This window comes from Pseudorca crassidens, chromosome 7, assembly GCF_039906515.1.
Source record: "Pseudorca crassidens isolate mPseCra1 chromosome 7, mPseCra1.hap1, whole genome shotgun sequence".
Classification (NCBI taxonomy): Eukaryota; Metazoa; Chordata; class Mammalia; order Artiodactyla; family Delphinidae; genus Pseudorca; species Pseudorca crassidens.
This window is the reverse complement of record NC_090302.1, coordinates 107,401,082-107,463,365: the sequence shown is the minus strand read 5'-3', so window position 1 is coordinate 107,463,365 and position 62,284 is coordinate 107,401,082. Positions and strand designations below refer to the sequence as shown.

The 62,284-nt window shown below is 53.2% G+C and overlaps 2 protein-coding genes across 5 annotated transcripts; one reads left to right on the top strand and one right to left on the bottom strand.

Annotated features, from left to right (window-relative positions):
• The first annotated feature begins 479 nt into the window (after positions 1-479).
• Positions 480-10,143, top strand: SOX7 (SRY-box transcription factor 7). 4 transcript variants are annotated; one of them, XR_010945190.1, is made up of 5 exons: positions 480-1,454; positions 2,235-2,287; positions 3,201-3,935; positions 7,340-8,683; positions 9,525-10,143. XR_010945190.1 is itself a non-coding variant. In XM_067745315.1 (4 exons), the coding sequence occupies exons 1-4, from the start codon at positions 1,015-1,017 to the stop codon at positions 8,275-8,277; spliced, it is 2,166 nt and encodes a 721-aa protein (XP_067601416.1). In that variant the 5' UTR covers positions 480-1,014; the 3' UTR covers positions 8,278-10,143. The 4 variants fall into 4 exon arrangements, 2 of the variants coding, with proteins under 2 accessions (XP_067601416.1, XP_067601418.1); XR_010945189.1 differs by having other exon boundaries at positions 8,842-10,143; XM_067745315.1 differs by having other exon boundaries at positions 7,340-10,143.
• A 23,133-nt stretch (positions 10,144-33,276) lies between these two features.
• C7H8orf74 (chromosome 7 C8orf74 homolog) lies at positions 33,277-58,882 on the bottom strand. Its single transcript, XM_067745502.1, has 4 exons — positions 58,814-58,882; positions 57,147-57,339; positions 35,884-36,287; positions 33,277-33,510 (listed from the first exon to the last, which is right to left on the bottom strand). The coding sequence occupies exons 1-4, from the start codon at positions 58,859-58,861 to the stop codon at positions 33,277-33,279; spliced, it is 879 nt and encodes a 292-aa protein (XP_067601603.1). The 5' UTR covers positions 58,862-58,882.
• Between the last annotated feature and the right edge of the window lie 3,402 nt (positions 58,883-62,284).

The following is a 62,284-nucleotide window of genomic DNA, read 5'->3' as shown; positions in this document are numbered from 1 at the left end:
CCAGTGCCAGGGGCCAGGGCTGGAATCGGTTCGAGGCAGGAATGTGTGCCCTACTCCCTTCTTTCTCCTTCCCCTAGAATCACCGAAACTCTTCAGTTTGGAATAGAGTAAGGAAAGCTCCTCACGGGGAAAGTTTTGTGGGCTCGACCCTATTAATTTTATATTTAGAATTCCATCCATTCATTACGTTACTATATTTCACAGTTATTTAAGTGTACGAGGTTCTTTCACAAACACCACATCAGTAATCCTGTATTATCCCCATTTTACTGGTGAAGAAACCGAGGCTGAGATCAGCTGAATGAATGATCATCACACTGCTAGAAACTTGAAGCAACCGGTTTCTGACTTCAAGTCCTGTGTTCCTGTAAACCCTGTTCAGTGAACTACAGACCTAAATGAAGGTGGGAGGGAGGGGAGAGATGGGGGAAGGGAGGAGAGAGGGGGGAGATTAGAAAGGGAAGGGGGGAGGGAGGGAAGGAGGGGAGCAGAGAAGTACAGAAGGAGGAAAGGGAAAAAGCAAAGGAAAGAAAAAAGTCGTTTGAGAAAGAGAGCAGCGTTCACACAATACACACCGCAAGAGTAAGATTCAGTCTGTGGGCAGGCAAGGCCCACTGTGCCCCCGAATCGTCACACGCGGACCCGCCGCTCTACCCCCATCCCATCCCGCTGCGGGTCCAAGCACCGCAGCCCCATACGTTTCGACCCTTCTCGGCACGGTTGCTCTCTAATTCACCGCGCAGAGTCTCCACTGATGAGCCTCTACCAGCAACTGGCCGCGGTCCAGGGCCCAGCGCTGGCCAAGCAGGTGTTGGGGATGCCTCGGAGGACGCCAGCACTGACCCTCTCGCTCAGGCCTCCGAGCCCCGGGCTTTGGGGACACTTGAGGTCTATGCGGAGCTCGGCGGACTGAAGGTCGCAGTGACCCAGCATCCCTGAGCGCCGCCCGCACCAGGGCGCGCTTGCATAAAGTTGCCCAGGTGAATCAGTGCAAGTGAGTGAAGAAATAAAGGAATGGAGCGAGAGAGAGAGCCCGGTTCCCTTGTGCACACAGCTCACGTGCTCGGGGCGAAGCCCGTGCTGGCGATGTGGAGTTTAACACCCAGGTCCTACACAAGCCAGGCTCGCGCGCGCTCTCCGGACGAAATGCAAGACATTATTATTGGAGACAACAATCACAACATGTATTCTCTTTGTCCCCGCGCCCGCTGTTTTCTCCATCTTTGCTGTCGGACTCTGGAATCCAACTGGACCGCTCTGCGCTCCCCGGCGCCCGCGCAGCTTCCTAACCTGGCTCCTGGGGGCGGCCCCACAGCGCGCACGCTCTGTTCTGGAACCGCTCACGGAGGGCGCCAGGGGCTGCGAGCCGGGAAGGGGACGCCCACGGCCGGCAAGGGGGCGCTGTCCCCAGAGGCCTCTGACCCTGCGGAGCATCGTCCCGCCCTGGAGCGACGGTGAGGTTAGAAAGGGTAGCAGTCGGTTCCTTCCAGGGGCCCTGGGCTGCCGCGCAAATACCCCTGCGGGGATCCCTTCTCTCCCCCAACAACGAGCTGCACCCCCGGCCGGGCGCGGCCCTAGTTCCCCGCGGTTCCCGGAGCATTCTGGTCTGGGGATTTTTCTTAAGGAATTTTTGGCAGAGGGGTTCAACACGGGAAACGGCCTAGGCTTCCCAAAGTAGGGAAGTCAGCCTAGACCGCGGACACATTCTCTCCGCAAATCACCCCCTTCCCGCCGGATCCCCGGTGCCAGCCAGCCCCGCCCGCTCCACCTCGGGTTCCAAGATGCTTTCCCGGCTCCCGACACCCACTTTCCAGCCAGCGCTGCGCCGCGCCCCGCGCCCCTCGCTGGTCACCCTCGGCCCGCGAGAGCGGCGGGTGGAGGGCCCAGGCCTAGGGTGCTGCTTCTAGGTCCTGGCTGTAAGGGAGAGGGAAACTACTCAGTCTGTTCTCTGTGAAGTCCGGGGCTCTGGAGGTTGAAAGTGGGACTTAAAAACGGAGAAGTTGCACTTCTCCACCCACTTGCCCGGTCTTAGCCGTGGGGCCCGGTCCGGGAGGGCATGTTGCACACGAGGCATGTGTGAATTCAGTCATTGAACGGGGGGCCCTGAAATCCAGGGTTAGAAGTTACGGGATGCACGTGAACAGTTATATTAACATCAACCATCATATATGTGTAGAGTTTGAGCTTTCACACCCAGCCCTGTGAGGTCAGTCTTATCATCCTCTTCCTTCTAGGATTGGGAGAGGAGGTCTGGGTCATGCACGGAGTAACCCACCACTGAAGACAGGTCCTGACTGCAGACCCCCTCGGTCCTCTCCCAGTGCCGCCTCCTTTCAGGGTTGCCTCTGCGGAGCCCTGCACGGGGTGGAGGGGGGGCGCTCAGTAAATATTTGTGGATGGGATTCCAGGATCTCGTCAAGCCTTATGACTGCCCTGTTTTATACAGTAGGATGTGTCTAAGCCGTATCTTCGCACTCATTTATTCATTCACTTATTCTACATTTCCTGAGTGCCTCCTGGGTGCCTGCACTGAAGTGAGCGCCAGGGGAAGAGCCCTACTCACACGGAGCAGCGGGACGCGGAGCTGTCCTCTGAGCAGGGGGTTCGCGTCCGCGAGGGATGGCCCTGAGCTCCCAGTCCGCAGCCCTTGGAGTTGAGCGCAGGCCCAGAGCCCGCAGCCCCGTCTACTCTGGGGTGTCAGGGGGAGGGGAACTCGGGAGCCCCCGGGTCGTGCCAAAGCCTAGAGCATGCGGGAGGGGAGGGCCAGGATGACTCTGCTCGGAGGAGAAGAGAGAAAATACGAGAAGGGAATTCCGTGAGGGAAGGGCTAGAGGTGAGGGAGCGGGAAGCCGGGACACCGGAGACCAGGGTGGGATGGGGGTAGCGGTGTGAGAAGAGAGAAATCAGACCAGACGGCAGGGTGAATAAGGGAGAACTGAGGACGCCGACGTGCTCTCCGAGAGCCAGGGAGCCGCGGGCCGTCGAGGGGGCCCTCGGGTGGGCATCACGGCGAACCCGACGCGGGATCCAGCCCTTGCCAGCCTCTCTGGCCGCCCAAGTTGGCTGGGGGCGAGGTTGTCGCTCCTTAGGTCATTTTAGAAAAGCAGTAGGTGTGTTCTGTCACAGGCCGGGATTCACGGTCAAAGTCACTCGTGCCCGGCCACCCCCAGCGAAACCTGTTTGGCTTCTATTCTCCGCAGGATTCCACACTCGGGAGAAGCTGGCGGAGCCTGGCCCAGGGAGGCCGCGGCCAGTCGGGACAGGGGGCTGGAGTCCGGCTCCCGCACGCGGGCCCGGTGACTGCGGGCGGCGCCCGCCTCCCGGCCAGCGGCACCTGAGAGGGGAGTGGGCGGGCAGAGCGGCGGTCCCGGGGCGGCGGGGCGCGGATCTCCGGGAGGGACCTGGGAGGCGGAGGGGCGGGCCGGGGGCGGGCGCGGGGGAAGTGGCCCGCCCTCCCGCCTCCCCTCCCTGCAGGTCGGAGCCGGGACGCGGCGGCCCGGGACGCAGGGAGGGGGCCCGCGTCGAGAATGAGGGAGTGGCCGCGCCGCCTTCGAGAGTCATTGGAGGACGCGGCCGCTCGAAGCTGATAAATAAGGGGCCGGGCCGCGGCTGCCGGCCAAGCTGGACGCCCCGACCGGTGCGAGGGCCAGGTCAGCGCCGGCCCGTCGACGCGAAGCGAGGCGACCCCCGCGCGGCCATGGCGGCGCTGCTGGGAGCTTACCCGTGGCCCGAGGGGCTCGAGTGCCCGGCCCTGGAAGCCGAGCTGTCGGACGGGCTATCGCCGCCGGCCGCCCCCCGCCCGCCGGGGGACAAGGGCTCGGAGAGCCGTATCCGGCGGCCCATGAACGCCTTCATGGTGTGGGCCAAGGACGAGAGGAAACGTCTGGCGGTGCAGAACCCGGACCTGCACAACGCGGAGCTCAGCAAGATGCTGGGTGAGTGAGCGGGCGGGGCGCGGCCCGAGGTCGGCGGGCGGGGGGCTGGCGGCTGGAGGCCGGGCGGGGTGGGCCAGACCCGGCGTGGGGCGCGCGCCGTGTCCGCGAGGTTGGGCATCGGGGCGAGCGTGGGTGTGCGCTCGGGGACGGGGATTCCGAGCAGGGGTGCCCGGACAAGGCCCAAAGAGAACCCGCGCGCCCCTCGGGGTGGCCGGAGAGGACCCCTCGCGGGGACGGGAGCCGAGTTAGGGGCCCCGCGAGCACAGACGGGCCGGGTCGGAAACGCCGCGGCTGGGTGCACCGGGCGTTCGCCAGGCATACCAGAGCGGGAGACCTCCTCATCCCCTGAACTCCACCGCGGGCACAATCGCAGAGGGTGGTCGTAACTCTCATTAACGAATATTCGTGAAGAGAGATCTTGCGGGAACGCGTTCCTGCTTTACCTTAATTATTAAACCGACAGCAACGTGGACTTGATTCGAGCCTCTGTTTCTCAGTCTCAGGATTGTAGAAAATTTGATTCGGATGCTTAGCGCGGCCAGTGCGGGTCTGTCCTGGAGCCCGGCCGCTTCTCACGGGCTGCTGTGCGGTCCCAGCCCCGGCGACGGGACTGGGGACAGGGACAAGCCAGGCCCAGGAGCCTAGAGAAAAGATGTTCTCCGGGGTTTCTTCTCTCTCCCTTGACAGAAGCTGAGCATTTATCAACTCCGCCCAACTCCTAACCTCTTTGCCCTTCAATGTGGTTTTTATTCATTTCGAAGGATGGGAACTGTTAAAAGCACTTTGTGTGCCCAGCGGACACCAGGCTCTGTGAGAAGGGACAGTGTGTGGTCACCCGAGGCTGGCCCTGCCCTCTGCAACCCCACCCGGCCCAGGCTGCAGCCTTTTTCCTTTTTCCGTTGGAGCTCGGGGCACCTTCCCCAGATCCGTGGAGTGAGGGCTGACATCCACCTTTGTGCGGGCTAAAGCCACAGGCCCTCCAGCGGAAAGCGTCCTCCTGCAGTTAGGCGCCCTTTCAAAGCAGCTGATGGAGTGCTGGTCTCAAATAGCCTCCTACCCCCCGGCCCAGCCCCCTGGCTAGCTGTGCCCAGGATGAATTAGTGGGCCAGTGTCTTAGTGAGCCCCTTCTCCCATAAAAAATATTTAAAATCATACTTTATACTGTGTTGGCATAAAGAAAAATATATTAATATATACAATAATAAAACATTTCTTCAAGCAAAAAATTTACATTTTTCTTCACGTTTCCAAAGAAATGAAAACACCTTTTTTGTCTCTGGGCCCCTAAAAGTTTTTCTTTTGGTGTGCCCAGGTGCCATGCCTTTTGCCCAAGCACAGCTCTTGTGACCAGGATAGAGCAGGCCCAGGCCAGGGATGGGAGAACTCAAGCTGGGGAGCCTTGCAGGATTAGGGCTGCCTGCTCTCAGGGAGAGGACAGGCAAAGGGACTTGGGTGACAAACGCTTCCTGTGAGCTGATCCTTGTGGGCAGTTGGCACTTAGGCTTCCAGAGGTTACAGTGCACTTTGCAGGAAAGACACTGATTCCTTCCTGCTTAACCACACAGCCCCTGGCACTAGGCAAAGGAAACCAACATGGTGTTGCTTTGAAAAATGTGGACTTTCTACACCTGCTACTCGGGGAGCAGCAGGATGATCTATTTCCACCCCAAGCCCATGATCTCGCCCAGCCCTTTCCTTTCTGACTTAGGAAAGGGAAGGGGCTGATTGTGAGAGCCCAGACTTTTTTGATGATTAGCTCTGCAATCTTTAACATTAAAAACTTCACCCAGTAGCGCTGGTATTTTTTATGTTACGAGTGAGAAAGCATGTAAAGACAGTTATACATTTAGTGGTTTTAAAAATGAACCTATATTTTATGAATACTACAATATCCAGGTGCACTTAGAAACTACAGTCACATTTTATATTCAGTCCATACTCAGGGTGTGGGTGTATCTGGGTCTTAGGCCTCTTGCCACGACTGTGGCCTCAGCCATGCTCTGGAAACTAATAGCCAACCCCGAATCTGGAGTTCCTGACACGTTTCAAGTTGCCTTTATAAGTGAGAGCTAATTGTAGTAATTGACAAGTCTGTCGGAATAGTTATAAACTTTCATCCCAACAGGAGAACGCCTTGAATAATTACCCTCTCCAGCCCCCTCTGTGGACCCGGCACACATGGCCAGCCAGTACACAGCTCTGGACTCAGCGCTGTGCAGAGTGCTCTGGGTGGGAGATGTGGCCCCTTTCCTTCCAGGGCTTGGTGGCGGGACCTGCCCTCTGGGCTAGCTTGTCTCAGACTTCAAGATACAGTAGAGTCATGGGAGAACTTGTCAAGTTATAGAATCCCAAGCCCACCCTAGGAGGTAACAATCTAAGGGATCCAGAAGCAGCCTTTAGAAAACCTGCAGCGGGAGGGATGTGCAATGTACTTTGAGAGAGAAAGAGATACTAAAGCGGTTCACAAAACAAAACGTAAGTGAATAAGGATGAATAGAAAATACATGTGAAACGAGCATTTTCGCACCAGTGGGATACACGTGTGCGATGCTTCTTCAGGAGAGAGTTTTGACTTGCGTAACATCGCAATATATTTTTTATAGTGAGGAAAACAGAGACCAGGGGAAGGTAAGGGATTTGCTTCTGTACAGGGAGTCAGTGGCTGAGCAGGTGCCCCCTGCCATGGTCAGAGGGTCCTAAGTAGACAACCGGAAGCCATGGCTTGTGTGCGTGTGCGTGCGTGTTGCATGCAGTAGGGTCCTATTTGACCTTCAGATGTAAGGGATAATCCTCTGATGCCCTAAGTGAGATCCTGTAATTTACGTCCATCTGTAAAACTATTAACTGAGCCTGAGTTCCCTGACAAGAAGGCCTGTGAGATTTATGCCACAAATAAATATTATAGCATCACTTCCTTGATGGGGCAGCGATAATAGAGGAAGACAGAGTTTTCACTAAAATGCACAAATGATTAGCACTGACCCTCAAAGGGTAAAGGCAGCCCAAATCAATGTTGTAGTCGTGACATGTTTTTGTCCTGTCGGTGACGTTGGGTCAGGTGGGCCTTTCACCGAGAATCCCACACTGTTGATATGTTCGCGTTATCTGGTGGCTTGGACAGGAGAGGTGCCAGTGACTATGTGCCTAGTTGGTACGAGCGCCTTGGGGCATGCAAGCGGGAGAGGTTGGTTTGGCCTCACTGTGCGTGCAGGACGTGGGCTGGGCAGAGGATGCGAGGAGTGCGGTGCGTCCTGTGCGGAGGGGGGACCGCGGAGGGGGACGGGGGACCGAGGCGGCCGGCGTGTGCACGTGCGATGCTCCGAGGCCCGAGTCGGAGACAGGCGCACGGGCCGTCCGGAGCCGCGCAGAGGCTGAGCGCGGTCTTCTCTGACTTGTGTGAGCAGGAAAGTCGTGGAAGGCGCTGACACTGTCCCAGAAGAGGCCCTACGTGGATGAGGCGGAGCGGCTGCGCCTGCAGCACATGCAGGACTATCCCAACTACAAGTACCGGCCGCGCAGGAAGAAGCAGGCCAAGCGCCTGTGCAAGCGCGTGGACCCCGGCTTCCTGCTCAGCTCGCTCTCCCGCGACCAGAACGCCCTGCCCGAGAAGCGGGGCGGCGGCCGGGGGGCGCCGGGGGAGAAGGAGGACAGGGGTGAGTACTCCCCGGGCTCCGCGCTGCCCGGCCTGCGGGGCTGCTTCCACGAGGGCCCGGCCGGCGGCGGCGGCGGCGGCGGCGGCGGCACCCCGGGCAGCGTGGACGCCTATCCCTACGGGCTGCCCACCCCGCCGGAGATGTCGCCCCTGGACGTGCTAGAGCCGGAGCAGAGCTTCTTCTCCTCCCCGTGCCAGGAGGAGCACGCGCATTCCCGCCGCATCCCCCATCTGCCCGGGCCCCCCTACTCTCCGGAGTACGCCCCCAGCCCTCTCCACTGCGGCCATCCCCTGGGCTCCCTGGCCCTCGGCCAGTCCTCGGGCGTCTCTATGATGTCCACCGTGCCCGGCTGCCCCCCGTCTCCTGCCTATTACTCCCCAGCCGCCTACCCTCCTCTCCACTCCAACCTCCACGCCCACCTGGGCCAGCTCTCCCCGCCTCCCGAGCACCCGGGCTTCGACGCCCTGGATCAGCTGAGCCAGGTGGAACTCCTGGGGGACATGGATCGCAATGAGTTCGACCAGTACTTGAACACTCCTGGCCACCCAGACTCTGCCGCCGGGGCCGGGGCCCTCAGCGGGCAGGGCCCGGTCTCGCAGGTGACACCGACGGGCCCCACGGAGACCAGCCTCATCTCCGTGCTGGCTGATGCCACGGCCACGTATTACAACAGCTACAGCGTGTCATAGAGCCCGGGGCAGCCCGGCCGGCCCGGCCTGGTTGCAGCCTCTCCTTCCCGCGCGGAGCGGAGCTGATGCGCAGCGCCCCGGGGTGGGCAGGTCTGTGCTGCGGACCGGCTCTGCGGATCCAGGGCCCCTCCGCCCGCCCCCTTCCCCGCCCGCCCGCCCCGCCCCGCCCCGCCCCCTGCAGCCTGCGTTTTGAGTGTATTCCTTCAAATGAGTTTTCATTGGCCACACCCTGGGAATCAGGCCCGGTCGTGGCTGAAAGACACTGTTTCCCGCGAGAATTTTCACTGACCTCTCCTCCGATTTCTCATCCCGGAAACAAATTCGGGAAAAGCCCGGAAGCATTCGCATCTCTCCTGCTTCTGACACAGCTGCAGGGGTACAGCCGTCCTGACCCTTGGTCGTCCAGGTGAGGAGAGCCCTGGGCTAAGATTCAGGGGACCCGGGATCCAATCCCAATTCTGCCTCAGGGGGCTGGTGAAACCCGACTCCCCTCCCCTCCCCGCCCATCCCCCCCATCTGTAGAGTGAGGGACAGACGCCGCATCTAAGGTCCCCTCTGCTCCAGGGTTTTCTGATTTAGGATTCTCTCGAGGCTAACACAGGAAGATGAAGTTGGCCTCAGTGAGCTCATTCACCTGCAACCTGGTGACGATTCCATGCACAGCCCAAGGACACCAGGCTGCTGCACTTGGTCACAATCTTCCAATATGATCATAGACTTCCAAAAGGACGCTTTGAGAAAGGACACTCACCTTGATTTGGGAAATGAACCCCTGGCGTTAACTGCATCACTGAAAATGAGATTGAATTCAAGATTTTAAAACAAACAAACATATTTTTTTAGACAAGTTCTTTTTTTATTACACACACATTTCAAGAGAATATACACAGCCTGAATACATACAGTGTGTGTGAGACACACACAACACACGCATCTCCATGCACAGCCTGAATCAGATACTCTTTGCTGTCCTTTGCAGCTTCTCGTCAGCCCTCTGTTCCTAACAACCCAAAGAGCAGGGAACTGGAAAAGAATTTCAGCACAGCAGCATCACTTTCTTCCAATCTGAATGTGTTGATTTCTTGAGCAAAATTTCATCACGCTCTCCCTTCTGCAGATGCAAAAGGATCTTCCTTCCTGCTGTCTCCATCTCCCTTTCCTGGAATTTCTTTTTTCTCTTCTTCTCTGCTCGTTCTCCACCCCGGAATTGGCCACTAATTCAAAGATCCCTTGACTTAAAATTGCAGGCATGATTCCTACGGCAGAAATGGGAATTAGTTCTCCTCACCAGCCAGCTGGTTCTTTGGGTAACACCTTCAGCCCACACATCAAAGGAACTTCCCTTTATGATACTTACTTCCCAAAGAACAGAAGTGCACTGTGATTCAGAAAATATTTCTGAGCCCTGACCCCCTCCCCAAAACATTTCCATCCTTCCCCAAGCCTCCTTTGAAGGAACATACCTGTCAGTGTGCTAAAAGACAGTTGTTTGTCTTTTGATTTCACCATATTATTGCCTGTATGAAATATGTACGTGTTTTATATATTCTCCTATTAGTTTCACCTTATATTTCATATTGTTGAAAGATCCTTTTTCTTTTTTCCTTCCGAGGAGTCCTCTTGTAAAAATCTCTTATGTGATTAATCTTTATGCTATTACTGTATATGACATTTGGTAATAAATAGTAAATCATGGACAATATGATTGGTGCAGTCCAGAATGTATGTTAATAATCTTATAAAACATTATCACAGACATTAAGCTAAACTGTTCCATTTTCTGTAAGAACTACACATGCTTTGGAATGGTTGTAGATATTGATTTGTCTAAAATATTTAATTTAAATAAACGTTTTTGTACCGTGACCATTCTATCATTCGAAATACAGTTTTGCAAAAAGAAAAAGTTTTCAAGGGAGGCGTAGGTATTACGCGCAGTGCTCCTTCCAGCATTGGTCAAAATGTTTTCTCCCTCAACTTTTTTTATTTTAAAAAGTTATCTTGTAGGAGTGGCTGGTTTTCTTTTATGAGTTATGGTAAAGAGATAAAGCCTAATTTTACACCTTAGAAGCACTGTTGTTGTCATTGATATCGAAAGAAAAGATGGATTCATAGCCTGCTTGCAAAACGGTTTTCTCCTCGGGAGCGATGACTTCACACTTGTAAAGTGGAATGAGGTGGCTGTCAGCTCTCTCAGGATGGGAAGTAGTGCCCAGTTATTTGCTTCCTTAAGGCTACCACATTTCCCCCTTCTTTTTGAAATCATCTTTTGAAGAATATTTGGATTGCCTTCTTTACTAGGCATTTATAGATGTGGTATTACAAAAATCGTGTGCTCTCAAAGCTCCGTGGAGTGCTGTGGAGAAGACAGGGGAGCACAAGGTTGGGTAATTTAATTAAAGGATATAGCCTCTTGTGAGGTTTAGGATGAAAATCCCAGCCAAAAAGTGCCTGGAAAAAAACTGATGATCCCTCAGTCCCCAGGCAGGTCACCGCGTCTGCCTCTTCTCTGCAGGGAAGCCGTTGTGACTTGTTTATGTCAGTAGTAGCCTTGTGTTCTTCCATGGCCTCTGGGCCAAGGAGTAGGTCTTGGGAGGGTGCGCACAGGCAGACGTTCATCCTGCAAATTTGATCGTAATCTCTTGTCATTACTTTCATAGCACTTTATAGATGTAGGGAGTTTTACAGCAAGTTTCATGGTCTGTTTCTCATCCCCAGCCCCAGGTGGGGCCCGTCATCACTCCACCTCATTGCACAGTCAGGAACACTGAGGCCCAGGGTGGGAGGTAACACCCTTAAGTCACCCTACCAGCGGAGGCTGAGGTTTCAGCACTTTGTCAGATGCATCTGCTGGCGGTGGAACAGTCTCCCAGCTGAGTCTCCCAGTTCCTTTTATAGAGCTTCACCAGGCATGGGATTACACGCGGCCCATTCGTACCTCTCACAGCCCAGGGAAAGAGGATGGACCAAGAGGAAATGGCAGGGCCGGTGTTAGATGACCCCCGAATTCCTAGCTGCTCAGGCCCACCACCATGGCCGCTGACAGTGGCCGTCTGCGGGGTCGTCGGCTGGCGGGAGGGCTTGTCGTGCAGCGTCTGCTGGCCTTGTCTGTGTGTCAGCGTCCGGCCCTGGACGCTGCCAGATGGGCGTGTTTCATTCCAGGCCACACTGTGCGGGGTGGAGGCGTTGTCCCTGCCTCTGGGAGGGCAGGAAACTGGCAGGCGACAGGGTGCTCTCTCACTTTTGCTCAGCTATGAGTGAAACAGTCATGCCCGGAAGTGGGGTGTATTTCAGAGTTTTAGCTGCCCATCCCGGGGACCCAACTCCCACCCCCACCCCCCCACACACCCCCACACCCCCGCCCCGTGACAAAAGCACTTTGGGCTTTGGCTGATGGGAATTGATGGGTGTGCACAGTTATGAGCTGTTTTCCTAAAACATAGATGTTAGCACGTCATGCTTTTCCTTAAGACCCTTCAGTGCCTGTGCGTCGCCCACGGCACACAGGGTGAGTGCAGTGGTGGGTCCACAGGGAGCCAGCGAGGTTCCTGGGTGCTGGGAGGGTACTGTGTTCACATGGCCAGCCCTCCGCCCCTCCCCCACAGTGTACCTACTGCATGGAAAGCCTATTGTTCTCTGAAAATGCTCTCTTTTCCCATGCTTCCATGCTCTTCCCAGCGCTATTCCCCGACCAGGGAGACCCTCACTCCCATCACCTGTCTGATGACACCCCACCCACATTCCAGCTCCAGATCAGACGTCCCCACCTGTGCAGGCAGAGGGGCGGGTCACTCTCCTCCCTGAGCTCCCGCGGGACGTGAGCAGATCTGGCACTTAACAGCTGGCGTTGGTGTCATCCACCCACGTGCATCTTCCCCAGCAGGGCAGACACGTAGTAGCTGCTCAACAAATAAGCGAATGAATAAATGAATAAGGTAAGCATCTGAGAGGTCCTGTAGGTATTCCAGTTAGTCCTGGTGCTAAAGACCCGAGACATTCTGGGTTCCTAATCTTCTCACTCATCTCTTTGGAAACCCAGACTCTGGAGCCCTTGTGTGTGCAGAGCTCTGAGGCTGGATGTGATGCAGCCATGGCTGTTCACCTCCCCTGCTACAATACAGCCTGCAGTAAACAGGTTAGGAGGTGGGCACAGGGGACCAGAGCATCTCTCCCGTCCCATCCTAGGGCAGCAGAACAGAGCTGAGGATGGGTGATTGGCAGCTTTTGTAACTGCCTACCTTTCCTTTCGAAAAAGGTGTGCTGTTGATTTCATCCCAAGTGAAAGGAATTTGGAAGGAAGGAAGGAAGGAAGGAGGGCAGGAAGGGAGAGAAGGAAAGAGACATTATCTACCTATCCATCCATCCATCTATCCATCCATCCATTCACCCATCCACGCACTTCACCTACCCGTCTCTCTATCATCTTTCCATCCATCCGCCCACCCACTTATCCATCTATCTGTCACTTATCTATCTATATCGTCTATTGATACTTTAATTCTCAAAAGAGACACAGTCTTTGTAGAAAGTTTAGGAAAAAAAATCATAGAGAAAAAAATAAATCATCTATTGTCAGCAGCCTAGAGACATGACTGGTAATTTTTTTACACATATCCACCAAGTCTTTTTTGTTTGTCTGTCTATAGCTCTACATATACACATGTCTCTTTTAATAGATATTTTTATTCATTAATATTAAATAAACGTTTTCCTATGTTCTTAAACTTTTTCTGCAAAAGGTGTTCTCTTTGCGGTTGAAAAATCAATAAGAAAAAATTTCAGAAAAAGAGAAAAATTACCCACTCCATGACCTTGACATAACTATTTTCTTTTTTTAAAATTAAGAAGAATTGTTTTTTTTGGCTGTGCTGTGTGGCTTGCAGGATCTTAGTTCCCCAACAAGGGATCAAACCCATGTCCTTGGCAGTTAAATGGCGGAGTCCTAACCACTGGACCACCAGGTAATTCCCAACATAACTATTTTCAACATACTCATTTTTGTATACTGAACTCCCCAGTCCTGTATTCATGTGTTCCAAGATACAGATACCATTGGTTTTGGGCTTTATCCTTTCATCATCCTGTTATAGAAGTTTTGCCACATGGATATCTGTCTTCATTTTTATCATTTTTGATGATAGCTCAGTACTTCGGCGCATGAATGCGGTTTAATTTACTTGACCATCCCCTTGATATTAGATAACTAAGTTGTCGCATTTTCATTTTTGCCATTATACATAGCACTGCGGTGAACATTTACTTGTTTCTGTCCTTGGCTAGATTCCCAGTGGGGTATCACAGGTCTAAGCTATGAACACGTTTCCAGCTTTGGAGCAGACTGCTGGTTTGTTGGCCCTCCCGGCGCATCTCAGCTGGCTGTCGAGGCACAAGGTGGCTCCGTGCGATTCCCAGGATGAACTCTTTCCTACCAGGAAGAAGGAAAACTCCTGAAGACTGTTTATCACTAACTCCAATGCTCCGTGGGCTTCCCCTGTCATGGTGGCTTGTCTTCCTGGGGACCAGCTATGTGCCTGCTGCTGGCTTCATTGGCACGTTGGAGATGTTCCTTTCCTCAAGCGCTATGGTAGAGGGCACACCCTCCCATCTGCATCAGCTTACTGTGTGGGGGAAAGGCTTCCTCTGTCAGTCAGCACGGGTACTGGGTTGGTGCCCAGAGTCCCCTGGAGCGCAGAGCAGCTGGCTGCGTTCACAGGGCGCTCGGAGATCCAGGTAGTGGGAGAGCATCTGGAAAGAGCCGGAACTCAGGGCAGGGGTGTGACCTCACCCCATCACTGGACTTTGATTGGACTGGCGGTAAATCTCTGGACCTGTTCTCTCCTCCAGGACAGGTAGTTTGTGAATTTGTGGGCACTTGAGAAATTGTAAGACTTTATACACATGTATAAATATGTGTATATATACACATGTACGGAACAGCTATTGTCTATTTCAGATCTCTTTAAACAAGTTAGATTTCTTTTAGACCTGGAGGCTGGTACTAGTTTAAAAAACCCAGAGTCACGTGTTCAGCAGTTACCGCGCTGAGACGGATTGTGCAGCAGAAATGAGGGAACGGACCTCATGAGAGGGGCTTGTAGAGGAACCATCCATTTCCTTGTTTGGCACTGAGCTGGGGTTGACAGAGCCCGTTTGGGTCATTGAGTCCACTCCCCTGCCTCTATTGAGGACTGCGTCTTAGCCATTGTCGGCAGACGGGTTTCTATTTGATTGGAGTCCTCTAGAGAAATGGGTTTTCTCTCTGTAAGTTCGTCTAACGAGTTCCATCATCCGAAAGTTCTTTCTTGGACCTCACCTAAATCCCTCCTGCTCAGTCTAAATCCACATCCGCTTGATGTTGTATGAGGAGATGTACAGGATTTGTCCCCAGGTGGTCCTCCCCCTGTAGTGGTCACACTCCTTTCGTCCTTGTAATGGGACCATGTTGAGGCCCCGGTGTGGGTTGAGTTTTCCTCCAGATCAGGGCTGTTTTCCCCTGAGCCGGAGGCTGAAGGTTGTAGGGACGTGGGAGGGGGAGGGATGAGGAAGGTTCCATTATACAAACCGTGATTGAGGAAAGCGGGGGATCGCCCGGGACTGGGAGAGGGGTCTCTGTGGCCACTTCTGGAATGTTCTGCATGTAGACCTGGGGTGCAGTCGTCTCTCAGAGGGCCACACCTGGGCCAAAAGGCGGGTCCCCTAGCTCTACTCACTGCCCTTTCACCGGTCACTCACCTTCCTTCCATCCGAGGGGCAGGGGGAGGCACAGGTCTGGGACAAGTGGGGGGACCTTAAAACAAGAAAAATATTCCACTGGATTCTGGAAAAAAATCAGTGGATTCTGATGACTGAAATGTCTTTGCAGCCTCCAGGGGCCTCAAGGAGCTGGCTAGTGCACCTTCTGATGACAGGACCTGAGAGATGTGGTCGACTTCCACGGATGGGGTCCTGCCACTGGGGCAGGGGCCCAAAGGCGTCCACGTGCTCCACGTGTGTCCCTGCATGCTGGTGTGTCCTTATCATGTCAGAGAATCCAAGAGAGCTTTGTAGCTCCTCCACTCCAATTCCGACAAGTGTCAAAACTTTCTTTTTCTTTATTCCCTTCCCTGAAAAACAGAAGCACTGGCTCCCACGTCTCAGGGCGCTGTGAAGGTCCAGGAAAGCATGCGACATCCTTTAAAATCTGCAAGACAGGGTATACTGAGATAAAGCCGTCTGTTCCGATGAGGACCGTCAATCGATCGAGGTGTCCTCGTGTAAACAGAGCAGTTACATTTTTACTGGAAAGAATTCTCCTCCCAGCTCTGCGACCTTGAAAAAAAATCGCGGAGGTCAGAGCTGGAAGGAATTGTTATCGTGTTGTCAATCCCCAGATTTGATGAAAAAGGAACTGGAGGCCTAGAGAGGTCAGGGGATTCGCCTGAGACGGAGCAACTCGGAGCAGAAGCAGCGGGGTGGGGTGGGGGTGGGGGGAGCCGGGTGAGACCCCTCCCCTTGGGCCCGGAGGGTCAGTCATCCTCAGCAGCGCTGGCCAAGGAGGGCGGCTGAGGCAGGGCTGAGGGAGATCCCCACCACCACCACGGGGGCTGGCGGCACAAGTGCAGGGATGCGGGTGATGGGAAGAAGGGTTCCTGGGAGTGCAGATGGGAGGGGACGCAGGAGCCTGTGGGTGGGCATGCCTCCAGGAGACTTCCCTAGAAGTTTCCTCCTGGATTCTGGCAGCCTGGCTGGCCTTGGTGGTGCTGGCCCAGGAGAGGGAGGCTGGGGATGGAGAGCCCCGGTACGCTCTGGTAGGGGCAGGCCCACGGCCCTAGGGTCCCAGACACTTCTGGGAACAGGAGGTGGCACAGAGGGAGGCAGACGTCTCTGGCAGCCAGTGCCCCTTCGTCGTGTTCCTGCCATACTCGTCTGCCCTCTCTGTGACCAGGCTGCCCAGAAAGGCAGCAGGTGGTCCAGGGGCAGCAGAGGGGCTGGGAGGCCAGGGCTGCCGGGCAGAACCCCGAGCTGGCCGCCACAGCCCACCATACTCTGCTTCCCCAGTCGCTGGGGGACGAAGGCCGGCAGGAGGGGCCTGGAGAGGGTGGAGGCGCAGCCTGTCCGCTGAGCACTTTCCTGCCCACGGGAGCCGCTTGACCAGGAGGAGGAGGATGTGGCCCGAGCCCAGTGTTTCCTGCCTGATAAGCCGGCCCCTCCCTGGGAGCCCTGGCCTGGCTACCTTCGGGCCCAGAGCCCTGCCCGGGAGGGGCCGGCTGAGGAGGAAAATCACTTCTCCAGATTAGCTCGCCCAGGCCGGGCGTTCCTCCCCCGCCCCGTTCTGCAGCCACAGGAAACGGGGCCGGGGCCCAGCACGCCCAGAGGTCCCCACCTTCAGAGCACTCAGGCTCCAGGCCCAGGGACTCCGGCCTGTCTTGGGGCCTCAGCGGCCAAGTCCCCTGAGAGCGGAAGCCTTCCTGCTCCAAAGTCAACCATGTCCAAGGAGGGCAGTGACTGCAAACCTTTTTATGTGTTTGTCAGATCTCATGCCTGGAGTTCGGGCCTGAAAGCTGGTCAATTTCTTCACAGTCAGTCCACGCACCAGCCCCCTCTCACCTGGCCACTGTCCGAGGGCAGAGGGCGGAGAGCGGTGGGCTTGGGAAGTAAGACGCCAGGCTGGCCCAGAGGGAGGGGCAGGGGCTGGCCCAGGACCCAGCTGCTGCCCTGTTCTGCCCTGACGGGCTGTGTGGCCAGGGTGAGTCCCTGACCCTTTCTGAGCCTCGCTCCCCGCCTAATTGGACGGGGGAGCCACAGGGGAGCCACAGGGGAGCCCCTCCCGGGAGTCATGAGGGATCGAGGACTCGGGGAGCAGCTGGGGCAGTGGCCGCCCCCAGGGAAGGCTGGCACGCTGAGCGCAGCCCACGCCCACCGTGGGAAGGAGGGAGGGCCTGGAGGGACAGCACCTACTCATCAGTGTCACCAGCAGCTGCCCCCGCCCCTGCTCAGCTCTCCTCTCCCCTAGAGAACATCCTCCCTGGTTTCCCTCCCACCATCCTGCCCCTGGGGCCAGACGCCTCCCTGGGAGCCGGGCTCCCCGGGACTCCAGGTTGGGGGCAAGGATTATGCGTAGGACCCCAAGGTCTGGGAGAGGGGCTTCTCAGAGGACTAAGTCCTGGAGAGGGCAGAGGGGCTGCTCAGACACACGGCCATCAATGGGGGCCCCAGCAGGACTGCCGGCCACCGCCATCCAGGCGCATCCCCCCCCCACCCCCGATAGCCGGCTCTCCCACAGGCCCCCTGCCCCGGGCAGTCCGGCCCCAAACTGGGGATGCACCTCCTTACTCACGCCCAGACCTGCTTCCCAGGCCCCTGATAAAGGCGCCCCCTCCACCTTCATCGGGAAGCCGGTTCTCGGTGAATAAAAGCACCCAAAGGGAGCATCTCAGGCCCAGCACAGGTGAACATGTGCTCGCCTTGGAGAAAACATGTGCCTAGGCGTTGACAGATCCCCGAGTGGGCACACAGGACGTGCGGGCAGCACTCCGTCCTTCACGTTTGGGGGCACGGTTATTTACAAAGCCCTGCTGCGTTTGGTGTTTCGCGTGGCCGTTGCAGCCATCCCGATGTAGGCGTGATTATGCCCTTTCACAGGTGGAGCTGATGCTCAGGTGGGGCAAAGAGGGGCTAAGGCCCCGTCGCTGGTAAGCAGAGATGGGGATCCCGCCAATGAAGGTGGAGACAAACTTGCCCTTCCCAGTTCCTGCCCAGGAGGACGGGCTGTCTCTCGACTGCGCCTGGGGTGAGCATCCACCCACCACAGCTGAGCCTGAACAGCTGGTGGGCGCCGGAGAGGAAGGTGGGGGGATTCCCTGGGCAGCAAGACCGCTCGCAGCCTGGCTGATGGCACAGGGCCACCCGAGCTGCCTGGGCTGTGCCGTCCTCTGATCTGGGGTCGCCTGGTCATGGGAGGCCTGCAGATAGGAGAGGTGGGTGAAGGAAGGAAGACTGGGGTCTAGGCCTTTCCATTTTATGCTCTGCAGGGCTGGCCCAGCCACTTGTCTGCTGTGTGACCTCGGGCAAGTCACTTTCCGTCTCTGGGCCTCTATAAATTAGGAGTCCAGACTTGAGAGTTTCTAGGGGCTAGAATACCCTGGTTCTCTGAGCCTCTGAAAAGGAGCAAGGAAAAGAGAAGTGTGCCCCTCCTCTCTGCTCCTGGCCTCAGCATGGGAGTGGTCTCTAGGGAGGTGGCAGTGGTGGGGGTCCCGGGGCGGGGTTCCCCTGAGCTGCACACATCTGTGCTGGGGGTGTGGCTCCCGCACCCGGGCCCTGAACACGTCCCTCCTCATCATCCCTTCTCACTTCAGCTGCCCCGGGTTGTTGCCCAGCCTTGTCACCAGGCCGTGGCATAAGGCCCCCAGACATCTGGCCCGGCCCCATTTCCATGTGTCACCAGGCCCTGGCCCCGTCTCCTTGGAACTCTGCCTCACCTTGCCCACATCATCTGATCTCTCTACCTCTCCACACAGGCTGCTGGGCCGCGCAGGGTGAGGCAAGAGGCCTCTGTTGTCTGAGCTCAGCCTGGCAGGTCCTCACATAACCCTGACACCCAGGAGCACCCCTCCCGTCAGGACCAGGTGTGAAGACTGCAGCTGGTCTCCCAAGGGAGGCTGGGCCCTCTGTGGCCCAGGGGGACTCCCAGGCTCCATCCTCCCCACCCCACAACTACTGTCCACTCCCGGGCCTCGCCACAGTCACCTGGCTCTCGCCCTGAGCCTCCCCCCATCCAGGCCAGCTGGAGGGCCCATAAGATCTGCAAGTGTCACCCTTTGGGGCCAGCTTCTGCCTGCCTGGTATCGCCAGCAAAGTGGAGCTCGGACCTCTCAGAGGGACATTCAGGCCCCGGTCCAGCTGGCAGCCACCTCTCCCCTGACTCATTCCCCACAGCACACCCTGTGTTCTGGGCACAGCAGATTTCCAAATAGGATTTGTTTCTGCATCCCCCAGTGCCTTTGCATAGGCTGTTCCCTCGGGCTGGAATGCCCTTCCCAGCATCTTGACTCTGTGCACTGCTACTCATGTCTCAAGACCCAGCTTGAATGTTCCTGCTCTCAGACAGCCTCTTCCACACATCCTCCACCCATCCGACCCACCTTCCCCCGGCCCTCAGCCCCAGAGGGTGTGTGAATATTACCACAGCCCTCTCACACAGTACCGAGGGTGTGACGATGCAACCTCTGTTTTCGAGCCTCTATCCTCCCGCTAGTCTGGGGACGAATTTATCTGGAAAGGGCATCTTTATCTTTGATTCCACGGGGGCTACTTCGTGCCAGGCACACAGTAGGTGCCCCGTCAGTGTCTGCTAGATGACAGAATCTACTCAGGGCTCCAACACGTCCTGGTCCCCCCTCTGCTCAGTGTTTGATCTTAGACAAGTCGCTTCATTTCTGTGGGACTCAGTCTTTCTACCTGTAAATTGGTACTAGCTTATGTCAAGAGCTTTCAGATTATGGTAATAACTAGAAGCTCAGGAGATGATCAATGGTGAGGGATAAATTCCTGATGCAATCACCTTTTGATGATTGCTGGAAAAATGTAATTCTCCACTGGCTGTCTGCCACCTTTCAGCCTGTGTCCATACCCCACCCTTGGCCATCTGTCAGGAATGAAAACTATTTGTAATATTTTCCCCACCAGAGCAGATCAGGAAGAAAATTGCTGCTGCATGTGGGGAGCTGAGTGATAACACATAACACACACACACATATGTGTTACATATACATATTACACACGTATATATTACACACACATATACACATGTATATATTACATATATATTACATACACACATATTACACACATATATTGCACACACTCACATATACAGGAATACATATTACACACATATACACACACATCATGGCTTTCCAAGGCCTGATATAAAAGACTTCGGGATAGCTTCTTCTCTCGCCCCAAGGGGACAGATCTAGGGGGCCGACACTAATGGTCAGTATTAGGATTTATCAAAGTAAGGAGCTGGCAGCTAATTCTATCGTAATAAGGTTGCTAAGTTCCCTTTGGAAGTAAATCGAGCCCTTTGGTAAGTTATCTTCCAGGTCTAACTTAAAAACCTTTTATTATTTTTTGTTCTATTCCTTCTAGGCTTTTTTTTTCCCCTAGGTTTTTGTGTGTGCTCACACACACATTTTTAAACTTTATTTCAGAATATCGAGATTACATCATTTTGTAAAGTCACTTTTTTAAAAAGTGAACATTGTAGCCTGAATACATTTCCGCAGCAGTGCATGCCTCTGAACAGGTGATGAACTCTGTTGTGGGCGCTTCTAGAAGCCACGTTTCTGTGCCCCACGTTACCAGACCCCACGGATGCCCCGCAGTTTGCTGAGCGAGCCTGTGGTGCCCTAGCTGAGGACCCCTCTCCTCGACTGGAGAGCAGTTCACGGGCTGCTTACATCGAGGAGTGAGGTGTGCAACCTCCACCTTTGGGGTGTCTTGGCTCTCAGCTGTACCCATTTTCAGAAGCCTCGTCACCCAGGACTCTCTCCCGGGCACGTTCCCATCGCCCAAGGGTGTGTGGGGCTTTTTTGCCACAAAGGTCAGTCGCCACGTGTTTGCTTTCTACATGTGGGGTCTACTTGCCACCGAGCGTCAGTTCTCAAACGACGTGTTCCCTGCTCCCCTGTGTCATCCGCCCCTTCCCCACTGGACCAGCTGACAGCTGGCTCCGGTGGGAAGGCCCCTGGGCCCAGGTGCGGGCCACCAGGATTCCCACTTGCAATGCCAGGCCGGGTGCCCGGGGCGGGGGGAAGTGACTTGTCCGAGGCTGTGCCATGACTCAGCAGCTTTGCCCAGCCTCCCCGACTGCTGGGAACCGGCCCGGGCCCAGGGCTGCCACCCGGCCTCTAACATGCACCGTCCTGCTCAGGGTGGAAACGTCTCTTCCTGTGAAGGAGGGCAAAGACCCAGGGGGGCCCCAGTCCTGGGGCGCCTGCTCTGCCAGAAAAGGCCCAGTGGCTTTGGGGTGGCCTTTTCCTGTGTGTGTCCCTCGGCCCAGCCTCACTGTGACTGTGCAGGACATGGTCTTCCTGTCCCTTGCTGCCTGGGGGGAGAAAGTGTGCGCAGAGGTCAGGGCCTCGGGCCAGCTCTCGGCTCCCCTCCTTGCTGCCTGTGAGGCCCAGGGTGAGTCACTCCACTTCCTTGAGCCTCAGTTTCCTCAGCTGGAAGAACGGGAATCCTGAGAGCCCCCCGACACACAGGGTGGATGGGTGGATCAAAATTCCAGGCTGTCATCAAGTGACTCAAAGGCAGCACTTAAAAAATGTGCACTTTTCTTTTGACTTCATCCTGTCACTGCCCATCTGAGAATCACGGTGGTTCCCTCCTGGGAACACGGCTCAGAAGTCCCAGCCTCACACCGAGGGTCCATTTCCATATTCCCCTCCCAACCCTGGTCTGCAGCAGACTGGCTTATTGGAGGGCGCCTTGGTGCACAAGCAATTAAAAAACAGTAGGGTCGCTGTGCAAACGCAGCTTCAAGACAGGCTCCCTCATTCCCCTTCGAACCTGGAGTCCAGGAGCCCCCCAGGCCTCTCCCCTAACATACACAGACATTCCAAGCCCCGGATTCCACCAGCCAGCCTGCCCTCTAACACCGCTGCCCACTCTAACCATCACCCTCCTCCCAGCAGGAGCCCTGGCTCAGGTGCCTCCTGTCCCTGAGGCCTGCCCTCCTGTGCCCTCCAGGGTCCCGAGGTCCCTCCTGCCCGAGTCCTGCCTCTTCCATGACCTGCATGCCTGTGGGCTGTTGCCCTTGGTCACGCAGTGCCCTATGGACTGGGTACCAGCTGTTTCTGGCTTACCTCTAGATGCAGCCCCCTAGAGGGCAGGGGTCACTTCAGTGTGATGGCTGATTTAGGGAGAAAGATAGACATTTAGGTTTAGGTGTGAGTGGCCTGGGTTTGAACCCCAGCAGGTCACTTACTAGCTCGGGAACAATAGGTAAGTTCTCCGACTCCTCTGAGCCTCAGTGGTCTCATCTGTAAAATGACGACAATGAAATAAGGCGCTTGGCACCTGGTAGGTACTCGGTATTAAGTTAGAGATGCCCTTCATGGTGCTATTTTTGCAGTCTCCTCTGTGTCTCGCACATTCCAGAGGTTCCACAAATGCTCCTGAAATGGGGCAGTAACCAGCGTGCCTGGCTGGGCCACGTGGCCGTGATGCGCGCAGATGTAGAGCAGGCCAAGCTGTACCTGGAGGTCTTACTGGTTCCAGCCTGAGCTCCTCCTCCGTGCTGGCGCCTCAGCCCTTTCACAGACTCTCATGCTCACAGTAGATTGGATTGTGGCATTTCCAGGTACAAAGACTCAAAGGCAGGGAGAAGGCAGCCCTTCCTGCACCCTTTCACCCAGCATTCCGGTGTGCTGGGAGGGTCTGGGCTGGAAATTTGAGCCCTGGGTTGGTATCATCACCAATGACCATGATGGTGACCTTGGGCAAATCCCTTTCTCTCCCTGGGACTTATTTCCCTCAGTTGTACTATGAGGTGGCTGAAGGAGGTACCCCTAGGATCCCTTCAGCTCTGCTGTTCCGTGACTCTGAGGTCAAAAAGCTTCCTGGTCTCAAATAAATAAAGGTGATATTTTATTCTCAAATTTCAGGTAGAGTGACACTGCCTATACGGGTGGGTGGGAGGAATAGTAATTGTTGAATAATGGCTGGTAGCATTAATTAATGAATTTGCTTCTGTAATTAACCATTTATTTAACTCTTCATTTATCTAGTGTTCCGTGCCACCGTGGCAGATCAAAGTTGGCTAAGAATGCTTTGTCACTCCTCTCCCTGAAAGGCATGTCTATTTTCCCGCTCCCGTGATTCTGAGCTGGACCTAACACTGCTTTAACCAATAGAATACGGTAGAAGTGATGCTCTGCTTTAAGACGACTGTCACCTTCCACTTCCTCCTTCTTGGAACCCAGCTTGTGATGAAGCCCAGGCAGCCACACGGAGAGGCCCGTGTGGAGGAGGGTTAGGGCTCTGAGTCAATAGTCTCAGCTGAGCTCCCAGCCAACAACCAGCACCAACCTGCCAGCCATGGAGGTGAAGCATCTTGGAAGTGGCTCCTTCAGCCCCAGTTGAGCTGTTCTAGCTGATGCCACGTGGAACAGAGACAAGTAAGCAGTCCACGTGAACCCTGCCCCTATAGCAAAATCCTGATTGTTTTTGTTTGTTTGTTTTTTGCGGCACGCGGGCCTCTCACTGCTGCGGCCTCTCCCGCTGCGGAGCACAGGCTCCAGACGCGCAGGCTCAGCAGCCATGGCTCACGGGTCCAGCTGCTCCGCGGCATGTGGGATCTTCCCGGACCGGGGCATGAACCCGTGTCCCCTGCACCGGCAGGCGGACTCTAAACCACTGCGTCACCAGGGAAGCCCTGATTGTTGTTATTTTAAACCACTAAGTCTGGGGATAGTTTGTTACACAGCAATCATCACTGAAACTTCAGAGCTAGTGCTGGTCTATGGGAACCCAAAGATACAGACGTGTCTTAGCCTACGCTCCTCTCAAAAACAGAACCTAAGGCAAAGGTTTGCTTGCAGTATACAGTTTCTTTGAGAAGTGACATCAGAGAGCAGAAATGAAGACCAAAGGGGGAAGACAGAGGAAGGAAAGCCAATATTTAGGTGTGTCCCTGAGTTGTCCACCACAGTGGGTGACTAGTACTTGAGCCCACTGGGACCGTCTGAGGAGCCCCAAACATTGTGTCTCAGAATCGTCTGCCTGAGGGATGAAAGGGAGAAGCATTTAGACATGGGTTCCCCCCTCTATTGGCCGGAGGGGTCCGTGGGATGTTCAGTCCCCCCACACTTCCAGGATGTGAGTGTGTGAATGCCACGCGGGTTCCTGACAGTGCCGCAGGCTGTGACGTGAGAGAAGTGCCGGGCCAGGAAGCAGGGGACATTGGCATATGTTGGAGTTAGGTACTGTCATCACAAAGTGGACAAAGTGGCATGGAACCATTGCTGTAGCCTCGGCTGGAATCAGAGGTGAGGCCGTGAGAATGGGAGGTGGCCCACGAGAGATGTCTAGAATGACACGGCCCTTTGAGAAGCTGACCGTGTAGTGCCCTTCTCAGCACGTGGGCAGTGGCTAGTCCATGAAGCTGTCAGGCTCTCTCAGCTGCACCTGCAGGCTGGTGTTAATTCCTGGCTTTGAGTCCCAATCACCAGCAACCTCCTGGTTCAGAGTTTGAAAGTGAGTCTCCTCTGGACGCTAAGATTTCCAACTGGCATTGTCCTGGAGGCAGTAGCCACTGGGCCAGGTTAGTGCTTCTTGCAAAGAATCTTAAGCAGCGCTGCCCACCTTTCACCAACAGCTCTACCCTTTGGCTAGAAAAGTTCCAAAGCCTTTGTCCACCTGTCTGGCCTAAATTATTCACAAAAACTTTAGAGGTACTTGGAGTCCTCCAGAAGGAAACACCTAAGGCCGGTTTACATGAGAGGCTCTTTCTAGCTGTGCCACTTCCCCTGCTCAGAGGTCATGGAGGTGACACTTCCAGATTCTGCTGGAACTCTGAAACCCACAGGAAGGGCAGCCTCCTAAGAAACTCTTCTGGGATGATGGGGCCTGGAGAATACAGTCTCATCGTAGCAGGTTCAGGAAAGTATGTTCCTGGAACCTAGGCTGGGAATCACGTTGCCGTGTTCTCAGAAGGTTGGAGTAGGCAGGGGGCTCAGAAAGGTCACAAGGGTTACCTTGCCCCTCATTTCAAAAATGTGGGCACTGGGGGTTGAGCGTCCACCTGCCGATGCAGGGGACGCAGGTTCGTGCCCTGGTCCGGGAAGATCCCACATGCCGCGGAGCGGCTGGGCCCGTGAGCCATGGCCGCTGAGCCTGCGCGTCCGGAGCCTGTGCTCTGCAACGGGAGAGGCCACAACAGTGAGAGGCCCGCGTACCACACACACAAAAAAAAAAGTGGGCACTGGGAATGGCCTCTGGTTTCTCAAGCTTTGGAGTAGGTGTAAAAGAACTTTACAGAAAATGTCAGAAAGCCCTTTGGGTTCTTTGGAGGACGTTTTCAAAGTAGCATTGTAAGGAGTTATAATAATAAAACATGAACGGTTGACAGAGGTTTGCACTTAATGCATTTTATGGCCGAGACCCTGTTGAACAAGCAGGGTATGATGACGTTGCTGTTGGGGTGGATGTTTTCTGAAGAGAGGATAATAGCGTTGGGTAAATTCAGTTCATTGCTGCCTAAATCCTCCCCTGGACTTTGAGGGTCCAAGTTCCCAAAGAAGAGGTTCTGTCCCGTGGACCCTGAATAGTCTTCCATCTAAGAGTAGATACTGTGTTCTGGCTCAGAGTCCAGAGCAAAAGGTGTGACTTATACCCAAGAGGCATTACACCTGTGGGCGGGGCAGTGGTCTTGGCTACAGGGACCGTGACTTTTGGGGCAATAGATGAGAAAAAAGCTCTCATCTCAAGGCTGGAGTTCTGCTGCATCTGTCGTGGCTTCGCCCCGTTAGTCAAGTGACCTTGAGTAATCATCTCACCTGTGTGAGCCTCAGTTTCCTTATCTGTCATGGGAGAAGCGTTCCCTGCCTCGCCGGCTTGCTGACCTCAGTCAGATAATGGGTGTGTGCACATTGGCTCAAACCACTGACGGGGTGGAGCTGCCTCCAGGTGATCGGTAAGGAGCAATCTCTCAATCAATCTCTCCTCTTTCTTTTCTGCTTCCCTTTGCACGGTGTCTTCCTTCTCTCAGCCAGGAATATCAGCTACTAGAATATCAGCCTCCTAGAATCCCTATAGCCTCACACCTAGAGGGAGGGAACCCTGCCAGCTCTAGGTAGAAAAACACCTGAATCAATCACCATGGCTGGGGGTGTGGTGGGTGGGGTGACTATGGAGTATTTTGATTGGTCTAGCTTGGGTCATGTGCCCATGCCTGGTCCAATCACTGTGGCCGAGGGCAATGGAGTACTAGGATTGGTCCACTTGGGGAACATGCTCATCCTTCGGCCAGGGAGGGAGGCACTATGCCTGGGAGCGTCCATCAGAACCACCTGGTTGGTGCAGGAGGTGGAGGACAGTTTTTCAGAGAAGGAGCTGTTGATCCGGGCAGTCGAAACCGTAAATGTCCACTGAAGTGGAGGGCTACTTGGTGAGCCTTTAGGCGCCAGGTGCCTGTAAGGCGACGTCAATATTTCTGTCGTTAGCCCTGTACCTGAGTTTCTGTGAGGAGGACCAGGGACGAGGAGCCTGCTCCACTCTGAGTATCCTGGCCAAGAAGGTTGGGGACTTGATTTCTCACCTGTTATTGAAAATTCCAATGTCTTATCGATAAAACAGTTCTCCCCTTTAAAACAGAGAACACATGGGACTTCCCTGGTGGTGCAGTGGTTAAGAATCCGCCTGCCAATTCAGGGGACATGGGTCCGAGCCCTGGTCCGGGAAGATCCCACATGCTGTGGAGCAACTAAGCCCGTGCGCCACAACTACTGAGCCTGTGCTCTAGAGCCCGTGAGCCACAACTACTGAAGCCCGCGCGCCTAGAGCCCGTGCTCCGCAACAAAAGAAGCCACCACGGTAAGAAGCTCGCGCACCCCCACGAAGAGTAGCCCCTGCTCGCCTTGTCTAGAGAAAGCCCGTGTGCAGCAATGAAGACCCCAGAAAAACCAGAGAACACAGCGTGCACAGCATGAGTGCCCTTAAAGTGCTTCTCCCATCATGGTTCTCCTTTTCTACTCCATCCACGCAGCCACTCTTTGCTGAACAGGTGGTCTTTGGCAATGCTCTCTGGTCTACACGCATACAATGTGCCTGACAACATGTGAGAATCTAAGAAGACACAACAGAGGTACAATGGCTCCTGGCTCTCAAAGGAGTTGCAGGCTGGCAGGGGGACAGCTGGCAAAAAGGCACGAACGCTCAGGAGCTGTCAGCATGGAGGAGAGAGGGGGGAGGTCGAGGGGCTCAGAATGCCTGGTCTGGGGAGAGGATGGCCCCTGCTTGTGGACTTCTCCCCACTCCCTGCCATTGCCAGGCCACCAATACTTGAAAGGCAGTAACACGGGGAGGCGAGTATGAGCTCTGAGTATGAGTATGAGCTCTGTCCAGACTGGCTGGTGTTATCCAGCCCCTGCCCATCATTTTTCTCATCTATAACATGGTGATGATAATAATAGTACACGCTCCACAGGGTTGTCATGCAAATAACATGTTACTACGTGTCAAGTGCTTACAAGTGTAAGCACACAGCATGTGTCCAACTCACATAACTTGTTGCCGTGTGTCACATCAAATATTTGCTTGTTACTTCATTGACTTTCTGTCTCCCCACCAGATTATAAATTTCATGAGCAGGGACTTTTTTACAGCTGGGTGCAGTATTCTCAAGGCTCAGAATAGTTGCTAGCACACAGTAGGTACTTACTAAATATTTGTGTACTGCATACCTGACAGTTAATCTTATACTTGGCTTGAATTATTTTAAGAGCCTCCTTCCTGGTCTCCCTTCTTCCAGCCTCTATATCCCTCCAATCCTTTTGCTCTTACTCAAAAGGTCAGGGTTTTGTTGTATTAAAGCCTTCAGCTGATGGGGCGAGGCCACATGCTGTGGAGATTAGGGAAGGCAGTCTGCTTTACTCAGTCTACAGATTCAAATGTTAACCTCGTGCAAAAACACCCTCACAGAAACATACCGAATAATGTTTGACCGGGTTTTAGACAGTCTTTTTAAAGTTAATGCTGACCTTTGAGTTAGATGCTGATGATTCTGGAGTGGATTCATGTCTTGTTTTTTATATAGTCAATGACACCGCTACAGTTCTCAGGGTGGATGGTAAATGCAGAGAAGCATTTGCGCATGTTACCATCTCATCATTAACTTTCTTGAAAAAGAGAAAGTCAAGGTCTTTACATTTTCATTACTTATGCACTTTCCTTTTTTGTCAGACTCATTGCTTCTAAGGGTCATTGAAAAGTGACAACGCAATTGCAAACACTATGATAAATAACTGTAGGTTTACACCATCCAGTAAGCGGCAAAGTTGCTCCGACTACTGCCTGTGAGCCCTTCAGCAAGACTCCTGCCTTTGAGGTCCCGCATGTCGCGAATACGCCCTTCGCCTGTCACTCCCCGTCCCCCACTGGCTCTCCAGTGGCCTTGTGGCCTTATGCCTCTTGCAGGCCACAGAATCACCGACCGGATCAGCAACACTGAGTCTGTCCCTTTGCACCACCCCAGCCGGGGGCAGTGAGCTCTCCTGAGTTGCTTGTGTCCGCGAGCATTTCAGCATCCCCGGGAGAGCCGCAAACCCTGTCCTTGAGAGGGTTACCCTGAGACAGGAAAGGCCGGGAAGGAGTGGCAGGTCAGCCCTCGTCATCTTCCGGATTTAGCCTCAAGTTTACTGAAAACTTGCTCACTGCACACGTGACTCACACACCAAGAAGCTGGCAGGGGAATGTAAATTGATACAGCCACTATGGAGAACAGTATGGAGGTTCTTTAAAAAACTAAAAATAAAACTATCATATGACCCAGCAATCCCACTACTGGGCATATACCCTGAGAAAAGCATAATTCAAAAAGAGTCATGTACCACAGTGCTCACTGCAGCTCTATTTACAATAGCCAGGACATGGAAGCAACCTAAGTGTCCATCAACAGATGAATGGATAAAGAAGATGTGGCACATATACACAGTGGAATATTACTCAGCCATAAAAAGGAACGAAATGGGGTCATTTGTAGAAACGTGGATGGACCTAGAGACTGTCATACAGAGTGAAGTAAGTCAGAAAGAGAAAAACAAATATTGTATATTAATGCATATATGTGGAATCTAAAAAATAAATGGTTCTGATGAACCTAGTGGCAGGACAGGAACAAAGATGCAGACGTAGAGAATGGACTTGAGGACACGGGGAGGGGGAAGGGTAAGCTGGGACGAAGTGAGAGAGTGGCATGGACATATATACACTACCAAACGTAAAATAGATAGCTAGTGGGAAGCAGCTGCATAGCACAGGGAGATCAGCTCGGGGCTTTGTGACCACCTAGAGGGGTGGGATAGGGAGGGTGGGAGGGAGATACAAGAGGGAGGAGATATGGGGATATATGTATATGTATAGCTGATTCACTTTGTTATAAAGCAGAAACTAACACACCATTGTAAAGCAATTATACTCCAATAAAGATGTTAAAAAAAAACAAAAGAAGCTGGCAGGAGCTGGAAGCCCAAGTGGAAGGGCACCAGTCGCATCCTGGCTTCTTTTAGAGCAATTCTTTTTTTTTTTTTTTTTTTTTTTTTTGTGGTACACGGGCCTCTCACTGTTGTGGCCTCTCCCGTTGTGGAGCACAGGCTCCGGACGCGCAGGCTCAGCGGCCATGGCTCACGGGCCCAGCCGCTCCGCGGCATGTGGGATCTTCCCAGGCCGGGGCACAAACCCGTGTCCCCTGCATCGGCAGGCGGACTCTCAACCACTGCGCCACCAGGGAAGCCCTAGAGCAATCCTTATTAACACTCCATTAAACAATGACAAACCAGGCAGGACTCCAGGACAAAAGATGTCAGCCAGGACTGTCCCGGACAAACCAGAGCGTGCGGTCGCCTCACTTATGGGGCGCTTTATCCTCGGGCCCTAGGGGATGCTCCAACCCCAGCCGGAGTTAGGGGTGGTGTGTGCGTCCAGGCCTTGCACGAGCGTGCGGCACAGGTGGGAACAGCAGACTTGGGGTCCTCCACGAGTTACTGCAAGAGGCTGCTCACTCCTGCTTCCTCAGGGCAGTGAGAGGGAGGGTTTTCCCAGTAGGACCACCCATTCTGTGGCCTTACCTTGATGTAGAAATCCCGGCTCTAGCTCCCGAGGTCTCCACTCCCGTCCCCGAGGAGGCCTTGGAATCCACTCATCGCGGTGACTTTCCTCCTCAGCTCTGGCCCCTTGTGACCTCTCTGTTCCCCCCTCCTTCACTAATGTAACTCAGCTACACGTGAAGTAGATATTTGACAAGTACTGTAACCAGGACGTTTGCGTGTTTGAGAACGAGCTGGAGGAGGGCGGCTTCCTAAGCCTGCTCGGGCCCCGCGCCTGAAAGCCAGCATTTCCAAAGGCGCTTGGTCTGCCCTTGGGTTGGAAGGGCCTTGGGGTTCTGTGGGGTGTCTTTCTCTCGGATGCCCAGCCCCCAGCCTCCTGTGCTTGGCCTTGAGCAGATGACACCAAGTGACTGTGGCAGCCAGCCGGGTATGAGGGGCATTTATCTCTCTTGCTAAGTGGGGCAATCTTCTCAAGGGCAGAGGCTTCCAGCACAGGGCCGGGCCGAGCCCCTGGAGGGTTCCACGGGGAAGGGCAGGGTGGGAGGGTCTCCCTCTTCCATCACAGGTAGAGCCTGCAGCTGTGCTCTAGGCCCTGGCAGGAGGAAGGGAGCGTTACACCTGAGAAGTTTGATAAGCTTCCCAACACCCCTGTGGACAGAGGAGGGAGGCTCAGGGTTTTCTTACATTTTTTATTCATTCACTCTTCCTCCCTCCCTCCCTCCCTCTCTTTCTTTCCTCCCTCCTTCCTTCCTTCCTTTCTTTTTCTTTCTTTCTTTCTTTCTTTCTTTCTTTCTTTCTTTCTTTCTTTCTTTCTTTCTTTCTTTCTTTCTTTCTTTCTTTCTCTTTCTTTCTCTCTTTCTCTCTCTCTTTCTCTCTTTCTCTCTCTCTCTTTCTTTCTTTCTTTCCTCCCCCAAACACTTTGTAACCTCTGCACGTACTATGTGGCTGAAACCCTCACTCTGACCCCACCCAACCCTCCCAGGGGGAGGGGCAGCGCTGCCCCTGAGGGTGAAGGCAGGGTCCGGGGTGCAAGCAGCGTGGACACGAGGCTGCAGGAGCCCCCTTCCTCCTCTCAGCCCCCACAGCGCCCACCCCACCACTGGCAGCTTGGCTGGTCCTAGGAGGAGGGTCCCGGCCAGGCCAGTGGTCCACCATGGGGTAGCGACCTGGGGCTCCCACGGCAGGAGTCCTCCCGGGGAAGGTCCGGGTCCAGTGGGGAGGACAGCGCCCCTAGTCCGCTGCCCACACAGCTCACTCTCCTAGTGAACTGAGTCTGAAAGCGCCCAGAGCCTCAGGGTTCTCTCTGGGCACCGGCAGGGCAAGGCTGGGACACGGATGTGGACGAGGCTGTGGACAGCATGGTTGAGGCTCCCACAACCTGGCAGAAAGACAGGGCAGGAGGGAGCTGTGGACCCCTTTACATGTCAGTGACCCAGCCCAGCGTCAGCCAGGACTTCCAGTGGCTTCTGGGCACTAGAGCAGTGTTCCCAGCCCAGCTGGTTCCCAGGCTGGCCAGGGCGCCCAAGTCTCTCTTGCTCTAGATGGGGGTCCTCCAGCATATGGCCTGAGCTGGAGGGGTACCCACTTTCCCCCTCCACCTCCTCCAAACACACACACACACACACACACACACACACACACACACACACACACACACCCCACCCACACAGGCTGGGGTCCTGGTCAGGCCTGGACCGCAGTGGTTTCAGCCACACGGTAGACATGAATGTTGAAAAATGCTTGTGGAGTGAAGGATGAATCCATGGATGAACGAATGAATGAAAACATTTAAGGAAAACCTGGATCCTCCTTCCTCTGTCCAAAGAGGTATGGGGAAGCCTAGCACACTTCTCAGGTACGGAGCACTCTCTCTGCAGCAGCAAGGTAAGGTGGGCAGAAGAGTCGGGATTAGCTCTCTCAGAGGGGTCCCCTTCCTAGCCGGGGGTCCCCTGTCTCCCGGACTTCTTTCGGAGGCTCCAGGGCTGCTGACGTGCCCGCTCCAGGGCTCCCTCGACCTAAATCCAGCCTGGCCTCCAAAAGCAGACCAACTCTGCCTGCAAACGTGTAAACCCAGGCACACCTTAGGGGCAAGACCCAGGGAGCAGCGGTGGCCCTGGAGAGCTGGGTGTGAGGGATGGGAGTCCTGCACAGTGGCCTGGCCCGGCGTGAGCAAGGACCACGCAGCAGACGGCCGAGGAGACAGAGTGGGTCTCTGGCCCGGCAAGAGGCAGCGAGGGGTCCCATCCTTTCTGCCCTGATCTCAGGGGCCACAGTCACCTGTCAGCTATATAGCTGCATTACCAAGCCAACAACCACAGGGTTTGTGAAGCTCTTTGCACGAGGCCAGGGCTGCAGGGGAAGAAGCACAGATAAGGGTCCCACGGCCTGAGCTCCAGTCCTGATGCTTTCACTGCCTCACTCTACAGCTTTGAGGAGGTACTCAGCCCCCTCGAACCTTGAACCCCTTGAAAACCGAGAAGAGCCGGCCGTGCTTCGTCTCTCCCTTAGAATGTTAACGTGGGAGAGGGGCCTTCCACACTAGCCAGCAGGCCTCCCACTTGACAGGAGAGAGACCTGGGCTCAGAGATGAAGGGACACGAGCAAGGTCACGCAGCCGACCAGCGGCAGAGCTGGGTTCAACGCCAGGTCTCTGACATCTAGGATGACACCTGTTCCTCTGCTTCCGGCTAAACGACGTGGATTCACACAGAAGGAAGAGTATCGCAGGGGCGTGGGCTCTGCGTCCCCCAGCAGGAGACCCGGCAGGCAGGCTGCACGCGACAGATCGCCTTGTACAAACCTCAGGGAGGAAGGAGTCCCAGCACCTGTTTCCACCCACTGTGCTGGCTGCAGGTCCTCCCTGGCATCCGGTGTTGCCCTCCCTCTCACCTGCTGAAACCCTCTGGGGGCTGTTCTGTCGTCCGTGTCTGAGCTCAGGCTTACTCAATGATGTTTGCCTGGGCTTACAGGACAGCCCTCTCCTCCACGCAAGGAAAATCCATTTGGGTTGGACTTTCACGGGGTATAAGATGGTTTCCAGCAAGAAGATAGAGAAAATATGATGAGCGTTGTTTTATTTCTTTGAATTGCTAGAAACCTCTGATCTTTGGGGCGCTGAGCACACCACATAATCCTTTTCTATCATCAGTGGCTCTTCCTCAATCAGTCTTCAGACCGTGGTCGCCGGGGCCTTCTACATCTTCTTTGCTTTCCTCCCTTTGTTTGCTTTGTACAAATTAAGAGCTTTATCTTGGCCTGACTGGCCCGTGACGGGGAGCGGGGAAGGGGTGGGAGCGTTGAGGTTTAGAGTCTTCTTCTGCAGTTTCAGGTCCAAAATATCAAAGGTTGTCTGTATCTCACACTGCAGCAGCTCCTTCAGGCATTCAATCTGGATGTGAATGGCCTCGTTGATGAGATTTTCTAGCTCCTGAAAGAAACGGAATGTGGCTGGTGAGCAGGGCCTGGGGAAAGCTCAGGCCGTCTGCAGACACAGTCCCACCGCAGTTGCAACTTCTCAACACAGCCGCCTCCTTTCTCAGTGTGCTGGCATCTTCCATTCCCCCCCAGACCTACTCTCCATCTGTCTCCACCTCACTCTGTGCCCTGGGAGGCTGACTTTTAAGGTCTGCATCACCCAGCTCCCTTGACCTGTGGCTGCTGGCTGAGTTCAGCCAATGGGAGACCCTGGCAGGAGATCTGAGGGTGGGGAGACGAGGAAGTCTCTCACCTTCCTGCCGGCCAGCTGGGGTTGGACATGGCCATGGTCCTCTACCTGCAGCTGCACTTCCCTCCCTGTGGCCCTCTCCTACAGCTCTCTTTTTGCTTCCTCTCTCCTTCCTTCAGGCGTACTGTGGCAATCACCCCATTTGAGTGTGTCATTTATTGTTCACACTGCTCTGGGCTCGGAGGCCAGCCCCATATCCCCTACTTTCTGATTAAGTTCCAGATTTTATTTTCTCTGGGCCCCGCAGCATGGTATGTGGGATCTTAGGTTCCCGACTGGGGATCCAAACGGCACCCTCTGTGGTGGAAGCTCAGAGTCGTAACTACTGGACCACCAGGGAAGTCCCTGGTTAAGCTCCATTTAGATGCCAGCCCCCTTCCTTCCTCTTCTGCCCTCATCTCATTCTCACATCTCAAAGCTCCAGTTGCAGGCTTCATCGGAGGGGTCAGGGGAAATCGCTCAGAGAGTGGGTGTGTCCCCCAACTAGCCAGACTGGGGAAGAATGAAAACTCAGCCACCACGCGCCAGCTTAAACAGGAGACCCTGTCTGTCATCGCAATCAGGATCATGGCATCATAAAATCCTGGCGACAGGGACCGTGTAACTGTGTTTCTCCAAGTTCCCTGCCCAAGCAACCCATCAGTAGCGGAGAGGTCATGCTTGTCCTGGGAGTGTCAGGGGACATACCTTGAGTATCTGGTTACCTATAAGTCATTGTTTTGAGATCTCATATTTTAACTTAGAATCCCATGCAAAATCTCACATTTGCCCTAGAAAAATAGCGTTCTTCCCCTAGGGCGTCGGGGAGGATTGGGCTCCGAGAAGACGCACTATGTTTATCCTGCGGTGTTGAGTGTCCCCAGCTCAGGGCCACTCAAGAGTGGAGGGGACTCTAGCCTACAAGCTCCACCTGGCAGGGACCAGCAGGCCTGGTAATGGAGGCCTGCAGGGGAGCTGGGGGCAGCAGGAGGGGAGGCGGCCCCTTCCACCCGTGGCCTTGCCCACGTATCTTGGAAGGTCCCTTGAAGGAGGTGGAGACAAGCCGCTGCTTGTGTTCTGTTGGGTCCCCGCTCAATGCATGAAGGGCAGCCGATGCGCTATTTACCGGGAAGACTTAAACTTAGAAGGGTATCATTCGTTCCATTGTATTCATTGTTGTTTAGAGATTTCCCCAATGTTTTATGCATATTTAAAGGAATGCGTCCCAAAGCCACCCACTCCTTGGCTGACAGTTCAGAACCAGGACGCTTTTGGAACACAGAGTCGCTGAGACTCCCCATTCCCACCCAGCTCAAACCTCCCTGACACACGCACACATACATACACACACGCACATACTTGTCCCTGTGTTCAAAAACAAGCCACAGTGATGCTATCAGTGCCTACATATAGTTAAAAAATGAATTTAGACTCGGCCAGGCCCTCAAGGAGTTGGCTGCCCTGGGACCAAGCTAGTAGCCATTTATTGAAGAGCTGGGCATCAGGGACTCTGGCTCCTGGAGCCCCAGGAGTCCTTAAGACCTGCCAAGAGGGCAGCCAGTTTCCTAGCTCCACACACGCCCCTGGGCCGCTGGCTCCGCCCCTCCCCCACCCCATCACATCACTGCCCTGAGCTGTCTGTCCCCTACGGCCCTTCCTTCTTTTCCCCACTCCCCGCCCCGCCCGGGCATCCTCCACGGACGCTGGCTCTGCAGCAGACGAAGGGCACTGAGGAAATCTATGGTGGTTCGCAGCCTGGGGGCTCTTTGGGCAGAATCTGCAGTGGAAAGGACTTGGACTTTGGGGCCCGCCAGACCTCAGTCCAAATGTAAACTCTACCACAGGCTAGCTTGGGGACCTTGGGCCAGGCGACTAAAGTCTCCGAGCCTCAGTTGTCTCATCACTAAAATGGGGCCACGAATTATACATCTCAGGGATGTTTCATGAAACGTGCACGCAAAGCCTGTCCCCTTCTGCCCCCTCCTGGTGTGTGGACCTCTTGCGGGCCTCAGGGTCCAGCCCGGACGTCCTCTTTGTGGGAAAGGACGTTGGTGGGGGGCAGGCGAGCCTCCTCCCGCCCCAAGGACCCCACCTCACCTCTCTCTTCAGGACATGGTGCTGCCACCTGGGCAGCTCCGGGAGCAGCTCCTGCAACAGGTGCTGCTGCTCTAGTTGCAGGGCCTCCTTCAGCTGCAGCATGTAGGCCCTCTTCTGCACCTCGGCCGCGCTGAGCTCCACCACCCGCTGTTCGTGCTTCCAGACGGCCTGGTCCTTGCCCGCAGCCAGCGGGAGGGGCTGAGGCGGTACATACACCTCCAGGTGAGTGACGGTCAGCTTGACGTCCTGGTCCTGGCCCAGGACGTACTGGTAGAGTTTGTAGTGGCGGATGAACGTGTTGTGGAAGTAGTCGCACTGGGCCAGCAGGTGGGTGGTGTTCAACTGCCCCCGGTAATCTCTGAGCTTCTTCCCCAGGATCGTCACAGCCTCAGTGGTGGAGCAGCCTGTGGGCACAGAGGGGCCGTGCATCGAGTGTGAATGGGGCTGAAGCTGCATTGATGGCTGATTGATAGACTTGGACCCCAGAGTCCACGTCCTACCAGCTATTCTATGTCACCATCTATTAGGTCTTGAAAGCCGTGGAGTGCATTATGTTTCCCCTTTTACCTTGGCCTCTGGGATGCTCGAGGCAATTTTACGCAGTAGCTTACCTTTATCCCATTTGTTCTGATATGGTTATCTCACGCCTTATCTCTATTTTGACACGTAACTCTTGTTTTAAAGACTTATTTCAGCTGTGCTTTATGTTGTTTCCACTTCAAACCCTTTGGGAAGGAGATGAGGGTATAAAAAAGGATTCTGAATCGAGTGGAGCATGAGATGATTGGAGAGACATTATATTGGCGACTTGGGTCACAGAGTTCGGCAAGTGTAGTTTAGACCGCGCAGAGATCAATCATCTCTGAGGGTAGCACCGGGCGACGCCCCTTGGAGGGTAAACCGCCTTCTCCCATGTCCTCCCTTTCACGCCTCTTGTTCACAAGCCTGTCAGAAGCCTGGGGTAGGGGTGTGGTTGGGGCTGGGGCAGGACTCTCTCCAGCGTATGATTGCGTCTTAAGACAGGGATGGTTCATTAAAGGGTCACGGCTAAACGAGGTACGTGTCCTGTGAACGGACCCCGGGCAGGGAGAGGGCAGAACAAGGGACAGAGAATGACCCTGGCCCCAGTGCGAGGAGACCTGAGTCCTCACACAGATGCCGTCCCCGAGGCGCACTGTGAACTCTGCCAAGTCTCACCCACCCCCTGACTCAGGGTCAGCTCTTCAGATCAGGAGCTTGGGCACAGGCTTTGGGGGATTCCACAACTCCGTCTACTGAAGACAGAGACCAGGCGTTGCAGGCGGGGAGCCTGGCTTTCCTGCTGGGGTGGAGGCCAGCCTGCCCGTAGATACCCGTCCTCGCTCCCCCTGGGGGTGCCCCCCACGGGGCCCTGGTGGAGTCTCCCCGCCCCAGCCAGGGTGCCCCATGCGCCTTCAGGAGGGGCTATCTCAGCCTGGCCCGCACCGTTTGTTTCTCAAACCCTCCTCACCTGCCGCTGATTCTGTGTTCACTTTGGCCCCCCACTCTCGGCTCTGCGTGGACCTATTTACCTTAACTCCCCCCTGAGTCCTGAGAAGGTAGAGGTATCAGGGTCTTGGAGAAGTATTAGTACAAGGAGCACTGCTCCACCTTGAGCCTCGTTAGCGAGTGCTGGGGAGTGTCACTGGGATTTAGGCTTCAGTCCCCTGGGGGATGGAGGGAGGGAGGCCCCGCCACTGTGCAGAATTAAAGGTTAGCGAGCTGTGCTTTCCCTTCCTTTCAAGGCAAATCAGCAGACTCCGAGGCCTGAGACAGCGCTCTGTCTCGGGGGGGGGGGGGGTGGAGGGAGGGCCCTGGGCCTGGATGGCTGACGCAGCTCCGTCCCTTCCCAGCTGTGACTCTTGCACCTCCATTCCCTCGCGTGTAAAATGGGGGATTGTCACGTTTACTTCATAGGACTGTTAGGGGGACCAAATGGGATGACATGTCCAAGTGCCTCGCACAGAACCCACTACAGGGTAGTAATCAATGAATGCTGTAGGAAAAGAGGCATTTGTTTCTGTGCTGTGAGGAAAGTCTCTCCTGGCCACTTCTTTCATTCTATATTTTCATCTCTCCATTGGTCTTTTCATTCATCCATCCATCTCTCCATCCACCCATCCAGTCACTCATCATCCATTCATCCGTTTCTCCACCCAATCATCCATCCATCCATCATCCACCCATTCATCTATCCACCCACCCATCCATTATCCATCTACCCATCCATCTCTCCATTCATCCATCTCTCCATCCATCCAACCATCCAGTCACTCATCGTCCATTCATCATCTCTCCATCCATCAACAATTAATTTGTCAAACTCTTACTGGGGGCCTATTAATTACCAGGCACTATGCTAGGTTCTCGCAATATTATCATGTGTCTTATCAGATGCAACTCTCGCCCTCAAAGTTCTCACAGGAGAGATACACGAGCAAATGCTAATACACGTTTAAAGAGGAAGAGAATTGGGTGATGAGGGATGCTCAGCTAAGGATGGGGTTCCCCTGGAGAAGACGATGCATGAGTGACATCTCAGAAGCTGAGCAGGACTGAGCCGGCAAAGGTGGTGGGGGAGGCATGGCCTGGGTACAGCGTAAGCGAGATCAGAGGGGCAAGCAGCCACGTGGCACGGGTGGGGAACAAGACCGAGTGTGTTGTTGTTGGCACCTGAAGGTAGAGGCAGAAAACGGCAAGCGTTGAGTGGAGAGGGGGGTGGAAAGCACACGGGAGGGCCTTGAGTGCTGTGTTCAGAAGCCAGGGCTTTGTACTCCAGGCAGTGCAGGGCTTGCCCAGGGAGACTCTGGTTACATGGTGGCCTGTGGGCAGACTGCGGCCCAGTCCGGACTGGAGTGCCAGGTCAGCAGGCGTGGGCAGAAGGGGCAGATTTGAGTGGCGGGACTGATGGCCAGATGTGGAGGGGGATAGAGGCCTGCCTGACTCCCAGGCTCTTCCTGGGGACCCTTGGGGAGTGGGGGCGGGGGACACCAAGAGTATATGATAAGCGTGGGACATTTACCTCTGTTGTGACCCCTGTCCTCAGAGACCTTCCAGTCTGTGGAAGAGGAGACTGTTGAACAGAGGACATCCCCTCTTTGTTCTCAGCCCCCAACTCAGAGCTCTGTGCTCAGTAGGGGCCGATAGGTATCCAGTGAGTAAATGAACACATTCTGACATGTGAAGTGTGGTGAAGGAGCTGTTCATTTATCCCTTCAACAAATATTCGTTAGGGGCCTTCTTTCCATGTGTCAAGAACCCATTTATGGTCCAGGAAGGTGGTGAAAGGCTGGGGGGAAACACACAGATAGTATAACCCTGCTCAGGGCTACATAGGGCTGGGCAGGTGCACAGTAGAAAGAAGTGACTTTCTCAGGGAAATCGGGGAGCAGTTCCCTGAGGAAGTGGTGAAGGAGCTGAGATGAGGAGTGTCAGAGGAGTTACTGGGCAAAGAGAGGTGGAAAAGAATGAAAGCAGGGAGGGGAAACAGCCTGTGCAAAGGCCCTGTGGTTGGATAAAGCGTGGCCCATTTGAGGAAATGAAAGACTGGGGGTTGGAAGGTTGGCAGGCTAGAGAGCATCCGGTGGGTCCCGCTGTTTCTCACAGGGACCTCCCAGACCACTCCACCCCACACCACAGCCTTATCAGCTGGTTACCTTCCTGTATTAAGCAAAAGTTGAAAGTTAAATTTACTGAAAATAGTTTTTAAGAAATTAATTTTGTCCATTGTTTTGCCAGAAAAATAACAGTTTTGAATGACATTTTAAGATTTGCTTGCATTGCTCTCATCATTATATATTTGTATAAATTCTTCTTTGTCTACATAATTTACGCACATAAATAAGTCACATTAAAATTTACTCAGAAAGTATAGTTAAGTTCAACGTTGACAGCTTTTCAGTTTTTAATCTAACTTTCAAACGTTATTTAGTCATCTTTAACCTTGCATCGAATACAAAAGGTAAACTTTATGTGTATAAAGCAGATATACATATAGTATATAATCAGACGTACAGAATACCTAGGATATTAAAATTCGATAGCAGTGGGCAGTTAGGGAAAAACATCTAAAATGGCTTCTCAGAAGGATCCAGCAATCCCACTTCTAAGTATATACCCAAAGAAATGAAATCAGGGTCTTGAAGAGATATCTGCACCCCCATGTTCATGGCATTATTTACAAGAGCCGAGATATGGAAACAGCCTAAGTGTCTGCCATGTCTGTAGACGAATGATGGTTAAAGAAGTTGTGACACACACACACACACACACACACACACACACACACACACACACACAATGGAATACTACTCAGCCTTAAAAAAGAAGGAAATCCTGTCATTGGCAACAACATGGATGGACCTGAAGGAGATTATGCTGATTGAAATAAGCAAGACACAGAAAGATAAATACTGTGTGATTCTCCTTGTATACGGAATCTAAAAAAGTGGAACTCGTAGAAGCAGAGGGGCAGGTGCAGGGATCCACACCTGGTTCAGAGTTTCTGGGAGGCAAGGCTGAAGCCTGGGGGACTGGGCTGGGGGACAGACGGCCTGAGGTCTTCAGTCTGCAGAGGGTAACAAGCTGTGTAGGTCACATGAGAGTGCTGGACTTCGTCACAGAAGCTGGGCTCTTGAACCGGAATTCATGAAACGCAAGGACATCCGAGGAAGGGCTCCAGGACTGACCGGGACCCCGGAATTGCACCTCGAATTTTGCATGCACATTTTTTCTGGGGAGAGTGCACGTTAGAGAGAATCATCAAATTCCTAAAGGAAAAGTGAAGAATCTCGGCTCAGAGCTGCGGACCACTCAGAGGCATTAAGCTGAGAAGCGGGATGTCAGGCAGGTATTTCCGTAGGATAGTACGTGGAGGACGGCGGGGACAGCCAGTGAAGGTGTCCCAGAGGGCAGGCAGCAGTGTGGGGTCATCGGTCTCTGATAATCAAAGCTGGACTTGAGGCCTGTATGGAGGCATCTTTGTGTGAACTTGGTGAGGTGAATCATGGAAACTTCTCTGGGCTCTGAGGAACTGGATTTGCAGGAAGGCACCCTACTCCTCCTCCCACCTGGCCAGGCAGCACGTGGGGCTGGGGTCACCTGCACCCTCCAGATATGGGCAGCCCCGGCTGCCTCGTTCGGCTAGGCCAGCCCTGGTCTTCTGCACTCGGCCCTGGCAGCCACGCATGGAGCCCAGGTTTGAATCAAGTGCGCGAGCCCCGTCGCGCTGACACCCGCAGGTATCCCAGCTGCCTGTCATCCTGGCAGATGCCCTCCTACGGGCTTGGCCGTGGCCTCAGCCATAGAACACAGGTGTGGCCTTGTCCCGGGTCAACAGGGAAGGACCCCTGGGCTGACTTCTAACTTTCAGCCCCAAGACATTCTTTGGACCAGTTCTGGTTTTCAGCAAAAATTGTCCCAAGCTGGCTCAGTGTCCCAAGCTGACACTTGGCCCCCAGACCACCCTCCATTTGTCATGGGTTGAGAAGCCCCTGATGACTCAGAGAGCCAAGGATTAAGTCTCAGGGAGAAGCCTCTGGCTTCGGGACGACAGATCTGTCCTTGCAAGTTGCTCTTCAATTACAGGGAGTGGCCTTCATTTGCATTGGCTGCTAGGAACTTCCTGAAGACGGGTCCGCAAGGGCCTGGAGGCCAGTACCTGCACCGAGTACAGGGGAGGGGCGGAGGGGAGCGCGGGGCCAGAGCGTGGGTGGAATAGCCCAGTTGCTCCAGAATCAGGGCAAAAAGGCACTGGGCCTGGATGGGGCGCTCTGGGCTCCCTCCCGCCCATCCCTCACGGGCTGGGTCTGGGTCTGGGCGAGGGCGAGCACAGGGGTGCATCCTGGGGGCTTGGGAAAGGAGAAGAGGGGCTGTTCCTTCGGGTGGGTGAAGGGGAGGATCCAGCTGCCACTGGTGCCCCATGACAAACCAGTTTGTTTGCCCCTGCCTTGGTTGTGAGGGGAGGAACCCAGTCAGGCTGCAGCCTGGCCCGGCTTACCCTTCCCAATACCCGAGCACCTATCAGGGCAGCCTGGGATGGTGGGAAAGGAAAGTCCGCCACTTCACCCTCCACTTCACCCCCATCCGGCGTCCGGAATGCTGCTCCCCACCCCCTTTCTGCTCTTGAAAAGGTTCTGCCAAACTCATCCGCCCCGCGGCGCCGTTGCCAGCTCAGAAGGGATGTGTTTTCCTTGGCGGGGAGAGGACTCTTGTTCAGGGGGCTTGCTCTGTGGCCCGCACGCCCTGGGTCATCTCAGGCTCCGCCCAGCGCCTCTCAGCAAGGTGAGCAGATGTAGCCACCATCCCCACTTTACCTGTGAGAGAAACTGAGGCTCCAAGAGGTCAAGGGATTGGCTTCAGGGCGCACAGCTGCTGAGTGGCAGAGCCAGAATTCCAGCCTCAGCCTGACCGGGCAAGGCCCCTCAGCAACCAGACCTAAGAGGCTTGGGCTTGCTTTGTAGACCCTGGAGATGGACACCGGAAGGGCCGGTTTTCCAAAGGTTGTTTTGCAACAGGTGTTACATAAAAATGCATGGCCTTGAACACACGCTGGATCCAGGGAAATTAAACAGATGTCCTGAATATGCTAATGAGCTCAGCAAAATATGCTAATAGGCTCAGCAAACGGCCAAAAAGGGTTGAGCCTATGCGATGTTTCTTAGATTTAGTTGAGGCAAATACAGGCAGACCTTGGAGATATTTCGGGTTCAGTGGCAGACCGCTGCAATGGAGCGAATATTGCAATAAAGCGAGTTTCCCAGTGCGTATGCAAGTTACATTTACACTATAGTGTAGCCTCTTACGTGTGCAATAGCCCTATGTCTAAAAAACAATGTGCATACCTTAATGAACAAATATTTTATTTCTAAAAAATGCTAACCATCATCTGAACCTTCAGCGAGTTGTAATCTTTTTGCTGGTGGAGGGTCTCGCCTGGATGTTGAGGGCCGCTGACCAGTCAGCACTCTGACCACCGTACCAAGGATCTGGTCGTACTGCACCTTGCCAGCCACGTGCTCTGTTTTCAGGCACCATTCACAGTCACGAGGAGGCCCCCAGTGAGCCCAGGGCACCCCTGGCCTGAAGATGGCCTTGACGCTGGGGCCGTTCCTTAGAGCCTGGTGTGGTTTTAAGAAGCACAGACTGGGGATTCAGACAGCTGTGGCCTCACAGCCTGCTTCTGCTTCTTAACCACTTGTGCGAGTTATTTTGCCTCTCTGGACATCAGTGTTCTCATCTGTAAAATGGAGGCAATAAAAACGTCTACCTCGGGCTTCCCTGGTGGCGCAGCGGTTGAGAGTCCGCCTGCCGATGCAGGGGACGCGGGTTCGTGCCCCGGTCAGAGAGGATCCCACATGCCGCGGAGCGGCTGGGCCCGTGAGCCATGGCCGCTGAGCCTGCGCGTCCGGAGCCTGTGCTCCGCAACGGGAGAGGCCACAGCAGTGAGAGGCCCGCGTACCGAAAACAAAAACAAAACCAAAAACAACAAAAAAGTCTACCTCGTGGGGTTAGATGTGGGCATATGCGATGGAACTTTCCGAAGCGCCAGGTACACGGGGGCACTCAGTACATCACGTGGTTGTCAGCATCATCATCGTGAAGATTCTAGGCGTGGCCTCCAGCTCCCCGGGGACTGTGAGCTATTCTGGGATAAATCTGGCTTTCCAGAGGATCCCGCATGCTCCTCGGGCAATGCATTCCTAGAGGAGCATTCAATCCTCTCCCTCCTGGGTCCTCACCTGGAAGCTCTCTCTACCTTGCTGGGGGTGGGTCATGGATGCTGACGTGCTTTTTCTCCTGGCCACACCGGCTGCTGAGGTCAAAGGATGGCTGGGAGTTGGCTGTCCCCAGTTAGGGGGTTCAGAGGGTAGAGGAAGGGGCAACTCTCCTGGCGAGACCATTTACTGAATAACCCAATAGTTCATAGCTCTCCCCAACAACTCTGGAGCATTCTCTTCTCTCTCTCCCTGCTACTGTGAGCTCCTCAGTGGCAGGAACCTGCTCGAATGGACCAGATTTCCCAATTCCAGAGGATCTTTCCAAAAAAACTCTGGACGTGTAGCTGTTGCCCAGTGTTCCGCTCTCAGTAAATAATAATACAACCAGCCTACCCTGGCATGCTACTTCAGAGTTTTAAAGCATTTAATTATCCATCAATTTATTTAATTGGTCATAATCAACTCATAATAGAGGTGATTGCTGTCATTTAACAGATGAGGAAACTGACGTTTAGTGGACCTATGCGAAATCAGGACTCCAACCCAGATTCCCCAGCTCCAAGGCGAGCACACCTCAGCTCCTGAAGTATTTTTGAGGAGTGAACAGAAGATATGACATATACAGAAGTACAGTACTTCCACTAGGGCATTTTAATTTTATTTTTATTGTGGTAAAATATACACGACATAAAATTTACCATTTTAACCATTTTTAAGCGCACAGTTCAGTGGCATTAAGTCCATTTGCACTGTTGTGTAGCCATCATCACCATCCATCTCCAGGACTTTTTTCATCTTGCAAAACTGACACTCTCTCCCCGTTAAACACTAAGTCCCCATTTACCTTCTCCTCCCAGCCCCTGGCAACTCTAATTCTACTTCGTCTGTACAAATCTGATCACTCTAGGTACCTCATAGAAATGGAATCGTGCAGTATTTATCTTTTTGTGACTGGTTTCTTTCCTTTAGCAGAACGTCCTCAAGGTTCATCCATGTTGTAGCATGTGTCAAAATTTCCTTCCTTTTGAAAGTTGAATAATATTCCATTGTATGTACAGACCATATTTTGGTTATCCGTTCATCTGTTGATGGGTTTCTTCTACTGTTTGGCTATTGTGAGTAATGCTGCCGTGAACAAGGGTGTACAAGTATCTGTTCCAGTCCCCACTTTCACTTTTTTTGGGTATATACCCAGAAGTGGAATTGCTGGATCATAGGATAAGTGTATGTTTAATTTTTTGAGCAAGTACCCTGCTGTTTTCCCGTTCACTAGGTTTTTTGTGTTTGTTTTAAACATAAACCAATAGTCACATTAAAGGAAAAATCTACCTACACATTAAGATTTAGAAAGACTTTGTTGTCCTTTTAGAGATTTTCTCCCTGTTCACTTTCCTGGGACTCAAAGGGCAAACACAGGGTCGGGTATTTTAAAGACTGTCATGGGCTTTTGCCCAAGTTCTTCTCTTTGTCCGTAGTGGTCCCCTGCCTTGTCTGCTTAGCAAATGCACCCCTCACCCCCATTCCTCAAGAAGTTGGCTAATACTAAAGAACTTTGGCAAGAAGGACTGCCAAAACTCTGGGGCCAGATGATCTCAGGGTTAATGCTGGTTTTGTTTTTTACTGTGTGATGATTTGCAAGTTACCTAACCTCTCTGAACCTCAGTTGCATCATCACGAAATGGGGATAGTAGTACCCACCCAACAGAGCTTGGTGTGAACATTAAATGAGATGATCCACGTGGAGGGCTTGTACGTCAGGACTGCTGAGTGGATGTCCGCTCTTCTCCACGTCCTAGCGCGGTGCTCGGGCGATGCTTGCTGGACAATGGCTGAGTGAGTGGAGCAGGATTAAGCTGATTTGGGAGGGTTCAGAGGTCAGAACGGGAGCCAACAGGTGGAAGGCTCAAAGAGACAGATATCAGTTCAGAAGCAGGAAGAAATTTCTAGAAGCAAGAGCTTTATCAGCGGAGAAGTGAGGAGGCATTTAGCTGGGGAGAGAAATCCTGAATAATGTGTGTGTGTGTGTGTGTGTGGTGGGAGGGGCCTTGGATCAGGTGACCTCTCGGGTCCTCTTGACTCTAAGAAGCCATGGTGATTTCCACTGAGCTGACAGTCCCCTGTAGCCACATCTAGGGCATCGTGTGTGCCCTCTGCAGCCACCTCAAGTTTGGTGAGGGGCCTCTGACTTTGCATTTCATCCTCCTCCTCATCGTCATCATCCCCGAGATGAAAATGACCACCTAATCCCACCGTCTCAGGGACAGGGCACTGTACTGAGACTAAAATTTGGCAACTTCTTACCCGTCCCTTGTCCCCTCTGCTGCTGGGGAGCTCAGAGACCGGCCAACATGTCCAGCCGACCGAGGAAGAACGTGGGAAGTTAGAGGGAGAACAGGGAGTCATTCCAAAGGGCCAGAGCTCTGGTCCCCAGGGCACCAGTACCACCTACCCACACTCGGGCACATCCATGCAAGAACACATTAGCCGACGGGCACAGCTCCCACTCTGGGCTGGGCCTACGCCACCCGCCGCATCGGAGCCGTCCTGCTGGGGCCAGGATCCCAGGCTCGTGCTGGGAGTAGCTCCAGGTGACCAAGTCAGGAACCCAGTCCCCAGGTGTGCCACCTGGCTTTCCAGGTGCTCAGCTCCCCCGGCAGGCCAGCAGCCTCATTCCACTCACCGCAGGGCTGTGGGCTCCTCAGCTTCTTACGTGCCCTGTGTACAGATCCCTCAGGTCAAGATGGAAGGTCCCATGGCCAGGGGTGGAGGCGGGAGGGCGGGGTAGGGGGTGTGCTCTGCTGTCAGACAGACCTGGGTTCAAATCCTGACTCCACTTTGACCTGGGGCAAGCTGGTTAAACTCTCTGGGCCTCAGTTCCTTCATCTTTAAAATAATGCCCATGATGCAAGGTCACAGTGAGGCTTACAGAGGCTACATGCGGAAATGCCAGGATCTCTGTGCCCCCCTACGCAGCAGGGATAGCCCCTCGGGGAACGTTGGGGAAGGTTCCACGGCATGGATTTGATTTCTGGCCGACTGACGGGCTCATCCTCTCCTGGTGGGCTGTGACCCCACTCGGTGTCAGGGGCTGTGTTAACACAGTGCCCCCCACGCCCCCTCGCCTCCGCCCAATGCATATGTTGAAATCCTAAGCCCCAGCCCCTCAGCATGTGACTGAACTTGGAGATAGCGTCTTTACAGAGGGCATTAAGGTTAAATGAGGTCATGTGGGTGGCCCTAATCCAATAGACTGATGCGTTTATAAGAAGAGATTAGGACAAGATACACAGAAGGGCCATGTGAGATACAGAATGAGGCCACAGGCCGAGGAGAGAGGCCTTGGAAGAAAGCAGCCTTGCTCACGCCTTGATCTTGGACTTCCAACCTCCAGAACGATGAGAAAACACATTGCTATAGGTGAAAGCGCTCAGTCTGCAGAACTTGATTACGGCAGCCCGAGCAAATGAGTACGCTCAGGGAGGGATCTCTGGAATGAGAGCTGAACCTTTGCCCCAAGAGGTGCTCTAAGATCTCAGTCAGCGGCTTCTGTGGAAACTTCCACTCTCCATCAGCAAAGTTGCCTCCAAAGTCCTCTCCTCCAGGTTTGGTCTGAGAGGCGTGGGGTTAGGGCTGCCCAGGAGAAAGCTGCTGGACAGGCAGCCTTTCAGGAAGACAGAAGGGCCCCTGCTCTCTGCGGGGCCGCTCCTGAGTGGCTGGAGGCTCGCCAACGTGGGCAGATGCTTGGGGGCTGGTGGCGTGGCCCCGGGCATGGCCGTGAGTGCGCTGGCAGGGAGAGGTTGTGCAGGGAGCTTGGGGGAGTCATTGCCTCCCTTCAGCCCTGGGCTGTCGGGGTCGGCTGGAGTGGCTGCCTTCCATCCTACAGCTGCCTGGATGACATTTCCGGGAGAATCAGGAGTGGCCGTGGGTAGGACTGCAGATGCCAGTGCCGTGACGCACTTCACCGGACACTCGCCTGGCCGCCTCGTGCCTCCACCAGCCGGTCATTGAGGCCCACTTCCTCCCAGACTCAGGATTTGGGGGCCAGGCCAGCAGGAAAGGGGTTCTTCCTAGCCCAGACGTCCAGGGCGAACACCAGAGAGAAGCCAGTGGCTGCCAGATGTCGATGACGACACAAAGCAGAAGCTGCAAAGTGGCTGAAGTGACGGTGGGCAGGTGGTCACAGGCCCCGGGCGAGCATCTGCGCTGGCTCGGGTGCCTGCAGCCTTGAGTGAAGCCTGGGGCAGGGGGAGGCTGCTCTCCACCCGCTTCCCCTGCTGCAATGTGCCCGTCGGAGATAAGAATCGTGGGGCTTCCCCAGGCACCCTGAACCTCTGCAGCTCCCCGAGGTCCCCAAATGGCCCAGCATCTCTCTCCTTTCCTCTCCGGGACCCGAGGCAGGGTATGCAAGAGCTGCTGCTTCCTGTGATTTCCTCCCACCGGGATGGGGCTGGCAGCCTTCTGTCCCTCTGTGTCCAGACTGGTGACTTCACCCTGGGCCCCAAGGACGCAGCAGGATGGGATCTGCCCGGGGCTTCCCGGAGGCTGGCAGAGGAGGTGCCGACTAAAGGACTGAGACCAGGACGTCCTGGTGAGCCATTTGCCAGCACGGAATCAGCTTATGCTTTTGAATAATGGGCCACGCTTTCCCTCCCGGTTCTGAGACTCGATTGGGCCGGGAGATAAGCCGAGCTGGCGGCTGTCCTGGCAGAGCTCTGAATCATTGTTGTGCAAACATGACCCTCCTTAAGGGCTGTCTGCCAACTTTGTTACCTAGTATGCAAACAGAACTCAACCATCACTAGCCCTAGGTTAACCCCCACTAAAAAAAAAAAAAAATTCATCCCTGGAGAAGCTAGCTTCCAAGAAGAGGGACAGCCCACTGTGGACTTTAGCCGAAACAGAAGCTGGAAGGTGAGCTGGCCGGTCAGTGTGACCGCCCCCCCCCCCCCCGCCCGGCTGTGTGCATCCCACGGCCCACGACCTGTGATGGGTGGGATGTGCCTGGGGGAAGGGGACACGAGATGTGAAGGACTAGAGCTCATTTGGGATCTGACTTTCCTGCCCCTGATGGCCAGGGTCCCCTAACAGGGGGAATGAAGAGACACCATCTCCTCATGCTGGTGGGTACTGGGCCCTCCTCACCAGTGCGCCCGAGGGCGGGGCAGCTGCATTAGGGGCCAGTCTGGACCTCCATTAGGCGGGCTGATGACTTGAACCCATCTGCAGTCCTGCCTACAGGGGGAGGGAGAGACAAGAAATGGCCCAGACAGCAAGACCCCGGGTGGGGGGGGGGGGCGGGGCAGCGTGCAGCAACCTCTGGTCCCAGACCGCCAGCCTCTGTTGTGCGGCCTGCCTCACCTCCACGGGGAGCTAACCTTTTCCTAGCATTTCCTACATGCCTCCCACTCTATTATACTCTGCAGGCCCTGCCTCTTTAGTTTTTCCAACCGCCCTATGAGTTGGAACTATCATGGCCCTATTTTAGAGGTAAGGAACGGAAGGCACAGAGAGGTAAAGTACTGCTCTCTAGGTTGCACAGTAATGTGTTGGAGGCAGACTTGAATCCAGGTCTACTGACTGCAGAGTTTGGTGCCTGATTGCTCGGCTATGCGGCCTTTAGCCTGGCCCAGCCTGGGCCTGGAGCTGCTGCACAGTAAGGAGGAGCGTCTGGGGGAGAGAGGAGGTGCCCGCTGAAATTCCACCCCTGCCTCTGAGGACTGATACGCTTGTTCACGCTCTTGTGAGTGTTCCAGTTGTGGGTTTCTGGGAGGCAGTGTGGGCGTGGTTCTGCGGGGTGATGTCGGGCCAGCGTGGCCGCTTTCTACAGCAGCAGGCGTCATCCTGATGACAACGTGACGGGGCCTGAGGTGCGTGGGCCTAGCTCAGGAGGCCGGGTTCTCGGGTGGCTCTCCCCTGCTGCACCCACACTCTGCACCCTCCAAGCCCAGAGTCAGCTGGAGTCGGCACTCACAGCGGGTCCGTTAGCCGGGGGTGGAGCCGGGACCGTCTTATCTGCGTCTTTTCTTGCAGCCCCACTTCGGGGACGAGTCTGCAGTTTGCTTTACCTCCAGGCGCCCTGCTCCCTGCCCGTTGTCCTGCCCTGCTCCCTGCGACGCATCTGAGGAGAAAGGGCCTGGGACCATCTCTGCTGCTCTTGAGAAGGGGCTGAGGTGACTCCTGGACGTTTGGAGACTGATGTGAAGCGGGATCTGCACAAAGTACAGCCACACCTGATCGATCAGGCCGTCTTGGAATCACATCACCCCCGTCGCATCTCCGGGTCTTTGTGGTCCCTCCTGAAACTAAGGGCCAGTCCTCACTGAGCGCTGACGAGGCACCAGGCGCTGTGCTGTGGGCTTCATCGTCATGAACTCAGTCCTATGAAGGAGGCGCTCTTGTTTTTCTCCTTCTCTCAATGTGTAATTAGAGGCTCAGAGGTGGTGTGGCTGCCCAGGACCTCATGTCCCGCAAGGGACTGACCTAGGATTTGAGTCTTCTCTCCAGGTTTGGAGCCTCCAGATGGACGCTATCTTTGCCGAATCCAATTTCAGGCACTGGGAGCCCACCCAAAGGCTTCCTCCTACTTGATGTGTGTACCAGCCATGTTTCACACATTTGGAGCTGATTTAAAAGTAAGAGGAAAATCTTGTAAGCTGGATGTCCCAGGATCAGGAGTTAAAAGATGCCAGAAGGGGAATTCCCTGGTGGTCTGCTGGTTAAGCTTCTGCGTTCTCACTGCCAAGGTCCCGGGTTCGATCCCTGGTTGGGGAACTAGATCTCACAAGCCAACAATGGGCCAACACTGACAAGACGGAATCAGTGGGGATGATTGTAAAGCCTTGCATGTGCATTCAACATTGCCATGTGCAAGGACAGGATTGGGAAAATGGCTAGGGATGGTGCAGTGCCTGTCCAATATGCTTGTGACGTTGATGCTGATAAAGAAAATATACCCATAGGCTATATGAATGGCCAGGACAAGGCTGATGATAAAATCCCTGGTCACTTCATTGATCAAATCGCAGGTGGTGTTGTGTTGGATCTAGGTGCCATATTTTAAGAATGATATTGACAGGCTTCCCCGGTGGCGCAGTGGTTGAGAATCCACCTGCCAATGTAGGGGACACGGGTTCGATCCCTGGCCCGGGAAGATCCCCCATGCCGTGGAGCAACTAAGCTCGTGTGCCACAACTACTGAGCCTGTGCTCTAGAGCCCGTGAGCCACAACTACTGAGCCCACGTGCCGCATCTACTGAAGCCCATGTGCCTAGAGCCCATGCTCCGCAACAAGAGAAGCCACTGCAATGAGAAGCCCGTGCACCGCAACGAAGAGTAGCCCCCGCTCGCCGCAACTAGAGAAAGTCCGCACGGAGCAACGAAGACCCAACGCAGCCAAAAATAAATAAAAAAAAAAAAAAAAAAAAAAAGAATGATATTGACAAACACAAGGATGCCCAGGGAAGGGCAGAAAGAGAGGGGGGACGGGGTGGGGAGGTGGGGTGAAGGGATCTATGGAAATGATGCAGTGTTAAGAATGATAAAGACAGGAAATAGTCCAGTGGAAGATTCTGAGCAAGGGAGGTTGCCCAGTGTCTTCAGTCAAAAGCTGATGTGCTTTGGGCCTTTTCTCACCTTCCAACATGGCCCACACTCTGTCTATGGAGTGTGTTTCTCTGTGAATAAACTTTTTTTCTCTTTAAAAAAAAATGGTAAAAGGCACTTGGAGATGTCCAGTCGACATGTGAAGATATAATGGTCAGACTGTATGAAGCCCATTCAGTATCTGCAGGGCCAGCCCACTGCTTCTAGAGGACAGACTTTGGACGTGTGAGTAGAAGGTGCGGAAGACGGGTGTAACTAAAGGAGGAATTCCTAATGATGAGAGTGGTTGTAGAAAGGAATGAATTGCCTCAGAAGGAGGGAGCTCCCCATCGCTTGGAGTGCCAGCAAAGGCTGGGAAAACCTCGCTGGCTGGTTGAGGGGTGTCTCTGCAGTAAAGGGAATTACATTTTCTAATCACCGAGTCTCCTAGCAACTCTAAGGTTTAGGTCTACCAGACACAGATAGACTGTACTGGTAAGGTATGTGATAGGCAGAAATACTGAAAGCCCAGTGCAATCTAATCTCCTCAGTTTGAAGCTGGGTTTGCATCATCATCAACTGTTTTTCAAGGGCTCAGCCTGTGGAAGGCTCTAATGGAAACTTGAAAGAGTCCGAGTTCCCACCTGCTTGGGGCTGACATTCTTCTCCTGCAGTCAGTGTTTGTTCTGGCCACGAGCCACTGAGGAGCTCAAACAACAGGGCTGAACTCTGGTAGCCAGGCGTTGCTGTGAGCAGTGGGGAGCGGGACCCAGAGGGATGCCAAGAAGGCCCTGAGGGGGCAGGGGGTGTCTCGGGTGGATGAATTTCCCAGGGATTTCTGGGAAATTTCTCTGAAACCAGCCCATGAGCATTGCCATGTCTTGCTTAAGCCTACAGGCTGGGACCTCTGAGTTGGAATGCTGGCCTGGAGGAGAGACATGGAAGGGCACCCGGGCAGCTCAAAAAATAAAGAAAAAGGCTGATGCAAGTGCACATAATATGTGTGGTAGGAACACTGAGTGGCTTGAAGCAGAGGAGTGATGGGATTTTATGTGTGTCTGAAAAAAATCACGGTGCAGTTTGGTGAATGGGTGCAGACATACAAGATGTGAAAGCCGTGGACTGGTTAAGAGGTGGTGGTGGATGAAGACGTGGTGAAAAGTGGTGAGACTGGACGTTCGGGTGCTGCTCATAGGACAGGTGGGCGAGCTCTGGGTTCATCTGGGACAAGGCATTGTGAGTCCTGTTTGCTTCGCAGCTGTTTACGATCTTGGTCAGAAGGCCAGTGGAGGACCTCAAATTACAGATTACAAAACTTTCATGCTAAAACAATTGTTCAAAATAAAGAAAAGTTTCCCCAGAAGTACATAAGGCAGTGTGATATTGGCAAAACGATAGACAAATAGACCAACGGAGCAGAATAGAGCCCAGAAATAGACCCATGCAAATACAGGTGACTGATCTTTGACAAAGGAGTGAAAGCAGTACAGTGGCGTAAAGACAATCTTCAACAAATGGTGCTGGAGCAAGTGGACATCCACACGTAAACAAACAACAACAAAAGAATCGACACAGACCGTACACCCTTCATAATCATTAACTCAAAACGGGTCACAGATCTAAATGTAAGACACAAAACTCTTAAACTTCTAGAAGACAACAGGAGGAAATCTAGATGACCTTGGGTTTGGCAATGACTTTTCATATACAACACCCAAAGCATGATACGTGAAAGAAGAATTGATAATCTGGACTTCATGAAAATCAAGAAGTTCCGTTCTGCAAAAGACAGTGTCAAGAGAATGAGAAGACAAGCCACAGACTGGGAGAAAATACTTGCAGAAGACACATCTAACCAAGGACTCTTAGGCAAAGTATACACAGAACACTTAAAATTCGACAATAAGGAAAAAAACCTGACTGAAAAAAAGGGTAAAAATCTTAACAGACGTGTCACAGAAGAAGATATACAGATGGCAAATAAGCTTATGAAAAGATGCTTCACATCATATGTCACCAGGGAAATGTAAATTAAAACAATGACAGACCACAACATGCCTATTGGAATGGCCACAATCTAGAACCCTGACAACACCAAATGTTGGCAAGGATGTGGGGCAACGGGAACTCTCATCCATGGCTGGTGGGGATGCAAAATGATGCAGCCACTTTGGAAGGCAGTTTGGTGCTTTCTTACAAAACTAAACATGCTCTTACCATATGATCCAGCAGCTACCCTCCTTGGTATCTACCTAAGGAGTTGAGAACTTATGTCCACGCAAAAACTTACAGATATTTCTTGCAGCTTTATTCATAAGTGACAAAAGTTGGAAGTAACCAAGGTATCCTTCAGTAGATGAATGGATACATAAACTGTGATATATTTAGACAATGGAATATTATTCAGCCCTTATATCTAGACATTGGAATATTATTCAGCCCTTAAAAGAAAGCAGCTCTCAAGCCTTGTAAAGACATGTAGGAAACTAAAATGCATATTACTTGTGAAAGAAATCTGTCTGAAAAGGCTACAGACTGTATGATTCCAACTCTATGACATCCTGGAAAGGCAATACTACAGAGACAGTAGAAAGATCTACCTTCTGCTCATTGAGGGGGAGGGAAGGATGAAGAGGTGGAGCACAGAGAATTTCTAGGGTAGTGAAACCATTCTGTATATATATATATATATATATATATATATATTTTTTTTTTTTTTGCGAGCCTCTCACTGTTGTGGCCTCTCCCACTGCAGAGCACAGGCTCCGGACGCGCAGGCTCAGCGGCCATGGCTCACGGGCCCAGCCGCTCCGTGGCATGTGGGATCTTCCCGGACCGGGGCACGAACCCGTGTCCCCTGCATTGGCAGGCGGACTCTCAACCACTGCGCCACCAGGGAAGCCCCGTTCTTCATATTTTAATGGTGGATACACACCATGATACATTTGTCAAAACCCTTAGAATGCATAACAGCAAGCAGGAACCTTAATGTAGACTATGGACTTCGAGTGATAATCATGTATCAGTGTAGGTTCATGGACTGTAACAGATGTACCCACTCTGTGGAGGGGGATATTGACAACGGGGGAGTCTGTGAGTGTGTGGAGACAGGGTTTCTGTGGGTGATCTCTATACCTTCTGCTCTATTTTGCTGTGCACTTAAAACTGCTCTAAAAAATAAAGTCTATTAAAAAAACAGTACAGCCTGAAACCATAAAACTCCTAGAAGAAAACAGTGAAATCTCCTTGACGTTGATCTTAACAATGCTTTTTTGGGGGGTATGACACCAGAAGTAAAGGCAACAAAAGCAAAAATCAACAGGTGGGACTGCATCAAATTAAAACTTCTGCACAGCAAAAGAAATGATCAACAAAATTAAAAGCCATCCTACAGAATGTGAAGAAATATTTGCGAACCATATGTTCCATAAGGGGTCAGTATCCAATATATGTCAAGAACTCATACAACTCAGCAGCAAACACCCGAATAATAAAATATTAAAAATAAAATAATAAAAATGGGGAAAGTATCTGAATACGCCTTTTCTCATAGAAGACATACAGATGGCCAGCAGGCACATGAAAAGATGCTCGACGTCACTAATCGTAAGGGAATGCAAATCAAAACCACCGTGAGATCTCACTTCATACCTATTAGAATGGTTATCCTCAAAAAAACAAGAGATAACAAGCCCCGGAGAGGATGTGGAAAAAAAGGGCAGCCTTGTGCACTGTTGGTGGGAATGTACATTGATACAGCCACTATGGAGAACAGTATGGAGGTTCCTTAAATAACTAAAAATAGAACTACCACATGATACAGCAAACCCACTCCTGGGTATATATTCAAAGGAAATGAAATCACTCTTGAAGAGATATCTGACCCCACGTTCATTGCAGCGTTATTCACAATAGCCAAGGTATGGAAACAACCCATGGATCCATTGACAGACGAATGGATAAAGAAAATGTGAATATATACTATATATGTGTGTGTGTGTATATATATGTATATGTATGTACACACACACACACACACACACACACACACACGAATATTATTCAGCCATAAAGGAAGGAAATCCTACCATTTGTGACAACATGATGAACTTTGAGGGCATTATGGTATGGGAGAAAAGTCAGAGAAAGACAACTATTGTATGATCTAACTTATATGTGGAATCTAAAGAAAACTGAACTCATGGAAGTAGAGGAGAGATAGGTGGTTGCCAGAAGCATGGGTTGGGATGTGGGCAAAATGGGCAAAGGTGGCCAAAGGGACAAACTTTCAGTTATAAGATAATTACGTCCTGGGGATATGATGTACAGCATGGTGATTATAATGAACAATTCCGTATTGTATATTTGAAAGTTGCCAAGAGAGTAGGCCTGAAAAGTTCTCATCACAAGAAACAAAATTGTAACGAGGTGAGGTGATGCTCGTTAAACTTATTGTGGTAATTATTTCGCAATATATTCATATATCAAATCATGTTGCATACTTTAAACTTATACAGTATTGTATGTCAATTATATCTCAGTGAAGCTAGAAAAAAATAGTACAAAGAAGAATTTCCCAAACTACTTAAAGAATAAGTGACCCACCTAATGCCCCACCCTCCAGGATCCTTTTGTGTTCATTTCCTCACACAAGGACATTCATAACCACAGCCACCAGAATCCGGAGAGCACCGTCGACACGTCACTACTGTCCAATCCCAAGACCTGACCCAAGTTTCTCCAGCTGTCCCAATAACATTCTTTACAGCAAAAGGACCCAAATTGGGACCACCTATCGTGTTTAGTGGACACGTCACCTCAGTGTCTTTCAATTTGGAACAGTTCCTCTATCTTTCCTTGCTTCTCAAGACCTTAATGCTTTGAAGCTTACAGGAGAGGGACTTTGTGCAGTGCCCCTAATTGGGAGTGTTTTTTTTTTATGACATCATGTTCTGAGTCTTTGCTAGAACCATCACAGAAGGAGGCTGGCTAATTCTTTTGCATCCCGTCAAACGGCAGCGTATTCTGTGTCCTCTTATGGATGGATCATTTGATTAAGGGGGTGTCTGCCAGGCTACCTCACTGTAAAAGCGTTCTTTTCCCCTTTGCAATCAGTGAGGTTCTTGGGAAGTATGTAAATATCCCATTTCCCATCAAGCGTTCACCCACTGGTGCACCTACTGATGATTCTTGGCCGAGTATTACTACGATGGTGGCCATGGATTTGCTAAATGGATGAATCGGCAACTCAGAGCCTAAGGGGTGGACAGATGTGGCCACAACCCCTTGTGCCACGGATCACGGGGAGAGATGCTTACCCTCTTCTCCTGAAGCCCAGCGCAGGGTAGGGGTGGGAGAGACGCTCCCTCCATAACCTGACTGTTGTTCCCCCATCCCTGCCAGCAGCCTGTAGAGGATTCCCTCAAGACACTCAGCAGAGCAAAAACTGATGCTGGGAGCAATTTGCAGTCTCTCAGGAGTACCGTGAAAAGTCAATGAAGGGCTTTAAGCAGAATAGCGACACATTTATGTTAAGCAGAAACAAAACAAAAATTCTAAATTATGGTCCCTCCTTCTCTCTTTTCTAAAACAAAAATTAACTTCCCGCTGAGCCTGCTCTCTACCAGCTGCCCCAGAGGTATGGGTCTAATGATGAAGTTCATACTAAAGTGTAAATGACTGACTGAAAAGCAAACACCCCTGGTTGCTTTGTGAACAGCTTGGCGTGGTGCAAGAGTTTCCACCAGGGAGATCAGGGATAAGACTCAGCAAGGACATTCTGTTTGCTCCACTTTCCAGAAAATCTGGACGGGGACCCTCTTTGTGAGCATACGAGGAGGCTAAATGCCAGGGAAAAAAAGGAAGGGGCTCCAGGCTCCTTGGAGAGCTCCTGGGGTTGTGTGTCCTCCCCAAGCCTCTCTGACTCCTGCCCTGGATGCCCCGTACCTTTGGTTTCTTTGAGCAGCTCTTCTGTGAACTTGACCACCTGGGCCACCTCTACCCAGGGGAAGCCTTTGTCCGCAGCGAAGATGATACTTTCGTAGAGGGTGTCCAGCAGGATGCTTCTGCGGGAGTCTCTGAGCTCGTCAAACTCTTCCCAGTTCAACAGTCTCCGTAGGTGCTCCCGACCTTCTGATTTCTGCAGGGCATGATATGTGAGGGGTGGTGGATGAGACTGAGGAATCAGGATGCCATCGTCACTGGGCAAAACACTACTGGGGGCCCAGCATATGCTCCCCAGCATCCTGAAATGTGACCCAGAATGGGGGTAAGCTTGGGCAGAATTCATCTTTCATTTCTGGACAGGTTTCCCTCACCTTTCTAGCACTGCTCCTTCCTCTGGGTGTTCTCATGCTAGCTGCTGCAGTTCCAGGTTTCTACACCTCCAGCAGGCCTCAAGTCCTGAATTATTAGGATCTTTGCTTCCCCTTCCCTCAAACAAAATTTGACATTCCTCTGAGACGACTCCCAACTAACTGCTCCAGAGATGGCGATCTGATCATGAAATTCATACTAAAGTGTAAATGACTGGCCAAGAAGAGGTTGGGAGATGCAATGCTTTAGCAGAGAAATGTGTCTTGCTTGGTGAAGCTAGGCGATAGAGACTGGTCAGGGTACCTCTTATTCCCCTCTATAGGTTAGGATTCATTTTACTTGAGAGTTCGCCTGGCGCTTCCAGAAGGTTCTTAGAGATCACACCGACACATGTAGGAGAATCCAGTGCCTTTCAAGGAGGGGGTAAGAAAAGGTGTGGCATGAAGCGGGCAACCACCAAACATTGGAGCTCCCCTGGGGTGCGGGGAGGGGAACGGATGGAAGACGGTGCCCGAGTAAGGCCCAGAGCCTTGTCTCAGCCCCTGGTCACTCCTCTCTCCACCCCTGCAGCCCTTTTAGATCTCTAGGTTGGCACCTGATGGGACAGCTGGCTGGAAGATCCAGGGAAGGTGGTGAAATCACAGGTCCCGGGCCGGGGGCTTCCCCAACAGTTTGAGGCTGCCGGTCAGAGGCTGACCCGTGCACAGAGCTGGCCTGGGGTCTTCTTGCCTGAGGTCTGCAGCAGAGCCCGGACACCCCTCTGTGGACAGCTCAGAGGCCCGGGCCCTGCAGGCTGGATTCTCTGCACTCCGCAGGTGCCCACCTTGCTCATGCCTTCCAGCCTCAGAAATGGTTCTGAGAAACCATCAAAATCTGCCCCCTTCTTTGCCCTAGAGACACAGACCCCACCCTCTACCACACACACAATCACACACACACACTCCCTCCGCACGTTGGCGTACAATCCCAGAGGGCTCACAGGGCCCTGGAGCTCCTGGTGAAGGTGGCACCCCTGTGACGGGCCCTCCTTGGAGTGTGGGGGGCGCACAGTGCCTCCATGCCCACCTCCTCTGTCCCTCCGCGTGGGCTCTGCTGCATCAGGCCCGGAAAATAGCCCCAAGCTCCAAGGGCTGGGAAGACTTTGGCCTGGCATCCCCCGGCCACACACCCGTGGCGGGCGGGCCTCAGAGCTGGCGTGCTGGGACAGGAGATCCTGTCCAGGGGTCCCTTGGAGGACACACCTCACTCTTAGATCCATCTGAACACACTCCCTTTGAAAAGTCACGTGTTCTCTTCACCTGAAGTTGGAAGACTTTTTTCACTCCCTGGGGTGTCAGGAGGGCCATGGCCGCTACATCCAGTTGCTAGGAGACCTAGCCAGGACTGGCAGAGCTTCAGGCTTTGTGAGGTCATGAAGACCCGCTTGGAGGTGGCTCTCCCAGGCTCCTTCCTCTGGCCCTGCTCTCTAGCTGGCTCTGGGTCCCAGCTCCCCACACCTGCTCGGCCACCTGGAACCCTTTCCTATCTCCAGCCTCCCCCTCATAAACTGTTCTCCTTCAGGCAGTGAGCCTTCTCAGGCTTCCCTTTACACACACACACACACACACACACACACACACACACACACACACACACACACACACACACACACACACACACACACACACACGGTCCCCCATGCTCCACCACCAACCCAAGTCCCACCCCCCTCCTTCTAAGCCAGGTCCCGCTTCTCCGCTTCCTTCCACAGTAGGGATCTGTCTCTGTGGGAAGGTGAGTCCTGCTTCCCCCTGCCTCCCTGCCCATAAGCCCCGACTCCGTGCCCAGGAGCCTCAGGGGGGAAAGCCCGGGGCTCTGGGGGAGTCGCTGGCTGAGCTGTCTGGTCCTGGGTTTGCCTCCACTGGTACCTGCCCAGACTCTTTGGTGTCGGGCGTGGCCAGGGGGGGTCCTGGCCATGAGTGAGAGCTCACGGAGGTCCCAGCATCTGCCACGTCAACCACTCAGAGCCATCATTCCCGTCGGCCACGTGACTCCACCTTCCTTGTCCTCGTGGTCATATTACTTCAGGGCCCTCGCTGCCTCTCCTGCCGCTGGGAAGACCTGGGTTAGGGTTGTTTTGTTCCACTCCCGCAGATTACTAGGGACAAGGGGAGTGGGAGGGGATCCCTGGGGCCCCTCAGGAAAACTTACCCGTTCCCTCTTCAGCAGCATTCACACCCCTGTTTATCTCATGGAGGGAACGAATGGACCAAGTGTGCCCCTTTGCAATGTGTGGTTGCTATGCCGCTGTCCCCTTCTGTCCTTGCCATCCGTGGCCGATGCTTCTGTCGAACATTTGTTTATTTCTTGGCTTCTAACGATCCACTCTCTCCTGAATGATCTTAGGTCTCTCCACCCATTCCTTCTCTGCCTTCTGTGAAGACCTCCTTGCCTCCGTTGGTCCCTTACATGTTGCCATGATCCAGGGTTCTGTCCACAACCTCCTGTCTTTCTAGGTCACGTATCCTTTTTAAAAATTCTAATGGTGAGAACACAACACGAGATCTACCCTCAAAACATTTTAAGTATATAATAGAGCTACAGGCGCTCTACTATACAGCAGATTTCTAGAACTTATTCATCCTGCACACCTGATACTTAATGCCCATCGATCAGCAACTTCCCATCCGCCTCTCCCCCCGTCAGCCCCTAACAACCACCGTCCTATGCTCCGATTCTATGATTTGACTATTTCAGATATCTCATATAAATAAAATCATGCAGTATTTGTGCTCTATGACTGGCTTAATTTGCTTAGCATAACGTCTTCAAGAGTCATCCCATGTACTCTCTTTTTATTTTTAAAATTTAATTCTTTTATTGGGGTAAAATATACATAACATAAAATTTACTTTTTTTTTTAACCATTTTTAAATGTAAGTTCAGTGACATTAAGTACGTTGACATTTCTATGCAACCATCACCCCCATCCATCTCCAGAAGTTTCCCAACTCCCCAAACTGAAACTCTGTCACCACTAAACACTACCTTTCCCTTTCCTCTCCCCCAGCCCCTGACAGTCCCATTCTGCTTCCCGTCTCTATGAATCTGAGTCCTCTAAGACCTCATGTAAGTGGAACATACAGTGTCTGCCCTTGCGTGACCAGCTTCTTTCACTTAACATAATGTCCTCCAGGTTCACAGGCCACATATTCGTGAGAGATATTACACAGTGCATGACATTGACATCTGTCCATAGAAGCGACATATTTCTTCCAGATTTAGGTAATGGAAGTGCGCTATCCTCTGTCTCAGCTTGGGGTATGCTGATGCCTTTCCCCGGAAATGGATGATTGAGAAGTTATGCTGCTTGGTAGGTTTTTAGGGGTCTCCGGGGCTGATTCGTGTTGGGGAGTGTTGCCACCGGGAGTCTTCATGCAGTGGTCCGAGGGGGTGAGTCTCCGAGTCCGGGCCTGCCCAGCAGGAGCTGTCACAGCCTGCAATGCTGGGGTAGGGCCTACAGGATGGCCGCCATGCCTGGACTTTCAGGTGATGCTCCTTACTTGAGTTCTCTCCTAAGTCTGAGGTCCCAGAGCTGCGATGGGGCTTGATGTCCCAGACCTAGAGCCCCTTCTCATTTCCTTCCCCATCTCTTTCAATGTTCTCCTTGTGGTCTGTAAGTCACAATTCTCTTTGTTGCATCAGAAACTCAAGCTGGCTTAGACCAAGTGAGGATCTATTGTTTCACAGAACCAAAATGTCTCAGTGTGTGTGCTTCAGGCGAGGCTAGATCCAGGTGCTCAATTTGTGTTCATTCCCAGGATGAGCTTTTCCTTTATGAGCCCCTTTCCTGAAATGCACTTCTAACCCCTGATCACCTAGTTAACTCTTACTGATTCTGCAAAGCTCCACTTGTGTGTCAGCACTTCTAGAAAGCCTCTGGACCCTCTTCTCCCCCAGGCTGATTCAGTGTTCCTCCAGCTGCTCAAACCAGCAACCTGCGAGTCATCTTACCTGCTCCTCCCCCTATTCCTCCTTCCCAGTCACTCCAAGTTCTGCCGACTTTACCTCCTAAATATTTTCGGGTCCCTTCTCTTCTCTCCACCCCCATCACTATGACCAAGGATAGGCCTCCATCCTTTCTTGCCTAGGTACTATCACACCCAGACCCCAAACAACTATTCTCCACACTGTCACCAGAGTAAACAAAAACAAAAACAAACAAAAATCTGCTTATGAACTGGAAATTGGCAAGGGGGAACTTGCTAGAGTGATTATAATGTTCTGCATCTTGTTTGGGGCGTTGGTTATTCTGGTATAATCTGCTTGCTTAAGATCTCTGAATTTTATTTTATATAGGGATATATTGTTCCCTCTCTCTGCACACACAGATACATAGATATTTAAAAATGGACTATGTCAGTTTCTTGCTTCAAAACCCTCAACGGTTGTTTGTAGAGCAGCCCCCGAAGACTTCACGGGGCTTACAAGGCCCTCCGTGATCGGGGTCTTTCTTTCTTCTCCAGCCCTTTCTTCTCCACCTTCCAGAACTTTGCGTATGTTGCTTCTCTTCCTGGAAGCTCCTCTACTGTGTCTCTGCCTACATCCTTCTGGTGCCTCGGGTATCCGCTTAATCGTCTCTTTCCCAGGGAAATCTTTCCCGGGTCCCTGTGACAAGTCTGGTAGCCCTGAACGCGTTACCAGCAGCACTTTACACGTTATGTGTTCACTTAACCATTTTGATGATTTGTTTTGGTGCCTGTTTCCTCTAGGTTGTGAGACATGAGGGC

Excerpts from the sequence above, each read along its gene's own strand:
- SOX7 (XM_067745315.1), top strand. The coding sequence starts at position 1,015 with ATGGAGCGAGAGAGAGAGCCCGGTTCCCTTGTGCACACAGCTCACGTG. Across the intron at positions 2,288-3,200 it reads TAACCCACCACTGAAGACAG|GATTCCACACTCGGGAGAAG; the intron begins GTCCTGACTGCA and ends TATTCTCCGCAG. Across the intron at positions 3,936-7,339 it reads GGAGCTCAGCAAGATGCTGG|GAAAGTCGTGGAAGGCGCTG; the intron begins GTGAGTGAGCGG and ends TTGTGTGAGCAG.
- C7H8orf74 (XM_067745502.1), bottom strand. The coding sequence starts at position 58,861 with ATGGCCCTCCTGACACCCCAGGGAGTGAAAAAAGTCTTCCAACTTCAG. Across the intron at positions 57,340-58,813 it reads AAAAAGTCTTCCAACTTCAG|AAATCAGAAGGTCGGGAGCA; the intron begins GTGAAGAGAACA and ends CATGCCCTGCAG. Across the intron at positions 36,288-57,146 it reads GCTGCTCAAAGAAACCAAAG|GCTGCTCCACCACTGAGGCT; the intron begins GTACGGGGCATC and ends CTGTGCCCACAG.